Raw genomic sequence first — 72,089 nt, 5'->3', positions numbered from 1 at the left:
AAGTTTACAGTGCTTTGCAGAAATAGAAATATGACATTATTTACAATAAAAACTGTTGGGATGAGGGGATTTGTTTTTGTAAAAACTATATTATATATAATTTCTTAATACAAAAAAACTATTTTTAGAAGTAATATGTACTTCAATATAAAAATAAATATAGCTGTAAATGGTATTACACTTATAATTCTAATGACTTGGGAGGCAGAGGCTGAAGAACCAAAACTTCAAAGAAAGCCTCAGCAACTTGGCAAAGCCGTGTCCACCATGAGGAAGTTCCTGTCTCAAAATAAAATAATAAATGTCCTGTGTATATGGCTGTAGCTTAAGGATGTACCACACCTAGATTCAATAATTGATACGTGTCTGTTAAAAGTAACTATAACAAGGGATTTATGCTATGTGTGGTGGCACATGCCTGCAATCCCAAAACTCTGAAGGCTGAGGTAGCAGGATTGTGAGTTCAATTCCAGCTTCATCAAAATGAGTCACTAAGAAACTTAGTGAGACCCTGACATTAAATAATATATAAAACAATTCTGGGAATGTGATTCACTTATAAGGTAGCCCTGTGTTGAATCCCCAGCATGAATAAAAGGGATTTATATTGAAAATGTTATAGTACATGCCTCTAATGCCATCTATTTGAAAGACTAAGACCAAATTATTAAAATTTCAAGCTTAGCCTGGCTACTTGCTGACAATCTTTCTTGTATAACATTTAAAAAATGGCTGAGGAATATGATGAGTGGTAGCTTTGGTTTAAATTTCAAGGACCACAAAAGAGAGCAGTTATTTATTTTCAAAAGTTACACAAATATGTAAAAAATTATAAGTTGTGCAAAATTAAAATAGAAATTTTGTTTTTAAACTGTACAAAGATGGGCTGGGGTTTTGGATCAGTGGTAGATCACTCATCTGGTACATATGAGGCACTTGGCTCCATTCTCAGCACCACATATCAATAAATAAATAACATAAGGGTATTATTTCTAGCCCCAACTAAATAATAAAATATTTTTTTAAAAGTATAAAGAGAAGTGACAAAGTGGGTGAACTAATGACCTAACATAAAATTAATCATGTGTAGTAAAAAAAGAAATGACACTTTTTGAAAGAAAAATGTTCAAAAATTAAAACCTCTCAACATCTTAACAAATTAGAAAAATACAAACTAAAATAAGATACAAAAAATTACACAGTAATGATGAGGACAAAAACCAAATTATCTTGAAATAGAGAAGCAATGTAAATTGCTATTATTTTTGTGTGTAAAGTGTTTATTTAATATATATGATATTTCTCAACCAGTAGCATAGCCTATAGAAATTACTGTGCTTCTGAACCCTGAACCCTGATAATATATAGTGTACATGATAGCATAAGGTTATGGCTATGTTAGCCCATGCAGTGGAAATCAGGGAAATAGGAGCAAAGAGGAGGTAAATTCAAAATGAAAAAAATGATGAAGTTTGAAAAAAATTGTTTTGGGGATGAGACACATTTTCAGTTTTATTGAAATGACATTCCCTTTCTCTACAGAAAATTATTAACTGGGTTTCTCCAGAAATCTTTACCTTGGCTGATTTTAGGACTGTCAGCTTAAGAGCTCTACAAAAGAGTTCAATGAAGATAAACTTTCAATTTTTATGTTGCCCTGTTTTAATTGGCCACTGACCAGGAAAAAAATAAGCACTCCAGGTGCTAAACTCCAGATGGGAGTTTCTCACAAACATGTATCCATAAGAGTAGTTTGTAAAAAGGTGTAAACAAGGCCTCTGGCCTTGAGCTGTGGCTTTACACAGATGTCTATATTTCTAAGAGAAGAGAAGTTACCAGTTGGGCTCCATGGTAATAGATGGCAGGGGGAGAAAAAAAAGGGGGGAGAAGTTTTTCCCTTCTTAGGTGCTGTCCTTGAAGGGTTAACTTGACCAGAACAGTGAAAGAAAAAAACTGCTTTTATGTGGATTCTGTAGACTGTGAACTTCTGAGCCCCTCCCTGTATATGTTGGGTATAAAACTCCGAAACTACCTTAATTTGGAATTCAGGGGATTGATGGATTATAGCAAAAGCTATCCCCTCTGAACCTGGCTGCAGCCAAATAAAACTGTATCCTGCTATCTTCGGTGCCTTGCCTTGTCTGTCCCTACAACTTCATTATATCCGGTTTAATGGACAGAACAAACTATTACATAAGTATTATATACACATGATATCTGTGTAACACATTACATGTATATTGGCTTTCAAGGGAAATATGTGCAGCTTATCACAAAACAAAATTTTACAGAGGACATAAAATGCTCCATTATACACACCATGTGTGTAAATAACACTCATAATTACAAATAAAGCTATTTATCTCAGTTTTATGAATAATATTCCCCCATTAAAATTTTAGTATGCTTAAATGGTTTTTCTGAAATTTATCTGGCAAAAAATATGTAAAATAGCTTAAAACATCCAATTTTGAAGACCAAATAAAGTTGATATTTCTATGTGACATTAGTGTGTATTTTGAAACTATATGACAATAATACAAACAAATGAATCATAATTTAACCAAATCTGAATCCACATATATGTCATTTTTTGGCATTGTTAAGAGACTAGGGTGAGAGTTTTCCTGGCCTAGGCAGCTCTCAATCACCTGTTCAATACAGAGCAGGCATGTTGGGTTCTGCCAAAGCCTCTTCCCACTTTTCTGTCTGGGCTGGGAGAGCAATTGACGTGAGTACAGAGTGTCCCTAATCAGGATCTGCCTCGGATACGTGGAGGTAGAGGAAGGAGTTTGGAACAACTGTGGAATTCCAGTCTGGGATACACTCAGACATATTCCTATGGTTCCTTTCTCTTGAGTCCCCTCCGGACAGCCCTAAGGAGTATCTAGGGTGATTGGTAGATGAATGGAACTGAGGGAAAGCCCCAACCACATTTGCCTCCATGTGGGCTAGCAATACTTCCAACCCTGCATCCATTCCCTCCTGGATGCTCCCCTTCCTTTATAGGTCAGAAATGTTAGCAATTCAGGATGTAGGGCTGAAAGAGGCATGGGATAATTAGTAAAAGCTGCCCAGGTTCTCTAAGGTGCATAGGTAACTTTCACTACTCTGTTTTACCATTCTGATGTTTAAAATGTGCCGTGTTCTCTTTAAGCTGCTAGAGGGAAGCATTTTCAAAATCAACTTTTCTGGTAGTCTCTCTGATATGAAGCACTACCTTACAGCCAGGAGATTTCCCTTACCCTCAGCAGGTTCCTTTAGTCTACAGAACAAAGGCAACAAGACAAGTGCACTATTCTCTTTTGCTGTGGGTTTTTAGTGGCAGGGAGAAAATCAGTAAGGCCCTTAAGTCTGAATCCTCCCAGGATCTTTGGCACAGGGCAAACTGAGACCCTAGCACTTTGCAAAAAGGGATCAGAAACACCCTTGGCAAAGCAAGGTGAGTGATGGGTTTTCTGGACCGTTTAGGAAGCTCAAGATTAGGGAGACGTCCCTAATGAGAACAGTTTTCTCCCGTGCGGGTACCTGAGTCCTGATTATTTCTCTTCTCACTCAGATGGGAGTTTCTCTCTCCAATATGCCAGGTGCACCACTAACCTGCATATTGAAAAATTGTGATAGATTTGACCCTCAGACGGTGAATAAAAAGCACCTAATTTTCTTCTGCCGCCAGGCTGGGCCTCAATACAAACTGCCTGATGGAGAAACCTGGCCACCAGAGGGAAGTATCAATTTTAATACAATTTTACAGCTTGACAAATTTTGCAAAAAGGAAGGGAAATGGTGTGAGGTGCCATATGTTCAAGTTTCCTTGCCCTAAGGGAAAACCCTAAATTATGCCAACAATGTAAAGTAGACTTAGCTATGATATCTGCCATGAAGAGAGAAAATCTTGGGGTCTCACCCACTAAGGAGAAAGAATCAGGAGGACCCACAAAATCTCCATCTGCTTTTGGTGTGCAACAGCAGCTCTCCTGTACTCCATATCCTGGCCTCTCTGCATCTGCCCCATTAGACAGACCAAATATATGACCTCTCCAGGAGATGCCAGAGGAGAATTTGGACCAATCAAAGTACATACACCCTTCTCCCTTCAAGACTTAAGGCAGATAAAAACAGACTTAGGGAGATTTTTGGAGGACCCAGATAAATATATTGAGGTTTTTTTGAAACTTATGCCAGGTATTTGACCTCACCTGGAAAGATATTATGCTAGTACTCAATCAGACCTTGACTTTCAATGAGAAGGTAGCAGCCCTAAGAGCAGCTGAGAAATTTGGGGATGATGTGCACCTTGCTCTTTCCCCAGCAGAACAGACTAGGAGCAAACCTAATTATCCATCTGGAGCACAGACAGTTCCCAGAAATGATCCTGAGTGGGACCCAAATGATGAGCAAGATGCTTGGAAAATTAGCCATTTCCAAGTGTTGATCCTTGAGGTCCTCAGGAGAATCAAGCAAAAGCCCATAAACTATTCTAAGGTTTCAGAAATTATTCAGGGACCCCAGGAAAGCCCCGGTATTTTCATGGAGAAACTCAGAGAGGCAATGAGAAAATACACCATGGTGGATCCTGAATCCACAGATGGCTAATTACTTTTAAAAGACAAATTTATTTCTCGGTCAGCCCCCGACATTTGGAGGAAGTTACAAAAATTGGCATATGGCCCTGATCAATCTTTAGATAACATCCTCCAACTTGCTACTTCTGTTTTTTATAATAGAGATCAAGAGGAAAAGAAGGAGAAAGCGATCAGACACAGAAAGAGAACTGAAGCGCTAGTATTTGCTCTTAGAGGAGTAAGCTCCCAGGGTGAAGGAGGAAGATGAAATGCTCCTCAATCCACAAAAGGGACTTGTTTCCATTGTGGAGAGGAAGGACATTTCAAATGGGATTGCCCAAGATCCAAGCAACCACTTCAAAAGCCCTGCCCTAAATGTCAAGGCAATCACTGGAAGAGTGACTGTCCTCAGGGGTGTAGGTCCTTGAAGCCAGACTCCTTCATACAGGCCTGAAGGGGCCTGGGCTCAACTCTGGCTCCTATAACTCCTATCATGGCATGTGATCCCCGGGTATGCTTCTCCCCAGCTAGCTGAAAGGTCAACTTCCTCTTAGATGCTGGTGCCAGTTATTCTGTGCTCACCTCTTACCCTGAACCTCTATCCTCTAATACTGTAACCATACAAGGAGTGTCTGGACGGCCAATCACCAGAAAGTTTACTCCCCCTCTGAGTTGTGAGTGGGATGGGGTGATGTTTTCTCATGAATTTCTAATAGTCCCAGAATGTCCTACCCCTTTATTGGGAAGGGACTTACTTTCAAAACTCAGACATCCATTAAAATGAATTTGGGATCTCGAGGACCATTATGTTTGCCTTTATTAGAATGTAATGTAAACCCTGAAGTGTGGGCTACTGAATGCAAAATTGGATAGGCAAAACGTGCAGTTCCAATCAAAATAATCTTAAAGGACCCTTCTGACTTTCCACATCAGAGACAATATCCCCTATGCCCAGAGGCAACAGAAGGCTTATTGAAGATTATTCAGAACCTCAAAAGACAGAAGCTTTTAGTGCCCTGCAACATTCCATGTAACACACCCATTTTAGGAATTCAAAAACCCAACGGGGAATGGCAACTAGTTTAGGACCTGAGAATAATTAATGAAGCAGTTGTTCCTCTCCACCTTATGGTTCTTAAAGTATACACTCTGTTATCTGAGATTCCAACAGCCACTGCTTGATTTACTGTGTTAGATTTAAAAGATGCCTTTTTCTGTATACCCTTAGACTCCCAATCACAATATCTCTCTGCCTTTGAGGAACCAGATAGTGGATCTCAACTAACTTGGACATTATTGCCCCAAGGGTTTAGAGATAGCCCTCATTTGTTTGGCCAAACACTAGCTAAGGATTTAACAGAGTTCAGAGATCAAACATTTCTGACTCTCCTACAATATGTAGATGACATACTTTTGTGTGCCTCTACTCAAAAGGAATGTCAAAAAGCTACTAAAGAACTTTTAAACTTCTTAGCTTATAAGGGTTATAAAGTCTCAAAGAAAAAAGCTCAATTATGCCAAAAACAAGTTCAATATTTAGGAACTCACAAACTAGGACCAGAAAGAATAACCCCTATAGGACAATATCCTCTACCTCAAACCATAAGACAACTTAGAGGCTTCCTAGGGATAACTGGATACTGTACGCTTTGGATCCCTGGATATGGGGGAAATAGCTAAGCCTCTCTATAGCCTCCTCAAAGAGACACTATGCCAAGGAACAACTTCCCTGATATGGGAACCAGAACAGATTAAAGCCTTTAAGGCATTGAAAGGGGTCTTACTCCAAGCCCACTGAACTCCAGCTTACCCACTGAACAAAAATTCAACCTATTTGTTACTGAAAGAGGAGGAATATCCCTAGGAGTAGTCACACAAAAGAAAGGACCTGCTCAACAGCCAGTAGCTTATCTCCATAAGGAGCTTGATCTAGTGTCTTGAGGATGGCCTCATTGTTTGAGGGTAGTAGAAGCTGTGGCCTTGCTAGTCCCTGAGGCAATTAAAATCACCCTGGGAAGAGACCTTATAGTCTACAACTCCCATAATCTCTCAGGAATTTTAAGTACAAAAGGTGAACTATGGCTCTCAGACAATCACCTTCTAAAATATCAAACCCTACTCTTAGAAGGACCTGTAACTCAAATAAGGACTTGCTCTAATTGAAACCCAGCTACCTTCTTCCCAGAGAAATTAGAGGGAAATCCTGAACATGACTGCCAACAAGTCCTAGCTATAAATTACTCAGCCCAGAAGGACCTTTAAAACCTTCCCCTATTCAATACAGACTTCACCATGTTCATAGATTGGAGTTCCTTTATGGAACAAGGAGAACACAAAGCTGGATATGCTGTGGTGACTTTACATGACACCATAGAAGCACAATCTTTTCTCACAGGCTAGATAGGAAGATGTACTATTGAGTATATACCTGGATGCAGGGGAGGTGGACCCCAAATATAAAGCAGCCAGCAAAACTCCCCAATCACAAACATAGATGGGGATGATCTGTGTTTCATTGGTATGATCATCTAGCTTCACTGTTTATCCCACAAAATGATTTAGAAGATGTAATGTGGCATAGACATTAAGCAATTTTATACTCAAACTGCTCTCCATGATGTTGAGGAAAGTATCTCTCTTCTTAACACTGAAATAACACTTATGAGGAAGGCCATCTTACAAAATCAGATGGCTTTAGAAGTCCTCACTGCAGCTCAAGGCGGTACCTGTGCCATTATTAAAAATGAATGTTGTGTTTACATCCCTGACAATTCTGGCAATGTGACAAATATTCTTAAAGATTTACATGCTCAGATAGAAGCCATGTTCTCACCAACCTTGTCATGGGAACAATATCTTAGCTCCTGGTTCTCTGGTACTTCCTGGTGGGAACATTGTTAGTCTCTATCTTTGTCATACACATTGGCATATTCCTGTGCTGTGTAATTTATTGTTGCATCAATGTAGTTACAGTACTAATGAATTCTTGTTTCTCTTATAGACCACCCATCAATCAAATGGTCCTCCAGCATGTTACTCCTCAATCAACTTCTATCATGGACCACTCAATAGACCTGATTTTTAAAAGGGATACTCCAAACTGCTTGTTCAACATTGCCCCCTTTCATCCTGAAGAAGCCAGAATGGTCTCCTCCCCTTTTTCTACAGCTGTAAGGAATTCCCAAAATTAGAGGGGGGAGTGAAGCCAGATTTAAAGATAGGTAGTTAGTGTAGTTAGGTAAATGGAGTCTAATATAGTAAAATAAAAAATGAAGGCCATGTTGAGAATGGAGTCCTAGAAAAGCAGTACAACACTTGGAATGTTAATGTTCCCAAGGCCCAGAGCCCATCCCAAAGAAATGTTAATGAAACAGCTCCCAGCAAACAGAAGATGTTAACCCAAAAGCCCTTCCTGACCAGATTACTCCTTTGGCCCACCTGTGCCCCACCCTTTGGGCCTTCCCTCCTACATTTCATCACTGAAAGATAACAGAACAAAGGACAGAAATTGGGAAAGCTAAATGAAGTCTTTAGCTGTAAAAAGGGGAAGACATCGCTCTCCCATGGATTCCACCTCTTGGGTCCCCTTCTTCCTCTGGGAGAAGTCTTTTCTGCTGTCTTTAATAAAGCCTCTATTTTCCACTCTAAACTTGCCTCAACGTGCTTTTTTGATGTTATACTTCAACATTGGGGAAGCATTGGGGTAAACAATGGTAACACCAGGACCAATGGCCTAGCATATGGTGATGCTGAACAGGCCACAGTGTAAGCTGTAAGCTCTCTGTAGCAGAGATGCCATGTAGCCCAGGTCCAAGGTACACAGCTCAGGATCTGGCAAACTGTAGCCTCTACCCAGCACCTCTGCTGCTTACCCTGAATGCAGAACAACCCTCCTCTCCACACGCTTGAGGGCTACCTGAGTACATGTGCCACTCCCCTGTGGCCACGATGAAAGCCACAGTGCCTTGGACTAACCTCACAAAGCAGCAGGTAGAGAAGGGTCTGAGGTGGACAGGGATGGGTTGGCCCTAGAGTCCCTTTGTGAGAACTGCTATAGGTGATGGGAGGGGGCACCCTATGGCCAGTGAGAGGTTCTGTGGTCCCCTACCCTTACTCAAGAGCCTGTGCAGATGTGAGGAGTGCCTGGAGCCATAGGGCCACATCTCCAGGGCAAGGCCATCACATAGCGGAACATTTGTGGCCCTCTCCTCCAGATACATGTCAAGTCACCCACAAGAAGACACAGGTGGGAGGTTTCTAGGTTTCCCTTGTCCTTCTGGTTCTGTACAGACTGATAGTTCTTAATCATTCCTGACTCTCAGGCTCCAGTACATGGTCAGGTTTGTGCAAAGTAAGAGGCTAAGTTTTGGAAGGTGGACATGACTTGTCATCTAAGGCCCAGCCCCTGCCCCTCCAGTGGCCCTTTTGATAAGGTGACACTTTCCAGAGCTACCATTCCACCAATTCTGTTAGCCTGATCAGTAGGTTATGGCGTGTGTTCCCAGCGGTGTGCACCCAATGCCACGCTGGTTGCATGGTTGATGAGAGGATGGATATCTGAGGGGCACCGTTTGGCAGACCCAGGCTTGATGATCAATGACTTGGAGGGGCTTAAAGTGTCTGGGAAAAGGGCCCATGGGGTCAGCCCAGGGAAGGGTGTCATGAACCACTTCTACCTCCAGCTGCCATGGTTCCGTGGCCCCTACAGGACAAAGGCAAGAGTGGCAGGTGTACCTAATCCCAGTCTTGTGGCTTTCAAAGGATGCAGGCAGTGCAGTCAGCTTGAGTGGACAAGAGAGTGGGCTGAGCCACTTCTGGTATGGAGTAGGCCTCATCCTACAGGCTGCAGAGGTCTTCCTCCAACACTCCTTTCCTCACCTGTCCAGTAGGATCCATAATGGCAGGTTTGTCTCCTGGATGGGGATAAAAAATACTGAAAAAAACCCCCATTAGTCCACCTTAACTGGATCCGTCTGTTATTCTTCTAATTTAGGAAACTTGTTAAACAATCAGGGGGTTTTATACCTTAGGGAGTCAAAGCTATAAGCACAGCCATGAGAGAAGAGTGAGGAAGGGTCATTACTCAGAACAAGTAAGTAGAGCACTGGAGAATTGCCTAAGAAGTATGTCCTGGAACAAAGGAGCCTGGGGATGTTACTGGGGACCTATGCATGTTTGTGCTAGTGAGACCTGTTATGGCCCATAGACGTGGGCACATTCCTTCCCATGTGCAGTCCAAGGTCATGCTTTTTCATACATGGCATGTTTAAAAATGGCAGATGGTCACAAGAGGTGCACACTTGTAATCCTAGTTCTTCTGGAAGCTAAGGCAGGAGGATCATAAGTTGGAGGCCAGCTTCAGCAACTGAGCAAGGAGCTCAGTAACTTAGTGATATCCTGCCTCAAAATAAAATGTTGCATGGGATTCTCACACAGAGATAGGGGACACCAGGATTATCAGCAAGAAGCAGTGTTTATTTGTGTAGATACAGCCTCAGTGGATTCTTACGTAAAGGCTGAGAATTCGGTGTAGGGAGTCATAGCCACAGACATTCTTTTTTTTTTTTTTTTTTTTTTTTCCTTTTTTTTTTTTTTATTGGTCGTTCATAACATTACATAGTTCTTGATACATCATATTACACGGTTGATTCACGTGGATTATGAACTCCCGCTTTTACCCCGTATACAAATTGCTGTATCACATCAGTTTCCCTTCCATTGATTGACATATTGCCTTTCTATTGTCTGATGTATTCTGCTGTCTGTCCTATTCTCTACTATCCCCCCTCCCCTCCCCTCCCCTCCCCTCCCCTTTTCTCTCTCTACCCCTTCTACTGTAAATCATTTCTTCCATTTGTATTATCTTGTCTTACCCCTCCTTTCCTCTTATATGACATTTTGTATAACCCTGAGGATCGCCTTCCATTTCCATGCACTTTCCCTTCTCACTCCCTTTCCCTCCCACCTCTCATCCCTGTTTAATGTAGATCTTCTTCTCAAGCTCTTCGTCCCTACCCTGTCCTTGTTTACTCCCCTTATATCAAAGGAGTCATTTGGTATTTGTTTTTTAAAGATTGACTAGCTTCACTTAGCATAATCTGCTCTAATGCCATCCATTTCCCTCCAAATTCTATGATTTTGTCATTTTTTAATGCAGAGTAATACTCCATAGTATATAAATGCCACATTTTTTTTATCCATTCATCTATTGAAGGGCATCTAGGCTGGTTCCACAGTCTTGCTATCGTGAATTGAGCTGCTATGAACATCGATGTAGCAGTGTCCCTGTAGCATGCTCTTGTTAGGGCTTTAGGGAATAGACCGAGAAGGGGAATAGCTGGATCGAATGGTGGTTCCATTCCCAGCTTTCCAAGAAATCTCCATACTGCTTTCCAAATTGGCTGCACCAATTTGCAGTCCCACCAACATTGTTCAAAGTGTCATCTCTGGATTGGTGCAGTTTTGCAAATTACTACTTATTTGCAATGATATAGAAATTGAGACTAAAAACTTCAAACATTTTATAGTAGTTTAGCAGAGTCATTTTATGACTATCTCCTATTTCCATGACATGTTTAGTTGTGTTTTCTTGTTTACTCCTAATATGCTCTAGTTATTCTTTTTTAATGGAAAAACTAGCTGATTTTTATTATCATTATCAATGCCAAAAAAGACTTTAAATCACATAAGATCTTTCATTAAGCATAAAGTTACTTTCACATTTTCAACAATCACAGTAAATATGTTCCTTTGTATAAAGGGACATCCTTTGATTGGAGTTTAAAATATCCCCCATTTCAGGATTACATATATAAAACTCTGTTTGTTGCTCATATAGTAGTTGATTAATCAAATTAAAAGTTATACTCTCTAGAATAAGAAAATGGAAAAAATTTACTCATCAAATTCATATATAAGCCATCTTTATTTACAAAATATTATTAAGAATTATAATTCCATTAAGCTTCAACTGGAGCAAAAGTATAATCACTTAAGTAAAAGCAGTTACTTAAACTAAAAATGAGAGATAAATTACTTTTGAAGGCAGATAAAAAATACTGTCAGGTTTCTTGTTGTGCTTCTGGAGGTTCAGTAGCAGGCTCATTTAAAGGCAGAACATTTTGTTTCCTTAAATCAACCCTGAAGGGAATTCACTTCTACTTTCAGAATGTGGGGGTGGGAGGCAGGGGAAGAAATCCAGCTCTTGGGGGGAGATAATGAGGAAAACACCAAGGTACCACTGGGAATGGAGGGGGTGGTGGTCCCAGTGGAAAATTTTCTCAAGATGCTCCATACATGTTTCCTGGAGGAGGTGGAGGAAAAAAAGGTCCTCTTCTCATGAACTGACTCCTTGGATCCACTGGAAACAATGAACCTCTGATTGGAGGGAAAGGTGAGAAAGCAAAGGCAGAGCCAGTTGCTTGGTTTTCAGCAGGGAGAGATGAATCTGGCACATTGGAATCACCAAATTTGATTTTGGTATCATTTCTGGATTCCATATCATTACTGGATTCCATTTCTGAAGATGTAGGCCCATCCATTGTATCCAAAGGGGACATAGTGGAACTTCTGAGTTTTGCTGGTCCAGATGGTTTACCAGAATTAAAGTAAAATCCATCTTGCCTTGCTAGAGGAAGCTGTGGATCAGAATATGGTTGGCCTGGTGGAAGGATAATTGTCCTATAGGCCTGTTCCCATGGAGGTGCCAGGGGCATGGTGTTAGAAGGTGCTCTCTGAGGATCAGTTAACTTATCACAGTTTGATTCTCTTCTTTCATTGCTAGTTGGATGGTCAAGAGGATTCTCTGGACCCCTTGAGCCTCTTCCTCCTCCCACTGGCACCAAAGATGAGAGTATGAGTAGACTCTCCTATTCTGAATAAGAAGGTCTTTTTGACATGAAGGTGGACCCAATGCTGAAGGACCATTTGGGGAATTTGCTCTGCCAAAGGCTGTATTTGAAACATCAAGTGCAGAATGATTTTTTTCTACAAGTTTAAATTTGAACTCCATTTTAGTTAATTTTTGACTGTGGTGAGCATTTTGTTTCCTTATATTATTGAGGTATCTTTCAGCATTCTGAGCTGCCAACTCATTACCATGTGCTTTTTTCTCATAGTACATAACACACCCTTGATAAAAATGAATGGTTCTCTCCAATTCTTCTTCAAGATCTTTGGCTCACTTTCTATAGGTCTCCAGTGGTTTAGTTATATGGCTGATCTTTTCTTCCACTTTGGAAAGTTTCTCCTATTGCTCTACCTGGTAATTTTCCTCTCCTATTAATTTCCTTTGGAGTTCCATTACATTTTATTGATATAGTTCCATCATGACTTTGAGTTTCTGCTGAAGATTATTATTCTCACTTACAAACTGTGTATTTTCTGCTTGCAAAGATGCTTGTTCTGTCTTAAGATTTTTAATGTGTTCTGTAAGTTCTTCCTTTGGTTTACCTACTTCAGATAATAAAGTAAAAAACTGAGTACTTTCTCTTTCTATGGTTTTAAAATAGGACTTTAACTTAGAAACATAAACCAGTTTCTTCAAAGCAACTTTTGGCTGATCTTCTAAGTAAGCACCAATTTCTGATTCACTCTTCTTTTCCAACTCCAAGTTACTTTCATCTATTAGGGCTTCTCCAAACAGGAGCCCAATTTTTTATCTGCAGCAAGTGTTCACTCAAAAACTTAATTTGATTTTCTTTACCTCTTAGAACTTGTTCTGCATGTACTTTAGAGTGCACCAATGTCGTTTTCTGTTTATTGAGGCTATTCACTTTTTCTTTCCATACTTCAATGTCTTCTAAGAGCTGTTTCTGACTTTCCTGAAGTTGAAGATTTTCATTGAAAGCCTCTTTTATTGCTACTGTAACCTCTTTTTCATTCATTTGAAATATTCTCAAGGTTGTTTTAGCTTTAGGTATTTGTGATCTGAGGGATTTTGATTCATCTTCTAGGGACTTAATCTTTTTTGATATATCTGCCATCAATTCATCCTGTTGAGAATGTTTAGTTTTCTCTTCTTTTAGTTCTTTTTCTAGAAAAAAATATTTCATCCTTAACTTTAGATACAGACCTATTCAGGTTTTCATATATTGCCTCCAAATTTTTTGCTTCTATTGACTCCTTCTCCAAAATGACATCCTTTAAAGATGACTCTAAGCCTTCATACTCTTTTTAAACAAGTCTAACTTTTTCAAGTATTTCACATTTTTCTTCAATTAGTCCAGAAACTTTTAGAGCAAGCTCTTTTTCTCTTTTCATATAACGCCAGCTTCTCACAGACTGATAACTTCTCCACAAAAACAAGAGAACAACAAAAAATCCAATAGCTGTACATATCACCAACTCCCACGGACAGCCGTAAGGACTAGGGTATGTTTCCATGTCTTCATACAAGGCAGACTACAACCCTGCTTACTTCTTCCAGGACCACCCCCAAGTATGGCTGAGGGGTAGCTCTTTCCCCCTCATCACGTTAAGGCTACTTTGGCTATTTGCTCTACAACCACACCATGCCCAGCCATGCCAAAACATGCTGCGGACACTAAGGCCTTTGGTCAGGAATAAACCTGCACCAGGCAACAGAGCAGACCATTATGAATCAGAGGTGGGGGGCAGGCTGTGGGCATGGGCATGGAGAGCCCTGGTCATGGGCTCCCAGGGGCCTAGCACACTCATGCTGCCTGTCAGGGAAGTTGTGGCCCCTTCACTATGCTGTGCATCCTGAAGCAGCACAAGTTCAAGCCTGCCCCAATCAAACCAGAGAAGAATCTTCTCCAGGCCACCCACCTGTTGGTTTGGTTTAGGCCAGGCCAAGGCAGAACTTCTATACAGTCATAATATCACCCAGCTTGATGTCACTAAAATGCTAAAGCTCTAAAAATTTTAAAGAGCTAGTACATTATATATTTATATTTGTATCACTTGCTTTTTTGTTTTCACGACTCATTCCTTTTTCCTCCCCTCTTGTCCCCTCTTCTTCCTTCCTTCCTTCCTTCCTTCCTTCCTTCCTTCCTTCCTTCCTTCCTTCCTTCCTTCTTTCTCCCTTTCCTTTTCTTGCAGTGTTGGGGATTAAACTCCAAGGGGTTAAACTCCTTGTACATGCAGCAAGCTCTGTTCTACCTTCTGGCCATATTGACACTTTCTGCAGAAGTAATCTGATTTTTTTCCATAGAAAAACTCTGTTAGACTATTTTAAAAATAATTTCAGAAGAGTTGCAAACATGGCCACAAATCATTTTGATAAGTTATTTTTAAATAGTATAGCATATCTAATGTTTCTAAAAAGAAGGATCTTAAAACATGAGTTGGTTTTCAGGTCAGTTTTTGTAGACTACTATTTATTTAAGAGTCTTCAAAATCTTTTTTCAGATATTCTTTTCACTTCTCATAGGATGTAAACACTTCTAACCAAACTGGTCATTATAAATATATGGCAAACAAAAGGATAAAATCAGTGAGATCCTGCCTGAAACAAAACTAAATATAATGTTGTATGGGATTCTCACCCAGAGACAGGGAACACCAGGGTATTCAATAGGAAGCAGTTTATTTGTGTGCTTTCAGCCTCAGTGGATTCTTATCCAAAGGCTGAGCATTTAGTATAGGGAGTGATCACTTATATATTCTGGTTAGTTTCCTTTTATATACTAGCCTTTGTCTTCATATGAGGTAATACACATTCCTATTTAGGCATTGTATTTCTATATTACAAAGTAGCAAGAAGGTTCAAAACTGATTTCCCAAAGGTTCACAATGATACATATGGCATCATATTCTCTTTCCTTCCTTCTGAAAAATCTGTACCACAAAATGTAGCTCAGTGGTAAAGCACCCCTGGCTTCTATTCCCAGTACCAAACTAAATAAATGGCAGATGCACTTAATTTAGGGCAGAGAATTTAGCATTATAAAGAGTTTTAGTGAGCAAAGTTTACCCTAAGTCACTTAGAAGAGGAGTTATGAGTGTTTGGCTGGTTTAAGTTGGTTCTTCCAGGCTTTTTCTAAAGAGCTGTTTCTGAAATAATGAAACAACTTCAAGAGCTGTTAGCTGAGCAGCTCTCTGCCTGCGATCACAGGTGTTCCTAAGTTCCTGCTTTTCAGCTCATCACTTTTTCCTGGTGGGGACAAAAGTCTGAAGGCCAGCAGAGCTTGACTTATTCATGGATTTCCTTCCTTTTAGGCTATTCTAAGAAACTTCCTCCAGCACCTCCAGTATCTGAGATGCAGAGAGTTTGAATGGCCCCCAAATCTAGATCTTTGAGACCTGATCCTGGCCCTCACTTCACTCCACATTCTTGGTTGTTTCCTGGGGCACCTCAAGGCCCTGATTTTGGAGGGTTCCACTTCCATCTCACCTCCATATCCCCCAGTGCACTCAGGGCTTCAGTTGCAATACCTAACTGGGAACAAGGTTCTCCAGGCAGGAGTTGCAACCTTCCTGGCAGATATCTTGACCTTGACCCTCAAAGAGGGCAGTGCCTCTGGGGCTACATAGTGGACCACCTTTGTGTTACTTATGGGGTTGAGTCTTAGCCTTTGTTGCCAGAGAGTTGTTTCTCCGTTGGATCTCCCTCCATGAGATATTTAGTCTTTGATTGAGGCTGAAGGCTATCTAGGTGGCAGCCAGCCGTTTTTCTCACTTCCTTACCCATTGGTACCAGAATCAACTTTCTCTCTTACAGCCCATTGCCCAAGGCAAAGGTGACCCAGGAGGCTTTGAAGGTCTGTGTTGTGGGAAGGGGTGGAGCCACTGTGCATTCAGCAATGTGGGACACTTGTTTTGAGAGGCTGGGTGATGAGAGTCATCTGCAGATTTTCTTCTACATCACCTTGACAATGAGGTTGTGATGGATGCAGTCAGGAATTCCTTTATATCAGCTGTCATTTATGGCTGGAAACTGACCTAGAAGCCTGTAGTCCTGGGACCAGAGAGGAGGAAGCAGATTTGGGCATATTGTTGAATAAAGAAATTGATGGTTAGGGGTACAAAGGGTGTGGGGAAGGTTGAAAACACCTCTAAGGCCTTCCTTGGATACTTGGTAAGAGATGCCAAGAGGACAGGCAGGGCTCCTGACCCACCAGCTCACGAGCCATCGCTGCTCAATAGCCACAGAGGCAACGCCACAACCTCATGCAGTGCTGGCCTCTGAAGGGGTGACTGGAGCTTAGAAGGCCAGAGCTGTCTAGGTCCTAGTGGGATGGTTTCAGGGTCCAGCAGTGATTTCAGGCTTAGTGGCCACTCACTGGTGTGTTTCCTGTTTTGTGCGCTTATGAAGTAAACTGCTATAGACATTTGTGTGCAGTTGTGTTTTCTTTTCCTTCATTTTTATTACAAGATTTTCTCAATTAAAAATGTGTTTATAATGCTTGAGAAATGTTAAAACTTTATTAAGATAAAATTATGTACTTTAAAACTCTTTAAGCAAGTGTAAAGAAATGGAGACTTTTTTCATTTGGGACATTTTCCTGAGTAATGAAACCAGGCATTGACAGGATGGTGTGAGAATTAGCACAGGAAGAGAAGAAAAAAAAGAAGAGTAAGAACCCAAGAACTTCTTGGCACATAGATCAACCTTATATCTGTTTTGGGGGGCTGCTGTAACTTTGTACTAAGCTGGACAACTTAAAGAAATAGGATTTTTTGACTCACAAGTCAGAAGACTGGAAGTTGGAAATTAAGAGGCTGGCAGAGTGGGCTCCTTCTGGAAGCTCTGAAAGAGAAGCTGACTCATGCTTCTCTCTTAGCTCCCAATGGCTGCCAGGAAACCTTGGTTTTCCTTGTACTGCAACAGTGTGACTCTGATCTTGGTCTCCATTGCAACTTGACTGAATCCGTGTGTGTGTGTGTGTGTGTGTGTGTGTGTGTGTGTGTTTATACTTTTCTTGTAAGTTCACCAACCATATTGGACTAGAGTCATTATTTATTTCTTCTACAAAGTTCACATGCAGACTTAAAATGAAATTTGGACTTTACCTTATCTTTTTGGAGAACACAGTTCAAACCACAAGTCATTTTTCTTTGGGAGAAAGAATTAAAATTTAATCCAGAGTATTACTATAGTTATAGTTGTGTAGTTTGTTGGTTACTGAGTTAATTAAAACATTTCAACTTTCCTTGATAGAATATGTCCACCTCTCAATTTTGTTGCCTTTGAAATAACTCAGAGCTCCAATAGCCTCATGGTATGCAAGGACTCCCTCCAAAAACTAAAAATATATCATCTAGAGAAAATAAGGTAAAACTAAACAAATCAAGGTGTATACCATACCCATGGAATATAAGGCATAACATTATAAATGTACACTTCTCCCATTAGGAATTTCTGGATTTAATGTATTCCCACTAAAAATCCCAAAAAAAAATTTCTTTAAAAATTGACACAATGATCCTAAAATTCTTATGGAAGTCCAATAGCTAAGAAGTGTAAAGATGCTCTTAAAGACTAGACATCAAAACCTATTAAAAAAGTAATGCCAATGTAAGAATAAAATAAACTCAATGATGGATAAACTGAACAATGTAGTTGAAAACCCAAAGCTTCAAGCATCCATCCAGATGGGATCATCATCATGGCTCTGGAGTAGTCAAACGTTTCTTAAACAGTACACAAAATTATGAAATTTAAACAAAAAAATTAATTAATTAGACTATGTTAAAATTGAAAAGTTCTGTTCATCAAAATTCCTCAAGCTAGAGAGATAAAAAGACAATTCACAGAATGGAATAAGTTATTTTCACAAATATATCTGATGAGTGACACATCACAAGTATATCAAGAATTCTTTCTAATCAGCAATAAAAGGACAAATAACCCAATTAAAATACTGGAAAATGTGAAAACAATTCTCCCAAAGAGGATTTCCAATGGCAGCAATCATATTGAAAGTGTTATTACTGATTGTCAGGGAAATGAAACATTAAAAACTACAATGTGGGGCTGGAGTTGTGGCTCAGTAGTGGAGTGATTGCCTAGCACACGTAAGACCCTGGGTTCGACCCTCAGCACCACATATAAGTGAAATAGATATATTGTGTCCACCTACAACTAAAAAAATAATTTAAAAATCTACAATGCAACATGACTACACACCCACTAGAATGCCTAAAGCAAAATGGGTAGACAATTATCAAATGTTGGTGAGAATTTGGAGCAAGCCAAACCATTACATGCTTCTTAAGAGAATGAGAATTAGTACAAGATCTCTGGAAAATATTTCCATAGTATCTATCACAGCTGGACAAATGCAAATGCTTCTGGGATGTTAGTAATGTTTTGTACCTTGATCTAGGTATTCACTTCCTGACAATTCTTGAGCTGTATTCTTTTCAGTGAGTATTCTTCCCTATGAATATTACTTCCAAAGCATTTGATTTATTATTTTTAGTAACAGTCCCTTTGAATATTGTTAAGCAAAAATACTCTACCTTGGAGGAGGTAGAGTATTTGAATGTACCTTTGAATGGTTATGAGAACTTTGAAGCCTAAAGTGTTAGTTTGGGTGTCTGAAGAAACAGGACTTCAAACAGGGAGATTTAGGAAGTGAAGCAAGAAAATGTGGACATGGAACTAGAAATATGACGTGGTAAAAGTAAAGAAGCCAAAAAAGGATTCATGAACCAGGCAGTTAAAATTGAGGGCAGCTGATACTGACAATCATTGGGGAGACAATTAAGGTCTAAAAAGGTAATTTTCTCACAATTCCCCATCTATCATGAGTTCAGATCTACTTGCCAGGGCCATAAAACCTCACAACAATTTTAGCTTGCCCACAAAGCAGATTGTGTTCCTCAAACCAGAGAAAAGTCTTCAGGTTAATACTAAAAAGTCCCTGGTAGAGGAATGCCAAAGAGTCAGGTGTGGAACCAACTCAATTCCATTCTCCTACTTGTTGAGTTTACTGTGTCCTTCAAAGTAATGACCACTTATGATAAAAACAATTTGAAAACATGCTTAAAAGTGTTAGTGGGAACATTAACTAGAAGATCCTCTAGTAACTAGAAGATTCTCACTTCCAAATAGTATTGTTACAATTTCAGTGCTATAGTTGGTTTCAAAGCCAGTTGATATTCATTTTCTTCCTCCATCACTCATTCTAGATTACTTTCATCCATGGTTATTAGCATTTCAGTTGCTCCTGATGGGGAATTCAGATCTTCTTTAAGGGATCTGAGCCTTGGGAATAAGGCCTTTGTCAGGCTATGGTTTTTATCATTTCATTTTCTGTAATCAGTGGTATGGAATCACCAAGAGGTTTCAGATGAATATCTTCTAGGCTCCAGACATATCCCTCTGCTGTGGTTTGCACAATGGTGTCTCCGTGAATTCATGTTGAAACTTAATCTTCCTTGTGGTAGCATTAAGAGGTGAGGTCTTTTTATTAAGGTCATAAGCGCTGATTAGTGGATTGGGGCTTTTATAAAAAGGGCTTATAAAAACTCAGCTCTAAGTGGATCAAAGTCCTAGGTTTTAGACCTGAAACTCTGCACATGCTAGAAGAAAAGGTACATCCAACACTCCAATATATTGACTCAGGCATTGACTTCCTTAACAAGACCCTTAAAGCACAAGTAGTAAAAATCAAGAATAAACAAATGGGTTAAAATCAAACTAAAAAGTTTCCTCACAGCAAAGGGAAGAAAATTGTGAAGAGAAAGTCTAAAACAGCAAGGAAAAAATACCAATTCTACATTTATTCCTGTTTGCCAGGCCCATTTACTTTATTTTCCATGGACACATCATCATAAAACAGCCATTGATTCAAAATACATACTGAATCTTGAAAGAGATAAGTCCTAACACCCAGCTGTCATCTCAAAGCTAGTATGTTGCTGCCCCTTTAAGGGACCATTCCAGCATTCAAGTTGGCAATTTCTAGCAGATTCACATCCTGGGAACCATAGGTCCTGTTTTATCTCCCTAATGAAAAATTTGGTCTATTGATTTGAGGTGATGATCCAGATCCCATGACAATAAGCAGACACTGACTAAGTCCTTGCAAATATGTACTGTCTGAGCGATGTGGGGAAAAATAGGTCAGACCCATATCCAGAATATATATCTATAGTGATACAAAAGAGTAGTGACTATATTCATAAAAAAATCAATGTCATAGGGGCTGGGGTTTTGGCTCAGCAATAGAATGCTCGCCTAGCATGTGTGAGGCCCTGGGTTCAATCCTCAGAACCACACAAAAATAAATAAATAAATAAATAAATAAACATATTTTGTTCAACAAGTGGAAGAAATGTTTTACAGTAGAGGGGGTTGAGAGAGAAGAGGGGAGGGATGGGGAGGGGAGGGGGGATAGTAGAGGTTAGGATAGAGAGCAGAATTCATCAGACACTAGAATGGCAATATGTAAATCAATGGAAATGTAATTGATGTAACTGATGTGATTCAGCAATCTGTATACGGGGTAAAAATGGGAGTTCATAACCCTTTTGAATCAAACTGTGAAATATGATATATCAAGTTAGATGTAATGTTTTGAACTACCAACAATAAAAATAAATAAATAAAATAAAATAAAATATTTTGTAAGTAAATTAGTTACAATATATATGGAATTTTATTTATATTCCAAAATTACACTTGAGTAATTTACTATAATTTTCTGATACTTCATTTTAAAATAGGAATCAAATCCCATAAATACTAACAAAGATTAAAAAATTAAAAAAAAAATTAACCAATCCCTATTACAGCTAGAGCTATTATGAAGAATCTGTTCTTATAATAAACAATTTGCTCTCACAAAAAAAAAAAAAAAAGAATCGATGTCATAAAAGACAAAGGATCCAGGTGGAAGGAGACTAAAGAGATGTGACAATAAATGAAGTATCTGATCCTGGACTTCCTATTGTACTGGAGGGAGAGAATAAGCTATAAAGAGTATGTGGAGATCACATACTCTTTATGTGATCAGTGGCAGAGAGCTTGTGGGTTTGTGGCTCAGTGGCAGAGAGCTTGCCTTGCACGTGTGTGGCATTAGGTTTGATCCTCAGCATCACATAAGAATAAATAAACAAAATAAAGATATTGTATCTATGTATAAATTTAAAAATTTTTTAAAAAAAGAATATTTTGGGATAATTGAGACAGTGAGAATATACATAGTAGAGTAGATAAAGTTCTGTGTTGGTGCTAAAATAATGGGGGTTAACAACACAGGTTTATAGAGACTATCTTTAGTCTTAGCAATCACACAGAAGTACTTAAGGATAAACAGCAATGATATATGCAACCTACACTTAAGTGATTCAGGCAGAAATAATAATACTATGAATAAAGAAAGAGGGGCAAAAACAACACATTTAGAAACTGATGTTAACAAAACAATAGTGAACCTGGATAAAGTATGTATAAGTGTCCTTTGTACATATCCTTCCATCTATTCTGTAAACTTAAAGTTATTTCCAAAAGAAAGTTTGTTTTTTTTTAAATCCTGCTAGAGTTCAGTAAACAGATGCTCATATAAAATTTACTGTGTGCCAATCTATGAGGACACATAAATGACAATGACTTGGTTTCTCTTTCACAAACCCTGGTCTAAAGTAGAGGACCCAACAGCCTCTGAGTTGGAACAATTTGGCTCAATTAATCTTGCATGCATTTTCTGGTGGAACACAATCTCTTTTTAACCCATTGGGGTGGGTACTTTGCCTCTCTCATTTTTCAACAACATCTGCTCACTGACCTAACCTGCCTTTGAAAAATCCCTACAGCGACATATTCTTTGTATGCAACAGAATCTCACATGGTAAGAATCCCATCAACAAATGTAGAGGACCATGCAGAGAGTGGCCCAGCTTAGAGATCTGGTTTGAGATCCACAGTTGCCATTGCCCATCTTCCTTCCAGGATATCTGAAAACTAGAGTTGCAAGCAAGGTGGGGACTGACTTGCCTGAGAATACCAGAGGACTCCAGAGGCTGAACAGTCCATGGGAGGGCTGACCACTTCATTTGGATCCCTGGGCTAGTGTGTTGGCAGAGCTTCCTTTACCTTTCCTACTCCAACTGCAAGAGAAAGAAATGCTCTGTGTGCTCACTCAGCTTGTCTGCATCCACCAAGGGGAGCCACCTTCCAGGCCAGACTAACTGGATTTGTCTTTATTGTACTGGATATTAATAGGTTATTAAAAATTGAATAAATCAACATTTCCCAATTTGTTGCTTCAGCCTCCAGCTTAGAGCAAGTGTTTTAAAAACCAGCTTCCTGAAATTATGTGCAATGAATCAAAGAAAACTTCATTTCTACAATGCAATTTCTGTGGACCAGGGCAGTGAGAGATGGGACTGGATTTTAAATCTTAAGTATGCAACTTTCCACAAGAGTTCTTTTAAAATAGATGGGGTTCACCACAATTATGCTATTGGCATTGAGTTTCCCTCTTGGATTTATGTTGTCATCTGCTTTTCAGACAGCATGCTTATTCTGAAGGGACAGAAAGCCCTGTGTGAGAAGAGCAATGGGCGACCTCTCCTGTAGGGTGGGTCCAAAACCACCTAGATCTCACAGGGTCTCATCAGTGCCAGTGGAGCTTGAACTCTGCCAGATGTCAGCATGACCAGTTCCATTTTCCTGAAGAAGCCCACTTTCTGTCCCACTCCCATTTGGTGCAACACATCATGACTCTTCAGTTCTGCCAAAATATTTCAGATTCAATTTCCCCATCTCCCACTCACATCTTGCCTCTTGGACGTCAAGATACATGGGTGAAGGAAATGTAAACACACCTATTGTGTGAGTACATTAAAGAGGTCCCTCTTTCTGATCTGAGACCTAATGAAATTTCAGCTGGTCAGGGAAAATCTTGTCATTCTCCTCCCATGACCCACCAAGACACAAGTGAAATAAAAACCTACACAGTTTCTAATAAACGCCCACAGACTCCCCTTCTTCAGTGATGGCTGGGTTCTCTCCTGGTCTTCCTCTGTGTCCCACCCATGCTAGGTCAGGTCACCAGCATTGTGGTATGACAGCAGTCCCCTCCCAGTCACCATCCCATTACTTCTGCTTCCATCACCACAGCTGCCATTTGCAAATCTGTCAACTCTCAGAAAAGGGAGAGCACTCCACAAACACTCCAGTTAACAATTGCGGCATTAGACCAATTTATCAAACATTTTCACCTCAGTAGAAAATCTCAGAATTCTTACTAAAAAGAACTAAAATTGAGAAATTTAAACAGAGTTATTTGCTAACTCTCTAACATGAAGCTCCATTCACTGCTTCTGCTGGCAGGTGGGGGTCTCCATAAGCTGCAGTTCACTGCAGGGGAGAAGTGCTGAAGCTCTGCAGTCTAAGAAAGGACTCTCCTGGGCTCTGCTGTAACAGAATTTATGGAGGAACAAGAATAGAACCCTCCTGCTGCAATATGGATGGCCATAGCAGGTTTTCTTTATCAGGGTGTTCAGCTGAAGTTTATATAGGATTTGGTTCACTGCTATCTGTCCAAACTTAAGCTAATTAGGGTTTGGAAATGTATTAATACTATTGGTCCAAACTTAAAGCTAATTTGGTTTTTGAATTGTACTAACATTATTAGTCACTTGCTTTTCTTTTTTGAATATTTGTAGATTTATTCATAGCAGCCCCAAACAGAAAATAACCCTTTTCCCAAAGAAGAAGAAGAGAGCTTCCAACCAAAAGAAACTGATTGGTTAGTACTGGGCTCCCCTCTCTCTCATCCCCACTTGTGTAGCTTTTATGAGAATCTGGTTTCTCCAGGGAATTCCAAATGAAATTTTCCATAAGGAGTTGGTTATTATTCTCTCTTGGCCTCATGCTAGGAAACCAGTGAAAAAAGATGAAGATGAGGTGGCTTTGGTTTATGATGCTAAACATGGTAAAAGACAATCTCCATCCATCTGGTTAATTATAGTCATTGCCAATGCTAATGATCTTAAGGTAAGGCAATCTAATCTGAATCCATTGTCTGTGATATTAATGCACACTAATTGTCTCACCCTTGTCCCTTGGCACAGTAGGCCCGCATTGCCTCCCTGTGTATCTGAAGTTGTTAGGCCCTCTTGAGAGCACAGGCCTACAGGCAGGGTCCTCCAGCAGAGCCGTGGGATGGTGTGATGTCCTCAGTGACAGCAGATATCCTTCCTTCAAGAACACTCCCTCTTGGATTCTTTGACCCAGTATGGTTTCCTTCTCCTCTGTGCATGTCACTGTCCACTTTCTAGATGACCAAGGTTTTTCTTGCTACTCAGAACACAACCCATAGGGTTTCATTGGAAATTCTCCATTTGAAAAAATTATAATGTGAGATAACTCAGACTACTGAAGAGTGTGTACAACATCTATCAACATCATGAAAGTTAATAAAAGATAATAAACAAACCATAACCCAGGTTGAGAGAACATTAGAGTGAATTGGAAGTCTCTTGTGTCCTTCTCCCTGAAGCACCTTCCTTCCTAACCCCAGAGCAGTGACTGCATCCTGAGCCCAGTAGGAACCACTCTCTCCCGTTTGTAAGAGTAACAGGAAATGTCTTTAGCAAGCTTTCCTGTTCCAAAGTCATGGAAATATGCACTTTTAGATGATTTATATTTTTGCTTTCATATTTAGGTCCTTTAATCCACCTGGAATTGATTTCTGTATATAATACAAGGTAGGATTTTTGTTTTAGTTTTCCTATCTGGATAAGAATTATTTTGGCATCATTTGTTAAAATGTTAGTTTTTCCCCCATTAATTAGCTATATTATATATCTTCTGTATTAGATGGCAATATTTGTGTATTTGGACCCTGTTCTGTACCATTGTTTTAATTTTTAAATTCCTGGGTCCATGCCACACAATCTTAATTATACTTTTGTTTTTTTCCCTTGAATATTTTTTTCCTTTTTAGATATACATGGCAGTAGAGATCATGTTGATATACATACATAGGTATTTATAATTTTATACCATATCTTGATATATGGAGAAACTAACCTTCCTAGGCATCTCCTTGGCTGAATTTGGCCATTTATCCTTGCATATAAATTTAGATTCTGCTTATCAACTTACACACACACATACACACACACACACACACACTCATGTGCCCTATTGGGATTCCTTTGAGTAAGTAAGTAAATTTGGAGATGTTTCCTATCCCATGAGCATAGTATATTTCTCCATTTACTTAGGATTTTTTTTCATATTTTTAAATAAAGGTAGGAAAAAACCCAGAACTTTTAGAATGCTTGTTTCATGCTCTATTTAACTTTTCATTATACTTTATTGCCTGGAAAATTTTCCAAATGAAATTAATAAAAATATTTTAAAATACAGTGAGAGAGAATGCAGAATCTTAGAATTTATACAAACTTTTCCTTATGTCTTAATAAGGAAACTTCATTTAGCATCGTTACCCCATTCAATATTTTATTTATTTGAATTGTATATATTTAAAATGTACAAAATATCATTTTGATATACACATGCATAGAAAAATAATTACTACAAACAAATTAACTTACCTATCACCTTCTCTAGTTGCACTGTGGTTATAATAAGAACACCTAAATTATATTCTCTTAGCAAATATTTGGTACATAACACACTATTATTAATTCCAGTCTTCACTCTGTAAATTAGGTGTCTGTATTTGATTCTGCCTACCTGTAAATCTGTATACCTTGACCTACTTCTCCCATTTCCTCCTCCTCACCACTTCTGGAAACCATCACTAAACCATTTATTCAACACTGCTAATGCTTTTAAACAAATTTTATGCTATTTTAAATGGCCTCTTTTAAAAACTATGAACTTTAGTTTTAGAGCAGTTTTAGGTTCACAACAAAAAGGCATCTCAATTTCATTATCTAAATCTTCATAACAGTATATGAAAAAGACAAAAAGGTTTTATATGTTGATATTACATATATAATTTGATAAGCTTTTTATTCAATCTAACAACTTTTCTACAGATTCTTTTGAATTTCTCCTATATACATTTATGGCATCTGCAAATAATAGCAATCTTGTTTCTTCTTTTTCCCAACATAGGGGCTGGGTCTGTAGCTCAGTGGTCAAGCACTTGCCTAGCATGGCTGAGGCACTGGGTTCAATACTTAGCACCACATATAAGTGAAAAAATTCAATAAAGTATTAAAAAAAATTCCCAGCATGTAAATATGATAATGTTTGAAAAGATGAAAGTGCTTATTACCCTAATTTGTTTATCTTACATTATATACACATACAAAATTATCATAATGTGCCCCATAAAAATGTATGAATATTATATCAAATAAAAATAAAATTAACGTATATATTGGTTAATAATATATAATTTAAATTAATAATATATAATTTTAAAATTCTTATATATTTATTTACTTTTTCTGCCTTACTGTACTAAGACCTTTAGTTCAATGATGAATAAAAATTGTGATAGCCCTTACATTGTTATTCATTGCAAAAGAAACATTTTCACTTTTTTACCACTGAGAATGTCTGTGGCAGGATTTGCATTTTGTTTACTCTATCATGTTAAAAAATTACAGCTTGAGAAGAATTTTTTAAATCATAATTTATATTCAATTTCATTATTTTCTATATTCATTAAAATAATCACACATTTCCTCTTAATCTGTGAAGTGAGAAAATTACATTAATTAATGTTTAAAATTTACATTAATTAATGCTCAAGCCAGGTTTGCATTCCTGGAAGAAATAAACTTAGTTCTGATGTACTATCCCTCAGTTGTGCTGCTAGATTTGGACTGTCCATATATTGTATAGATTTTTTGTGTCTATAACTACAGAATTATTGGCCAGAATTTTTCTGTCTCCTACTTTCTTTGATAGGTTCTGGAATCAAGATGTTGACAAGCTCCTAACTTAAGTTTGGAAAACATTCCCTTTTGTGTTATTCTCAGGAATACTTTGTGTGAAATTTGAATTGTTTTCTCTTGACTACCTTGGTAGAATTTGCCATTGAAACTATTTCTGAACATTTAAGTATTTTTGACCACTCTTCCATTTATTTGCAGTATATAACCTTACTTAAGAAAATTTTGTTTTTTTAATATTATTCTTATACTCTCACTACAAATAATTTTATAGAAAGCATCTTTTTATTAGTAATAAAAAAGAAACTACAGGAAGGCCTTAATCTTGCTAATTTCAGAGTCTAGAGCTGGTTCTAGAAGGTCTGAGGGGTGATGAGACTGATCTACCCAGAAAAGAGAGCAGATGAGCATCAATGAAATGAAGGCAGCCTTCCTTAGAAACAAGAAATGCAGTTTCTAAGGTTGTAGACTGCATAAGTGTCAGTTTACCACCCCCCAAAAAAAGGTGGTTTCAGATCTCACCTACCTAACTCATCTTCCAAAAAGAGAGCCTGGCCACCACTATGCAAGGGAGCCATCCTGTTTAACTGGGCAACGATAGCCTTCTTTATTCTTCTCTGCATTTATTAGAATTTAAATTCCATGAGCAATTGATATTAATATTTCTCTGCCATGTCCATAACAATTTCCCCATGAATCAGACCAGTTCCATTTTATAGGCATGGAAATTAATCTCAAAAAGCAACTCCAATTAAAGAGGCTATAGAGCCAAGTCTGAATGTAAAGACCCTGGGATTGGAAGGGACTTCAGAAATCCTTTTGTGGCCTCTATGTTCTGCTGAGAAGCTCAAAGACACTAGAGCTGGAAAGGGCCAGAGTCCCAGCCCAAACCAAGGACCTGACTCCTAGGCCAGGTTCCATTACCTGGAAAGATTGTCCCTCAACTGGAGTCACTTAATGCTTTTCAAAGCCCTTCATGGTGTAACAAACTTGCCTTTGTGCAATTGTGTGAAATTGGAATTATTTTCTCTTGACCATCTGGTAGAATTTGCCATTGAAACTATTTCTAGACACTTAAGAGTTCTGATCACTGTTTTATTTATCTGAGGTAATAACATTATTCAAGAAAACTTTGGGTTTATAATATTATTCTTACACTCTCACTACAAATAATTCCATATAAAGCATTTTTTTTATTAGTGACAAAAAGAGCAGGCACAGGAAGGTCTTAAGCTTGTTAATTTCTCTCTGGAAGTAATGGGAACTTTTCCCTATGAAATAATCCCCTTTCAAGGCAGAAATGTACATTTCCTCACGTAGTGAGTTCATGTGGAAAGTGGCCTAAAATCAACAAGAAGAAATTGCTTGGTCACAAATGAGTACTTAATATTCTAAATCTATTTTCATTTAAAAAGAACCTTTTAAAGCATCTTTTTTTAGTAAAATAATTCTGATTCTCTGATGCCTTGAAGTTTCAGAGCATTTTCTCCAACACTGTGGATTTACTCCCATTCAGCAGACCCTGATTTAGTTCTGACTACTGTGGATGTTTATGAGACCCTCGCTGTGTGTCAATGGAAGCACAAGTATGAGACCTCTGTGGGCCATGACAGGGATGACACCCGTGAGAGGGTCTTCTAGGGTGAGGAACAGGAGAGCAGCATATTGGCAGCAGCAGTGTGGAGGATGTTTGAGCTGCCCATGGGCAACTGGCGAGATCCCATCAGGAAGACAGCTGTGGAGGCCAGGGGTGGAGCAGCATGGTGCTGGCACTGTCGGGGAGGGGTGGGTGCCATGGACAGTGGACCTCAGTCTGAGGTCCAGGGCCACATTTACTAGCCATGTGACCTTTGTTGATATGTTCCTTTACTTTTCTCTGCCTTGGTTTCCCCATAAAGTAATAACAGGACACAGTTCGTAAGGTGGTTGTGAAAATTAACAGATAAGGCACTTAGTATAATACTGGGTGCATGGCAAAGCTTACCAGCTGCTTCTGCAGAAGACCCTCAGGAGCTGGAGGAAGCTGGCCAGTTTGGGATCACAGCTTCCATGATAGGTAACTTGGGTTTTATTATAGGGATGTGGGAGTTCTCTAAGCACGATGGTGATATGCTCAGATCTGTAATTCAGAAAAGAACTGTCATGTGATGAAATGAGAAAGTCAGGAAAGGAGCCTTCCATTAGTCAATGCTTTGCACTGCACTATGTGTGTGTGTGTGTGTGTGTGTGTGTGTGTGTGTGTGTGTGAGAGAGAGAGAGAGAGAGAGAGAGAGAGATTTTCTCTACAGAATGCCTCTGATGTCAGAAGCCTTGACTTCCTCACTTGCTGGAACTCAGGGCCTGCTCATTTGTTGGATGGATGGATGGATGGATGGATGGATGGATGGATGGATGGATGGATGGATGGAGGCACTGGAATTCTCACAACAGTACCCGGATATGGGCAGGAAGAAGATAGTAGGCTGTTTTACAGATGAGGGAAACTAGAAATCAGGAGACTCAGTGACTTCCCCACTGCCCCACAGTGGGAAGCAGCACTGGGACTGGAAAAGGGGACTTAATACTCTGGGTGCAGAAATCTGTCATGCCAAACTGACAGGTTTAAACATTGTATTTACTACTGATGACTTAAATTAACAACAGAAGACTAAGGTCATGTCTGGAAAGTCTCAGACCAATAGAGCCAATAATAATAACAGCATAAACAATAATAAATTAATAAATGAATATAATTCTAATTTAAAAGTTTAAAAGGTCCATGATGCACACTAGATGGCAGCACTGGGCATCATTTTAAGGACTTTGCTGGGAGCAGCTGTCACATCCCTTCACTGAGGTTTTGTCTAGGCCATGACAGGGCTGGATTGCATTACTTAACTTAAGCATCAAAATTACTTAACACTTAAATCATTTAGGATTTAAACATCCTAGTAGAAAGATAGAATCCCAAATGCGGGGTCCTTGTGTCACCAACTTTCCTCCTGGCAGAGCAGGCAGGGAAACAGGAAAGGGAAATGTGCTCCCTTGTCCTCTCAGAGGCTGGCTTTGGCTGCCTCTCTGTGTCACTGAAGAAGTCCCTCTGGGGAAGACTTGATTTCTAGAAGCCTCTGAGCTAGGGGTTGGTTCTTCCCAGTTAAGGGGTGGCAGAGACACTGGCTTCCTCTGGGCCTCTGGATGGTTCAAATACATCTTCCAGCACATCTACTAGGCCCTCCTTCCTGGTCCTCTGACTCCTTGTCCTAGGCACACTAGTGACAGGCCACACATGCTAGTGCCCAGGATCCCTCTTTCCAGTACCTTGCTGAATAGTTAATGCTTATTGAGGACCCAGTATGTACCTGGTGTACTACTCCAAACATCAGTATCCAGCACCAACATCCAGCACCCACATGCTTCGCTTCCAAACTAGCCATCAGCATCCACACTCCTGTTCCAGGCTCCTCGTGGCTCCATATTGACTTCCCAGCCTAGTTTCCTCCCTTCTCACACCAAAAGGGCTTGTTCTGGCTGTACCCACTGCTTAGGAATGCATCAAGGTGTCTCTGTCATATGGTGACAGGGACATGTGTTTTCTCTCCCTAGGCAATTGCATGATGGAGCTTTAACATAGAGAAATGGTGGTTGGGATTTAAAAAAATGAATGTTAGAGGATTTCAGAAGAGGAACTTGGGGGATAGGTAGACGTTATGGCTTCAGATCACACCAAGTGGCAGTGTCTGTGCCTAGCATCTCCCTCACTCTGTGTGTTGCTCCCCTGAACAGCATAGCTCTGTGGCCATTCTGCCCACACAAAGTTCCAGTGTCTGGAGCCTTGACTGGCATGAGCATGATACAAACTACATACATATGAGTATAAAAACAATGATAACCACTACTCTTCATTAAGTGTTTTACGTGGATTAACTCCTTTAACTCTTACCAACACAGTGAGGCATATATAACCATTATGCCCATTTCATAGATGAAGAAACTGAGGTAAAAGAATTCACTTTTCCATCATCACAAAGGCAGACCCTGGTGGTACTAAGATCGAATCCAAGTTCTCTGATTCTAGAGCCTGAGCTCCTAGACTCACTCCATGGTCCACTCAATTTTACACTAAAATCCAATGTGAATTCCACTGACCTTTGTTAAAGAAAGTAGACCTTTCCCTTACACACACACACACCCAGACACACATACACACACACACACACACACACACACACACACACAGTCATTCATTATTGAAGGAGAGCAGCAACAAATACCTCCCAAGGCAGTGACCGGAGAAAGGAAGCCACAGACAACCTGGAGCTGAGTGTTGTCTTTGCCTTATTGTGTTTTGCTCTTGAACAAAACAATTCACTGTGTGTTTCTCTCTGTGTGTGTGTGTGTGTGTGTGTGTGTGTGTGTGTGTACGTGTGCATTCCAAGAGCAGTGTCCATATTTTCCATATGGAGCTGTTACAGACAGCATCATGGTAATTTCTCACAATTGGACTTGAATTTCCCTCACACTCTATTATAAAAATATCAGTCACACTTGTGTGGAACCAACAACACTTTTTCAAACTCAAAGTCACATGTGAGGTCATTAAACTGTCAGAGAAATGATGATATTTTTGAGAACCAAATAGAACAATTCACTCTAATATCTGTACAGATGTTGTGGTTAGAATTACTGTGTTCACTAATGTCAGGTTTATTCTTTGCTGAGAGATTGACAGTGTTTTACTTTCCTGCCCTTTTGAAGTAGGCATGGCCCTATGACTTACTTTTAGCCAGTGATGGGGATCACTTCCAGTGGTTAACTCCCAGCCCTCTCTACACCTGTTGCCTCATAATGTTGTCAGAGTGTGTACAGAGGGCAACCCCCAGGACATTTCCTGGGCCTTTGGTGGACTTAGCAGAGAACATAAAAATTTGTTATATTAATCCACTTGGATTTTGTACTTGTTACTGTAGCACAACCTGGCATGTCCTCACTGGTAGATAAACTTTTAAAGTCACATTTGCATTCATTTATTCATCATATCTTTTCTGCACATCTACTAAATGACTAACGATTTTCCAGGATTGGGGATATGGCTGTGAGCAAAGACAAACCTCCCTAACCTCATGAAACTGGCATTGTGTGTTTTTCTCACCTAACTCGACATCACAGTAAATCATCTTTCAGATTTTCCTTCTAGTTCTATCTCATACTTGATGATGGATCTCATGTTCTGGCTGAATTATTGCTGAAAAGTTACACAAATTGCTTTCTGTTCTTTCTGTGTCAAATGAAGGAAACTCAGGCAGCTACTCTATTCCAGCTTTTAATCTTACCATTTTATTTTTGCTAAAAATAATTTTCTTGAACCCCTTGATTTTTATCACCAGTGCTTTTTCTAACTCAAGTTCAGAAGAAGCACATGTGAGGATAGGTGGACACACAACTGTTGCAAAATGTTTTATGAATTTAAGGCAGAGGCCCCCTGTACACGTTCACTCTGAAGCATGCTTCAGTTATGATGTCTTAAGTCACTAATACAGTGGTGGCATGGATGGCAACAGTAGAATGCAGAGATGAGCTTGATAATAGTCAAAATGGGTTCAGGTCCTGGTTCTTCCAGATGTTCAGTATGTGAGCTCTGAAAAGTTCACCTTTTAATTCAATGATAATCATTGAGTGCCTACTATGTGTGAAACCCTAAATTGAGAATCATGCAACAAACATGACAAACAATAGGCTCAACTTTACAGCATATATGTGACACATTAATTATGAAATGACTGATTTACCTAATGTTGGAAAGAAGAAATGAAACTATCACAAGAGCAATTTGACTCAGTTTTCAGTTAAGAAACTTTCCCTAAAGAAAATAGAAGCAAGGCTGAAGTTGTGGTTCAGTGGCAGAGCACTTGGCTCGCACAGGTAGGCAATGGATTCGATCCTCAGCACCCATTAAAAAATAAATAAATAAAGATATTGTGTCCATGTATAACAACAACAAAAACAACAACAAAAAGAGAACTAAGAGCCCAATTTGAGTTAACTAAATATAGGAAAAAAATAGGAGTTTTTCAGGAAAGGTGGTTTGTAGGTGTAAAGTCCCTGGGGTACAAAGGAGTCGAGTGGGTCTGGAAAAATGAGAGCAAAGGCCAGAGTTTTGAGAGAAATTGGAGATGGAGGCAGGGGCACAAGAGTACAGAACCTAGAATTTGGGGTTTTACTCTCAATTCAATAGGAAATTTTCAAACAAGGAAGAGACACAGTAAGATCCTTTGCCAAAGATCACATTGGTTTCTTTTAGAGCATAGAGCTGAAGGAGGCAAAAGTGAGCAGATGGCCATGAGGAGGCTTATGCTAAGATGTTAGTGAGATCAAACAGAGGACAGAGAAGTTCAGTAAATATTTAAAGGTAAAGTGATTGGCTGACAGGGGGATGCTTTCAAACTTATAGATTGTTACAGCGTGAAACCATCTATGAAGAATGGACAGCAAACAAGGGTGAGATTCTGGCTAAGAATATATGTTTTTAAATCATTTGAATAAAAATTCAAAATATGATCTAGACTAGAGTGCTTTCCACTAATGTATAAGTTTAAAAATAAAAGAAATGTCATTGTACCTTCCTAGCACCACAACTCATGGACCCATGACATAGCTTTACATTGTGAAAACCATTGAAGCTCTTGAAGCCACTACACCGGCTACTACTTACATGAATGGCAGGCACTTCTGTAGCCTTTCAGCTGTGAGGGTTTTTGTTTTTTTGTTTTTTTTTTTTTTTTGGTAAAGGTGTTCATATGTTTCTAAGTGTTTGCTCTTTAATTGCAAGAAAGCCTGTCTTTGATCTTTGAGGAAAGGATATACTGGGGGAAAACAGTCAAGTTGTACTCAACTTCTACATTACAAGGACATCATTCCAGGGTTTATAATTTAAGTTAAAGATGCACATCTTCCATCAGTAATTAACTGTCAATATGCTGAAAGACTGCTACTGTGTTTATATCTCAATGACAATGTTTAGCTAGTGCTGATATCTCCTACATGTGTATTTTTATAGTCTTAGATGTTTCTGATAACACAGTCTATACATATCACTTGTTGAATCTGTAAAATCTGAATAAACGGTGGTTTCCTGAAGTATTTTAGCCTTTGGATACCTGGATCTTATAGAGGCTCTTTTCAGTGGTAGTTTTGTGTACATTTGTACAGTCTTTTTAAATTTTTTCCCTCTGCCTCCTTCTATTCCTTCACCCATTTCATTAATCCCCAACCTCAGGCTAGGTTTTATGAAATCTTTGGACAAATAATACAATTCCTGCTCTTTACAGATAGGGGAATCCTAATTTGGACGTATTATAAGACAAAATATAATCAATTGGTAGACTGCTGTGTGTGGTTGTAAACACTAGGCTTGCTTGTGCTGTGTTCTAGCATTGCCCACTTTTTCAAAATGCACTTCCAGTTGAAGATGTTGCTGATCCTCCCTGACATATCAAGTTGTGAACTGATCTTTTCACTTGCTGACTTTCCCACTTTCCTGAAAGCAGAGGATTTCTGAATTCTATAGATTTACAGTGTTATGGTTTAGATGTTTGGTGTCTCCAAAAAGCTTATTGTGAGAGAATGCAAGAAAATTTAGAGAGAAAGTGATTGGGTGATAAGAGCTTTAATCTATTCAGTACACTAATTCCCTGATAGGGATGAACTTGGGTCATCACTATAGGGAGGGATGGTATGGCTGGAGAAGGTAGGTCCTTGGGGGCATGCCTTTGATGTTTATGTTTTGACCTAGTGAAGGAAGCTCTAGCTGGCTGGTTTTCCTGCTTCAGCTGGTGGGCTTGCTCTGGCTCTCCCTCTCCCCCAACCCCTCTTCTCACTCTCACTCCCCCAATTCCTGGTGTGATGTCTTGAGCCACTTACCTCTACCATACTCTCCTGCCATGATATTCAGTCTCATGTCTAGCCTCAAGGAATGGAGTCAGGCTCATAGGAAAAATTGTGAGCCCCCAAATAAACTTTTCATCCTCTAATTGTTCTTGTCAGGTCTTTTGGTCACAGTGATGAAAAAGCTGACTAAAAAAGGAGTACATCTGTACTACAAAATCCTGCCTCAAGAAATGATGAAAATTCTTTTACAGTTTGCATATTGTGTTTCTTTCTGTTCAAATTTGCCTCTTTTGGTGGAGATATACTTTAGGGTGGCAGGTGGATAGGGAACTCTTTAGTACTTCTTGAACATGGTATTACTTATTAGCAAGTTAATTAAGAAAAATATATATTTTTCATAAATATGTAGTTCCTGAGAAATGAAAAAAGATGGAAGTAATTTTGAAGAATTTTAAAGAGAAAATTATTGATGCTTTTCTAAATTATATAATAAAGTAAATGTTTCTATGTTTCTATGTGTATGTAGAACATACACATTCCAATTGAGATTAAAAAAATAAGTACCCAGTATGGTGATGTACTCTTGTAATTTCAGCCACTTTGGAGGCTCAAGCAGGAGAATTGTCAAGTTCAAGGCCAGCCTCAGCAACTTAGCAATACCCTTTTTCAAACAAAACAAACAAACAAACAAACAAACAAAAAGGCTGGCAATGTGTCTCAGTGGTGATGAAGTACATCTGGGGTCAATTCCTGGAACCAAAACAAACAAAGAAACAACACGTTACAGTTAAATATTATCTAATGGTTGGTTTGATATATAGAAAGTGAAAACTATGTGGGGAATGGATTCTCCCATCCCATGTCGCTTTGGGAAAAAAAAATGACTAGTTTTCTTGACATTTTCAAAGAATTTTTATATTAGACATTCTATCATCTTTCCTAAAGAGACAAATGGCCTATTATAAACCCTCATTATCCAGAGAGAAAAGTGGAGAGTGAGAATGATGTAATGATCACATGTAAGATCAGAGTTAGAATATAAGACTCTAACGTAAATATTCTATTGGGCATATTAGAATGCTTTTGTTTGATGGAGAAAAGAATTATAGTAATTGACTATTGGCTTCTGGGTATAGGCACTTTAAGTCTCTTGCTCTGGGAATCAGTTCTAAATGGAAGAACAAAATTGACTCCCGTAATTAGAGAATTCAGAAGACATATAGAGATGTCTTTACCTTTTGAGCCACACATATCTTTGCTTGGGTTTTCCTAATTTGAGATATTATTTTTCTTTCAGAAATTTAATAGCTTGATTTATAGTTTTGTTTCTATAGATATCTACAATCTTCTATAACAGAATGTGGTAATTATTCCTTTCTAGAAATTAAGCTTTGTAAATTAATTAGATGATTCAGATTGTAGCTTTTAGCTAAATAGTGCTTACTTGGAATCTTTTCTCTGTTCACTCGTTTTTATATTTGATAGTTCTCTTTTTTAAAAAATTGCTAAGATAAAGCCTTGAATTTTGTCTGGTATTCAAGTACCAGGATTCTGCTTTAATGATCATGAAACTATTTCAAGAGAGTAGGAGTCCAGTAGTGTGGTGAACGTCCAATCTGTTTTCTATCTCCCTCCAAAAAAACCTCAGCATGCCCCCAACTGATTCAAGGAAGCAGATGTGGGGTTGTGTCTGCTTCTTTCTTCCCTTGCTCACCATTGGCCCTTTGCCTCTTTACTGATGCTGATTGTATTGACCGTTTACCCTTGCAATGGTTGTGCACATGTTCTTATGAGAAAAAAGAAAAATAGGAGATCTTAAAGACTAAGAGAAAGGCTGAACTTGTCTTCTCCTCCAATTTTATCATGGCCATGGAAGTCAAAAGAGCATCTGTCTCATGAGCAAGGCAGAATTCTCCAGTTCTTTTGCTTTTTGTTACCCGCTAGGAAGCACCAAGAAAAACCAGGGCAGGAAAACATCCCTTGCTTTCTAGTCTTTTCAGAGTGCTGTTGATCTTTGTTGGGTTAAGAAATACAGTGTATTATTCCTTCATAGCCCTCCTCAATAGAAACTACTGGTAACATCCCATTGTTTAACTAGCATTTAGGAAAGTAATTACTAATAGTGTTCAGTGATAAATAATATGGCCAGGAGAAAAATCTGACATGGCACTTCAGCTGATGGTGGGATGATGTTGAGACCTTTGTGGTGTGGATAGGGATAAAGAGACAGTGCTAAAACTGATGAATAAATATTTATGAGAATTGCCTTCCTTTGCAACTAAACAATTACATGCTTTTGTTATTTACCTTAGTTCACAGAAGCGAGGCTTTCACATATGTCAACACTGCACAACATGTTTTTACCGAACATTTGTACACCTAGTTGGTGTTTTACAGATAATGTTGAGGAGCAAGACAAAACACTTGAAATAGCATTCGATTTGTAGTTTGTAATAAAAAACACACATATGGCTTATAAACCAGATGAGAGTAGAAAAGAAGATATTCAGAACACTAAATAAAATGGTTGTGCTTTGTGGAATTGGCGGAATTCACCGATACATGTAACAATGATTTATCACTGCATTTGGTCCTAACATGTATCAGCGTAGATCAACAGAGGCACAGTAAGAAACATAGCCAGTATAAAACACCAAGGCGAAGGGGTTAATTGGCCTTACTGGGTTCAGTTTGCCTCCCTGGTGGCACTTTCTGTTGTCTGTATAAACAGAGTTGCAAAGTACTTTCCCACTAAGCCTGCCACTCTGTTATTTATACAGTTGAACTACCAGGAAGGGATGGATCAGTTTACCAGATGTGAGGCCTTTTCTTCCTCCTTTTCTGCCCACTTCATGCTTTTTAATCCAGCTGTTCCTACACACCTCCCTAATCCTAATCTCTCCTTAGTCCTTATGATTCTTTTTTAAAGTTTCCTCTTTTCTCTTATTCCTGGATTTATGTGTATGGATATTATAACTGGTTCTATTGAAATGAACTTAATTCCTTGTCACTTCTGTGCTCATTTTACCAAGTCATACCTCAAAACTTACTGAAATCTTTTGAAACTTTTGTCAATTAACATTTTAAAAACTCTTTAAAAATTAAACCATTGAACACGTAGCTACAGTCCTCTTTATCTTCTAGTACCCTCACCTATGGAGATTTTAATATATTAAAATATATATTTCCAGACCATTTTCGTATTTTATATCTATTTATATATATACAAACATAATATGGGATTCTGAAAGTATTGTTCTGCTTTTGTAGCTCTACATTGTATTTTTCAGAAGTATGCCTGTTACATAGAGATGTATCCATGTTACCTAGATCGAGTTTAACTGGTAACTGCATTGTAATTCACATTATAGTTGTTTTCTACCTACTGATGGACATTTAAGTGATAATCAGACTCCCCCTCCCCCATTAAACAATACCACAATGAAGAGATATAGAGTTGCTGTTATGAACATATGGCTAATTTTTCAGGGCAGTGTTTTCCAAACACCAGTTAATAAAATTAATGTAGTAGTTGGAATGTACATTTTTAAAACAGAAGAGAATGCAATAAAATTTGTCAGAGTAAATGGTATTTAATTTTTCGTGAAAAAAATATATAAAATTGGGCTCTGAGCTGTGAATATTAATGATATATGCTACTGTAGGACTCAGTGAAAAAGTTTTATGGTGTATAATACAAAATATATTTTATACTGTACATCTTAGTCTGCTCCGGGTTATATGCCCAGAAGTGGATTATTCTGGATCATAGGCTACGTCATATTTTGTTAGGCACAGCCAACTTTTACAACTAACTTATACTCCCCACATGCTAATCATTATTTAATATTCTAGTCAGAATTTTACATTTTGTATATTCTGGAGGGTGAAAAGTTCTATCCTATTTTAATTTTAACTAGTGAGGTTAAATATAACTTCTTTATCGTAGGGAAGTATTAAAACCTATCCCTTTGAAAGATTACTATTCTTGAAAATCATATGAAAGCTAGACAATCTTTCATCTCCACAATCTTTTCTCACATTTTTCGTTTTTTAAAGTAATAAACACAAAACCATGTGGTCTTGGTAATTACTAAAAACAATTATACTAATAGTTTCACATTCTATTAATTTATAAAGTGTAAACACAATCCTTTTACCCAATATCTTAGGTCCACAGCATATTTGAGGAATATTGATATCCCTCAATATATGAATCCACTTGGTTTCAGTAAAATTCTATTCTTCCCATGTCCTCTATTGTAGAAGAGTAGATGCTAGCCACATGCTAGAATATATTTCAGGACTTTGTTAAGACCACTATAGATTAAAAGAATAGCCATAATGAATAGAACATACAGAAATAATTTAGGTCTAATTGTTGTTGGTTATCCATGTTTGGCTTGTTTGTTTTTTTTTGATAATGGAGATATGCTCATTTCCTTTTTTGGTTATTGTTATTTAAACTTACTCATATACCTTTTTGTTTCACTCATTGGTGCTATATGTGTCATAAGTCATGAAGGAAAGAGTATTCTTTAATTATGACAGCTCAAGTGTTGGAAGAAAGATTGTTCTTTGATTGTGGAAATTTTGATTTTTACACTAAAATACAGCTGCGTATTATTTAAGTAATGTACATAAGTACATACTGTACATACTAATTTCATTTTGGGACTTGATATTTCCTTAAGGTTTATTCTATAAATTGCCAATTTTTAATATTGTTTTATTTTACTTAACTGTCATTTACAGAGTTGTAAACAGAGTTGGAAGCTGATTCAATAAGTGGTATCTTATTTAGAAGGTCCTTTCACCTTTTTCTTTTGAAAAAAATCTTTTTAGAGGACTGTAGCATGGTATTTAGGTATTTCAGTTCAGTTTTCAACCTCAAATTAGCTTATTTCCAGTCTACTGGTATAAAACATGAACTCCATCAGCAACCATTCTCCAAGAGTAGTTAGGGAAGAAGTAGTTCTGGATGACAATCAGTGGGTGAATGGACAATCAGTCCATTTGATACAGACTGCAAACTTCTGTCCATTCATTTAGATCAAATAATGTTTTATGCTGGCAAGTAAGGATTATTTATAGGACTGATTTGACAACCAGTGTGACTCTTGAGGTAAAAACATACTGATTAGATTTATTAAGTGTGTAGACTTTCTTTTTCAAAGCCCAAGTTTTTTCTCATTTCAATTAATTGTGGGCTCAAGTATCATGCAGATTCTTCACTGACCTTCAAATGTAATAAAGCTGCTTCTTATTTTTAAGATGGAGCTTATACAGCTGCATTTGTTTTAGACTTAAGTGTATACTTTTCACACACACACACACACACACACACACATAGAACATATTTAATACTTGAATAAAGCTTTGGGTATTTTTAATAAATGTTCTTTCTTGGTCTTTCCTGGAGAAACATTGTTCAAATTGTGGTTTCAGGATTGGTGCAGGTCAGCAAATTGTCACTTGTTTGCAATGATAGAGGAATTGAGAGAGTTTGGCAGAGTCATTTTAGTAGTATCAAATTTAACAATAACAAAATTTGGAATTATGTCTTTGTTTCTTCATTTCACTGTCCTAATAATTCATGTGTATTTTACAAAAGTCTCCCTGAAGACAAAACAAAGACTAGGTCACTCCTCATATCAATGAACCAAAGCAGAATGCAATTCTGAATTTTATGAAAATGGGCATAAAATAAAGAAGACAGGACCTGGGATTATGGCTCAGTGGTAGAGCGCTCACTTAGCACATCCAAGACCCTGAGATTGATCCTCAGCACCACATAAAAATGAATAAATTAATTAAATCAATGTATAAAAAAGAAGACGAAGAAGAAGAAGATGACAACAGAAGGGAAAACAGGAAGAGAGTGAGCTTAAATTGTAGTTTTTAATTCCAAAAAATTTCTGAGAACCGCAATTTTCTTTGTATTTGAGATCTCCTATTTCCATGACATATTAGTGTTTTCTAGTTTAACTCTTAATATGCTCTAGTTATTGTTTTATGAAAAAACTAGCTGATATGCCAAACGAGACTTTAAATCAATTAAGATCTTTCATTAAGCATAAAGTCACTTTCACTTTTGCTACAATCATAGGAAATACAGTTCTTTGTATAAAAGGACAGCCTTTGTTGGGAGTTTAAAATATTCCCCATGACAAGATTATGTATCTAAAACTCCCCTTGCTGTTTATGTAGTAGTGGATTAATCAAATTACATGCTGTACTCTCTAGAATAAAATAGAATAGAAATAATTTACTCATAAGATTCATATTTAAACCATCTTTATTTATAAAATACTATCCTAAGAATTATAATTCCATTTAGCTTCAATTGGAGCAAAAGTATAATAATCACTGAAGTAAAAGCAGTTACTTAAAAACTGAAAATGAGAGATGAGTCAAATTACTTTTGAAGAGAGATCAAAAACATCAGGTTTCTTGTTGTGGTTCTGGATGTTCAGTAGCAGGCTCATTTGAAGGTGGAATCAACCCTGAAGGGAACTCACTTCTACTTTCAGAATGCATGGGGAAGATGGGGGTGGGGCGAATCCAGCTCTTGGGGGAAGATAATGAGAAAAACACCTCTGTGAATAGATATTTCACACTGAAAATGGAGGGGGTAATTGGCCCCATGTAAAATAATATCTAGGTGCTCCATACCTGTTTCCTGGAGGAGGTGGAGGAAAAAAGGTCCTCTACTCATGAACCGACTCCTTGGGTCCAGTGGAAATAATGCACCTCTGATTGGAGGGAAAGGTGCAAAAACAGAGCCAGAGCCAGTTGCTTGGTTTTCAGCAGGGAGAGGTGAATCAGGCACATTGGAATCACCAAGATTGACTTTGGTATCCTTTCTACTGGATTGCATTTCTCAAGACATAGGCCCATCCACTATATCCAAAGAAGGCATATTAGAACTTCTGAGTTCTGCTGGTCCAGATGGTCTACCACAATTAGAATAACATCCGTCTTGCCTTTGTAGAGGAAGATGTGGATCAGAATATGGTTGGCCTGGCAGAGGGAGGGATCATCATCCTGCTCCTGCGTGTCTGTTCCCATGGAGGTGACAGGGGTCTGGTGTAAGAAGGTGCTCTCTGAGGACCAGGTAACCTCTCGTAGCTTGATTCTCTTCTTTTATTGGATGGTCCAGAGGATTCTCTGGGCCCCTTGAACCTCTTCCTCGTCCCATTGGAACCAAAAGTGAGAATGTGAGTGGACCCTTCTTTTCCAAATGAAGAGGTCTCACTTCAGATGAAGGCCGACCCAATGGGGAGAAACCATTTGAGGAATGCTTTTGCCAAATGCTGCATCTGAAACAGCAAGTGCATATGGATCTTTTTCTGCAAGTTTAAATTTAAGCTCCTTTTCCACGTTAATTTTTTTTCCATTGCAAGCATTTTGTTTCATTAAATAATTGAGGTTTCTTTCAGCAATCTGAGCTGCCAACTCACTATCATGTGCTTTGTTCTCAGAGGAAATAATCTACCCCTGACAGGAATGAATGGTTCTCTCCAATTCTTCTTCAAGATATTTGGCTAGCTTTCTGTAGGTCTCCAGCTCTTCAGTTGTATGGCTGATCTTTTCTTCTACTTTGGAAAGTTTCTCCTCTTGCTCCACCCAGTAGTTTTCCTCTACTCTCAATTTCCCATGGAGTTTCATTATATTTTCTTGATGTCGTTCCATCATGAGTTCAAATTTCTGCTGAAGGTACTGTTTTCTCCACTTCAGATAATAAAGTACAATTTTGATTTCTGTCTCCTTCTAAGGTTTCTAAGGAGGCCTTTAGCTTAGCACCATAAACCAGTTTCTTCAAAGTTCCTTTTGGCTGATCATCCAAGTGAGCACCAATTTCTGATTCTTCATTCCCAAATCTAAGTAACTATCATCTGTTTGGGCTTCCATGCTTGGAGAAGACCTATCTTTCTTCTTCAGCAAACATTCATTCAGAGACTCCTTGTGAATTTCTTTATCACTCAGAACTTGTTCTTCATGTACTCTAGAGTCTTCAAATGTTAGTTTCTCTTTATCATGGAAACATACTTGTTCCGTCCATGCTTCAATTTCCAATTGTCAGATCGCTTTCTGAATTTGCTAAAGTTGGGAATTTTCATTCAAAGCCTCTTTTATTGCCAGCTTAAGTCCTTCCTCATTCATTTGAAATAGTCTCAAGTTTGTTTTAGCTTCAGCTATTTCTTACTTGAGGTATTCTGATTCACCTTCTAGGGACTTTATCCTTCTTGATATATCCACCATCATTTCATCCTGTTTAGAATGTTTAGTCTTCTGTTCTTTTATCTCTTTTTCTAGAAAGACTATTTTATTCCCACAGCTAGGTTTGGACCTATGCCACTTTTCATATATTGCCTCCAATTTTTGTGCTTCTGTTGAACCCTTCTCAAAACTGCCATCCTTTAAAGATGACTCTAAGCTTTCATGCTCTTTCTGAACAAGGCTAACTTTCTCAAGTAGTTTATATTTTGTTCAGTTAGTCCAGAAAGTTTTAGAGCCAGCTTTTTTTATCTTCCCATGTAAATCCTGCTCTAACAGACTGAAAACTTCACCACAAAAATGAGAGAACAGCAAAAAGTCCAATAGCTGTACACATCACCAACTCCCAAGGAATGCCATAAGAATTAGGCCCTGGTTTCATGACTTCAGACAATGCTTCCATAACCCTGCATACTTCTTCCAGGACCACCTCCTAGTATGGCTGAGGGGCAGCCCTTTGCCCTGCCATCAAGCCAAGACAGCTTTGGCTGTTGCCACCACAACCACAGCCTGCCAGGAAGGGCAAAAATGGCTGCGGACACTCAAGTATTTGGTCAGGAACCCAAACCTGCACCAGGCAACAGAGGAGACCACTGTGAACCCCTGTGTGGTGGTGGGGGTGGTGGGGAGCCGGGTCAAGGGCTCCCAGGAGCCTTGTAGCCCTCAATTCCCATCTGGGGAATCTTGTCCCCTTCCCTGCCCAGTGCATCCTGAGTGCCTTCCACTCAGCCTCAGAGGCGTCCTCTCCATGCCAACCAACCCTCAGTTTGGTTTAGGCCAGGCCAGAGTGGAGCTTATTATGAGGATTCTATACAGTCATAATATCACTCAGTTTTTATGTCACTTAAATTCTAAAGCTCTCTAAACTGTTTAAACAGCTTTTATGCTGTATATTTATATTTGTACCACTTACCCTTTTATTTTAATGACCCATTTCTTTCCCTGCCCTTGTCCTCTCCCTTTTTCCTTCCTTCCTTCCTTCCTTCCTTCCTTCCTTCCTTCCTTCCTTCCTCCCTCCCTTCTTTCTTTCTCCCTTCCTTCCCTTTCCTTTTATCACAGTGTTGGGAGTTAAACTCCAAGGCCTTCTGCATGCTAGGCCAGCCAGCTCACTACTACTGAGCTACGTCCTCAGACCTGCTGACACTTTCTATGCAAGTAATCGGAATTATTTCTAAAGAAAAACCCTCATGTTAGACTACTTTAAAAGTTATTTTAGAAGAGCTGCTAACATGGGCACAAATCAGTTATGACAAGTCATTTCTAAAAAGCACAGCATATCTAATGTTCCTGAAAGTAAGGAGTTTAAAACTTTACTTGTTTTTTTTTTTTATTTTAGTTTTTCTAAACTACTATCTATTGAAAAGTCTTCAAAATCTTTTTTTAAATGTTCTTTTCTTTTGACTTCTCATGGGCTCAAAAACATCTAAGCAAACTGGTCATTATAAATATATAGCAAAGAGATGAGGGATGTGACTCTGAAATAGATCTAGCTACTGAAGATGAATTATGTTGTTGTTAAGATAAGGAGTCCATTGCTTGATGTTTATAAAAGACATCCAAACATATTTTTTTCTTCCTAGTTACACTTGAATTGTTGATGAGTCCGATCTAACGTTTGAAGGAAAAGATTCACAAGTAGTCATTGGCTTTCTGAATATCTCTAAATACATGACAAGTTCAAAGGCATTATGCCACCATGCAGGATTAAACTGATTGTTATTGATACTTACATGGCCAGAGCTGTATTAGTGTAAACTAAAACTCTTATCCTATTCCACAGGAAATGAACGTTTAGAAACTTCTTAACAAATGTAATTATGTAATTAAGTAATGAATATGTTAATTAGTTTGTGGGGAATATTTCACAAAGTACACACTGTTATCAGAATCAAAATTGTCAATAGGAAAGCCTCACCAAATGCCAGTGCCATGCTCTTGGACTTCCAGAGCCATCAGCAACATAAACATCTTTTCCCGATAATTTACCCAGCCTGATATTCAATTAGGTCACGAGAAAACATACTATGTTTCAGAGAGATTACTGGTCAAGGCACACAACTACAAAGCCAAACTTCTGGGACTCAAACCAACTCTCTTTAGTTCCAAACCCCAGTAGAAGCAGTTAGCCATGAAGCAAAATACACAAACACCAGGCTGCAGATTCCTCTTTACTTGCCAGAGCTATTTCTCTCTAGATGTAAAAGTTGCTAAACCAGAGTAGCTTTTCCTCTATAGCACCTGTATCAAAATACTTGCTTTCCAATCAACTTCCTGAGCCTTTTCCTCATCTCATCATGCAAGTCAATAACACTTTAGTTGTAGTAATAACAATACTCACTGTAATAGAGTTGTTCTGACCATTAAGTGGACAATAAGGTGACCCTGGTGTGTAAAGAACAGGACTCACTGAAGATGTCTCACTTGAACATCCCAAGCACTTAAATGCAGTGGGAACCTTAGCAGGACTGAACCCACCCATCATTCTGGGTCTGTGACATGGCATAGTGCCAATGGCTGCTTCAGCAACAGGGAAGTATAATTCTAAACTGACTCTTCCACCAACTAGAACCTCAGGAACCTCCTGGGGGATGTTGGTCATGAGTATGACTGAGCACCAGCAGCGGTTAATAGGGCTACACCATCTTACCTACAGGAAGTACTCAGAGGAAGCCAGCTGAAAGGACTCTGATTTTCCCAGAAGTGTCTCTGGACAAAGGGAACACCTAAATATATTGAGTTGTGGTTTATGACCTTCAAGAAATTAACAAGACAGAACAAACAGAAAAATGTTATGCATACACATTCCTTACACTATTTGTAACTGTCCCATGTGAGCTAACTCAGTATTAAATTTATTCTTCCAAATGCATTGCACCAACACACCAGAATCATTGCACAGAAATTTACCCCCTAATTGGAGCTGTCAGAATAAAGGTGGTTGATAAATGCCCATTGTCACTTAAAAAACAATGTGGAGTGACTTGGGCTTCAATTAAATGTTTCCTAGGAAAGATTCTGTCTCCTCTTCAATCCAATACAAACTTGTTCCTTTTCCCCTCACAGTCCCTTATCTACAAGAGAGTCATAATTCACGCACCTAACCAGGTGTGGTGGTGCCCACCTGCAATCTTAGCAGCTTGGGAGGATGAGGCTATTCAAAATGCTTTGGGTGGTGGAATTAAGAGTGACTTTATTATCTCCTTTTGTTTACCTGTATGTTGTAAATTTCCTAGAATTAATATCTGTTATTTGGTACAAGAAAAATATATTTCACACTTCAAAATCAATGTAAAGAAAATAAAGTTCTAGCGCATGCCTGTAATTCCAGCAACTTGGGCCGCTGAGGCAAGAGAATCAGGAGTTCAAAGTCAGCCTCAGAAGTTTAGCAAGATCGTAAGCAACTTAGCCAGATCCTGTCTCACAGTGAAAAATAAAAAGAGTTAAGGATGCGGCACAGTGGTTAAGATCCTCTGGATTCAATCCACAGTACCAAAAAAAAAAAGAAAAGAAAGAAAGAAGAAAGAAAGAAAGAAAGAAAGAAAGAAAGAAAGAAAGAAAGAAAGAAAGAAAGAAAGAAATTAACTTATATTCCGTATGTTGAAGCAGCCTCCTTCCTTACCCTAACCCAAATACCTTCTCTGGAATGTTCATTGATCCGAAGACATAATTAGATATTTGTTTCTATTCTACAATCAAGGTCCAATTATTGTAAGTAATAAACTCAAAGATAGGAAAAGGCCACATGTTAGACACTTTTCTCTCTACCTGGGAATGATTTAACAGCTACTCAGTGGCCTCGGGGTCTTGATTACAGATGAGGTCTTCATAGAGATGGAGAACTTCCTTATGGACATCATCATATACTGGGAGGTTTCCCACAGTCACTATCTCCATGTCCATACCAAATGAAAGGCAATAAAAAGAAACGTGAGGCTTTCCAGTGATGCCCTAAATCAGGGGCAAGAAGTATTACACTTTAGACCACTGTCTTGGTCACAGTGACTTGCCTCTGCTGTTGAAGCCCCAAAGCAAAGTTATGTAAGATACACGTGAATGGTGGGTGCATTGAATCAAATTCCCTTTACAGAAACTGATCACAGGCCAGTTAGCCTGAAAGCTATGTTTGGGCAAACCCCACCCTAACTAAGAGCTGGTTTCAGGGGCAAGCAGGCTTTGAACCTACCTTGATTGCATGATAAAGGAAAAACCCATGCATTGCTTCATGGATAGCATCCATTCCTCAGAAGAGAAGGACAATTTGGAAAGACTTCCATTTATTCTGACTCAAGTTAAAGTTCCCTGGCAAAAATTTTAAAATGTAAAGTGTGTTCTATTTTGCTGAGAGCAGCAATCACGTCTCTTTAGTTTTTTCTTTTCTTTTTTTACCCTGCTGGTAAAAACATGCTAGTGGAATATATTCATGTTCTACCCTTGCTGCTCAAAATATAGTGTCCAATAATTTTTAGCAGTAGGTCAAACACAAGACAGAAGAGAGAAAAATTACCTTAATGATTGAAGCACTTAGTTATGAAAATCCTTTACAGTTGACAAGACAGTGCCATCATTAGCATTCACAGACTGGATAGAGCAAGTGAGACCAGCACAATTAAAGAAACCAGGGCAAACAACAGCTCACCTCATCAGGATGTCAGGACTCTGAGTTCATACCACTACAAAGCAGATAAACAACTGGCTCCAACTTTGGATTCTGAATTCAATGGACCACCAGATTCTTTGAACCTTAAATTCTCAAAAGGTGCAAAGATAAGTGGCAAAACTTGTTAGTCATAGTTTTTTACTTTTTATTTTATTTCTGATGGTACTGAGGATAGAACCATAGGGATGCTCTACCACTGAACTATATCCCAAAGCTTTTATTATTTATTTTCAGATAGGGTCTAGTAAAATTGCCCAGGCTGGCCTCAAACTTAATACTCCTGATGCAGTCAGACTCACTGAATAATAAACATGTGCCATGGCAACAAGTTCATTTTTCAATTTTTTAATACTAGGGAATAAATCCAGGGGTAATTTACTGCTGAGCTATATCCCCAGCCCTTTTTAAGAGGGCCTTTCTAAGTTGCTAAGCCTAGCTTCCAGAATTTCTGGTATTATAGTTTTGCACCACTGTGCCCAGCATAGTACCCAGCTCCTTAGTAGGAGTTTGAATACACAAATTAAAAATTATAATTCAATGCTTACCACAAGACTTATAATCTAAGCATTTAATGAAGTCAAAAATAAGGAAAAGAAAACCCAACAATCCAATCTCATATATACATTTTTTTTTTTGGTACTGGGAATTAAACCCAAGGATGCTTCATCAGTGAGCCACACTCATGGTCCTTTTTATTTTCTATTTTGAGACAAGATCTCACTGAATTGCTGAGGCCAACCTTGAATTTGAGATCCTCCTGACTCAGCCTCCCATGTAATTGGGATTATAGGCATGTCCATGACCAGCACAGAATATGAAACTCTTAAAGTATGAGGACATGAGTAGGAGTATAGCTCTATGGCTGACCTCTAGGGTTCAATTCTTAGAACCAAAAATTAAAATAAAGGGCTGGGGTTGGGGTTCTAGCTCAATGTTGAGTGATTGCCTTGCATGCATGAGGCACTGAGTTCAAACCTCAGTACCACATAAGTAAATACACACACACACACACACACACACACACACACAAAACAAAATCACTACAAAGTTTCTTTTAGAAAAGAATTTCAAAAAAACATTTCTCATCATAGACTTAATGGCAGAGAAATAAGGTGACATTTTTTATAGTTTTTAGAACCACCTAAATTTTATCAAAGACTTATTCTTAAAAAAAGACTTTTGCTAAAATTAACATTCAACTTTTTTTATTTCTTTCTCCTCCTCCTCCTCCTCCTCCTCCTCCTCCTCCTCCTCCTCCTCCTCCTCCTTTGGACTGGGGATTTAACCCAGAGAAGCTTTACAACTGAGTTACATCCCTATCCCCTTTTATTTCTGATTTTGAGTTGTTTGGGACTTCCCTCATTTTATGAAGCTGGCCTTGAACCTGTATTCCTTCTCTGCCTCAGTGTGCCTGGGAGCTGGGTTCATAGGTGTGCGTTCACATGCCCATCTTCACTTCAACCAGTTAAAGAACAATGTAAAGGCTGACGTAATCCCTTGATTTATCCAAGTTTCATAGTTTGTTTCAATGTGCTGAGTCTAAGAAGGTCTCTTCTGCCTGATAAGGAATCACTACCTGAACTCCAATGCCCAAGGCACACATGGAACAAGTGATGTGGCAGGAACAGATAAAAACTCCAAAGATTCAGAGAGTTGATCTTTGATTTGTCCAGAAATATAATCACATCAGTTCTCATGACCAATCCCAGAAACCTTGGAAATAGCCAAGATAAAGCCATATCTTTCTCCAAAATCTGGCTTTGTGCTTGAAATGGTGGTGCAAGCTTGTAATTCCAGTACTCAGCAAGCTGAGTTGGGCAGATCAAAAGTTCAAGGCCAGCCTTAGCAACTTAGTGAGAACCCAAGAACTTATTGAGACCCTGTATCAGAATGAAAAAATAAAAATGTCTGGGGATATGGCTCAGTGGTAAATCACCCATGGATTCAATGACACACTCTGGAAAAAAAAATCTGGCTGATGTCAAAAAGGTTACCATGAGCCTAGAAAATTGACACTCAGAAACCACTGGGCTTTCAATGTGGAAAAATAGAAAAAACAGTTCATGAGTGGACAGATAAGGGGGACAACTGGCAAAGCTAAGTGAATAACACAGTGAGTGAACCAAAACTGCTCAATTATAAACTTTGTACAACCTTGACAATGTCCAGTTCAGAAGATATTAAGTTGCAAAATCTGGTCACTGCACTCAGACCCTCTAGCATGCCATCATCCATGTTGATATCCAGCACCTGGGCTCCAATTTCCACTTCAATTTGGAAGCACACAGGGCTTCCTGAGAGAGGAACAATAAATGAAGCATCACTAGGAGACAGTGACTAAGAGAATGTTAATAAAATTGATCCCTCACCATTCCCCAAGTGTCCTTTCCAACTACTCTAGATACTAACCAGCCTAGTGCCCTGCTCTCCTTCCCCAGCACTCTCCACAGATTAACCTTTCTCGGGGTCCTGTTCCTCATATTACATCACTAAGAATCAACCAAAGCTGTTTTCCCACCATAAAGATTATAAAATCCTCAGGTTGTCGTCACAGCCCTCTGAGCTAGCCCTCCCTTTTTACTCTGCCGACAGGATCTTCTTCTCTTCCACACTGGTTTAGAACCAGCTCAAACCGATTTCTTTCAAGAAAAATCCTAAGAGAAATTATCTAAAACTCACCTGACTCTTCAGTATTTGCCAAAACATGCAAAGTATTAATAGGAAGCTGTGATAGAAATTGCATGAAAAGAATTGTGAGGTAACTCTATTTCTGAATGTTTTTAGACTGAAATGCTTTTCAGATCCTATTATATAGTAGTAAATATTACCATCCTCCAAGAATAGAATATGATATTCAGAATTTTCCACTAATCATCATTTAAGGAATACCTTTCAGGATCAATGTTCCAAAGAACTCATTTTGGGAAACTTGGCTCAATCCACAATGACCTGTGGTCTCTCAAGATCATCATCATATGGTTTATTACATTATCATTTCCTAATGTTTTCACAAATTTAATCTTCAAATAGATGTGAAGTATCTGGAAAGCAAGAAAGGCCTTATATATCTCCTCCTCTGAAATGCTGGGAAAAATATATATTTAGTAATACTGAGACTTTTGTTGTTGTTTAATTATTCATTGTTAATATCACCGTGTGATAAAAAAAAAGTAAAAAAAAAATCAGTAGGAGATACTGATATTGTCCTGATTTTCCTTAGTCCAAGAAAATCAAGTAGGATACTTTTTATCAGTTTCTGTGCACAACGGGCATGAGACCCTCTGGCACATGCCACAACGAAATGCCATTCACAGTGAACCAAAGCTGCTTAGAGAGAAAGGATCACTAATCCATTTCTCAAGTTTTTCAGTATAAGTAATTACTTAAATAATATAAAGAATAACAAGAAGCATAACTGACAATCTCTATTCAGGAAGGGGTTAAATCTGGTTGAGAATACATAACACAGTCAAATAAAAACTACTGAGCACTGCCATAGTAAAGTACAAGTTCCCTATAAACTGAACCGAGGAAGCCATCTGAGAGGGGAAGTCCTGGGCTGGCCAGTAGGGAATAGTTTGGAGGAGACACAACATAACTGACAGAGGTCAAAAGACCTGAGAAATGGAGATGCTAATACCTCACCTGGCTATTTCACCAGCCACAGAATGACCACTTGAAAGTCTAATCTTCCCAAGTGAGCTCAGAGAGAAAAATGGTTTGTTTATAAAGAAGCATAAGTTGAGCAAGAATCCAGAATGGAAACTCCTCTCATGTCAGCAGTCTCTCCTAAGCCAAAGAACCTGGAGGGATTACTGAGTCATGGAAAACTAGACTCTAACAGTCACTCATCTTCTGCCTTTTCTACCTCCCCCTTCTCTTTCCACTATGCAGAGACAGCAGGATGGTTAAGGGCCTGGGCTAGACAGTACGGATTTAATCACTTACTTGCTGTGAAACAATAGGCAAGTAATAGAGCCTCTCTCAAAGCCTCCATTTCCACATCTTCAAGATGGGGATAACAGCACTACTTATTCATGGGGCTATAAAGAGTAAACAATTCATGATATAAAGCATTTAATATAGAGGCAACAAAAAGAAAGACCTTATTAAATAATGTAGTATTACTTCAGCCAGTTTGCTTCTTCCTAAAGTGCTCCCTGAAATCACTGATAAATTCATCAAATTCAAGAGTTGAGGGCAACACCACAGAAAGAGCAGGAGAATCCAAATGTAGTCAAAACACTGAGAGATACAGCAAAATACGTGAGTAGGAAGAGACATCAGCTCTTCAGAAGGGGCAAATGACAGCCAAGGTCTGGCAGCAGAAGCAAGCAAAAGATCAGGAAGGGAAGAACCGTGCACAGATGGAAGATGGGAGGATGGCCTCAGGAGTTTGAACTTTAACACGTGTGGAAAGTTGCCATACAGAACTTTTGAACTGGGGAAGACAACCATGACAAAGCATATGGCAGCACTAAGCAGTGACCAGAATAAAGAGAAGGGAACCAATCAGTTAGGAACCAGGTAACCAGGCCCTGTACTGAGGAAGAAGACACAACTCTGGGGAATACCATGAAGTAGTAATTAGCGGGACCATAAAGGAAGACTAATGGGCCATTCCAATGTGATGAAAACTAAATCTGCTCTGATACTGGTTTCTCAAAGATCTATTTCCTAAAGGTTGCAAAGGCTTAAAGTGAGAATATTGAATAATAAAAATAACCAACATGAAAGCTCAGAACAAATTTCTCAATTTTTTATCTTTGTATTTCAAAAGAAAAGGAAAACCTATTAATGTCTTAGGCTTCATGAATATTCAATTTTTCTCATCCACAATATGACTGAGCTTAATGTGGCTAAAACCATCACATAAACTTTCTAAGGCAAGGGTCTGTATCTTTTCTTTATCGTTTTAATCTACATCTAAAATGCTCAACAATACCCTCATTATTGGTGTTTTATGTAGTCAGAAGAAATTGAATAGGCACTTTCTTGGCTTTTCTTTTTCCTAGAAAAACTTGTGAGAGGACAAAACAAAAAGCATTTTCAAACATCTGAACTTGACTTCCTGTTTCTCAGAAAAAGCTAAAATCTGAATTGCTTCCGTCTCATCCCTCTTCATGCCCAAATGTAGTACTTTTTGGCAAATACTGGTAATAATTGCATGATTTTTCAAAGCCTCTATTTCCCACTAGCCCTTGCCTGCTGTGAACACATATTAGCATCTTCTCAGATTTCCTAACAATTCTGCTAAAAGCACTATCAAGGGCAGAACCATGTTCACTGACAAGCTGATTAAACAGATGCCTCTAGGGTCTCATGAGGATGCTCACTTCATAGTTTCCTACCAGGATGAGTTTAGCAAACTTCCTGGGTCCTACCACATTGCAGCACTCTCCAAGGTTAATAAAGTTGGTGTATGATCCAATCCTGAAGGGCTCTAGACCTTAAAAGGAGAACCATTTATAATTGTTTTCAGTAAGAAAAAAGTAACTGTGCCAAAATCATCTGAGCACATGGACAAGAGATCCCATGTAGAAACAGGAAAACAACCTTCTAAGGAGACTCAAATGCAACAAAGGTTATTTGTTACAGCTACAGGTACAAGTGGAATTCTCAAAAGGAGTATTTCAGGGTTGTATGCCATAAATATCACTAATGACCTGAACCATTCTGTCTCTGAAAAAGAAGGAAAAGTTTTATCAATCAAGAGTCTAGGGCAAAAGCCAAACAAAAAGTTAGAATCAAGAATTCTGAGAGAAAATGAAGAGAATTTTCAAAAATTTAAACTTACTTTACAATTAAGCGAAATAGCTAGAACCTGAATTAGTCTCTTCACATCTCTTTTGATGCCCCAAAAGCAGTAGCTTTGATTTTTCAAAAACTCAACCTCCCACTAGCCCTGCCTGCTGCAAACATGTTACCAGTTAGCATCTTCTCACACTTCTTAGCAATTCTGTTAATAGCACTACCAAAGGCTATTATTTCAGCTACTCAAGAAGCTAAGGCAGGAGGATCACAAATTCAAACCCAGCCTGGGCAACTTAGCAAGACCCTATTGGAAAATTTAAAAAGGGCCAGGGATGTAGTTCAGAAGTGCTCCTGGGTTTAATATCCATTGCCACACATACACAAAAAGATTAAGCCATGGGTTTATACTCAGACACCTTGAAGCTGGGCAGAACAAGCTTTCTTAACATCAACACAGTGTGCAGACCCTTAACTTGAAAGGCTAAACCAGGTTGTGAGGTAAGACTCAGGTGGAGGCCTGAGAGAAAAGAAGCTGCTGAGGTAGGACCACCACTACTGAGCTGACCCAATGTAGGCCAGCTGGGCTCTGACAACTGTTTCCTTATCTGCCAACAGGTAATAACATTTCCCTTAACACAGGCCAACTGAAGGACAAATATCAGACAATATATGTAGACACAATACACTGAGATAAGTTGTTCCTACAGAAAAAGCTGTGGCCTCTTTGTGTTCTGCTCATCACTTTTAAAATATAAAAAATGAAGTCTCAATGGGGGTTTTAGGCAGGCTCTGGGGACAGAGAACGCTAAGTTTAATGCTAATTGAATCCACTGACCTGATTGAACACCTCAGGCAACTTCTCACACAGTCTTTGAGCTTATAAAATAGACAGTGAAGTACCTGCCTTACACAATTGAAACTGGGTAACAGTGATGAGCTCAAAATTTGCACCATCAATAAGCGCTATCATTAAGAAAATGGCTTCTAAGTTCTGTGCCAAAGCATCAGTTGAGGAAAAAGTGGATATGAGGAAGACGGATATAATGAATTAGATGATTACAAGGGAGCTGGGTAATTATAAAACCTTTCCAGGCTGTTTGCTCATGTTCTCAGATGATAATCACTTGCCATGGTATCAGCTTATAATTTCCTGACCCATCTGTAATAATCCCCATGCTAGTCTCAGGGGCCCTCATCCTCAGGTTGACCAGAGATTTGCAGGACAGGCAAACATGGCTTCCAACTTTTACATGCTGAAGACTTCTCACATGATGTTCCTAACTGATTTCACACAAAACTATGCTTCTCTCTGAATGTAAAGGCTCTAATACAAAAAAAAAGGCCTTCTCTCAATTTTGTAATTTATAAAAGACTTGAGTTACAAAACACATTTGATGTTATTCTTAAAACCTACCTGAAGGTGACTGTTAAAAAAATTTAGAAATAGTGCATGAAGTTCAAATTGGAAAAAAAATTATTATTTTTACACATAAATTCTAAAAATAACCACATGTAAATTGATTTCTCATTCTGACTCTGGCAGAACTTGAGTTCTTTTGTTATGAGAGCTGAGCTGAACTTATTTTAATATCTTCACGTGGGTAAAACACACTGTCCTGCCATATTGCCCTCTGTCAAAGCCACCATCCGAAACCATTAACCCCACTTCTATCCTCATCCTCTGTCATCTGATGCATACAAACAAAAAAGGGCTAAACTGTAGAGGTATGCTTATGAACACCTTCATGCTCACTCACTGGGGCTACTTCTGTGCACATGTTCTCACTGAAAACAGTCAATATTACTCCTGTTGTCACTGGTATTTTTCATCACCTTTCTCAGAATAACTTAAGCAACAAAATACAGAGATACTAAATTATAAGCTACCTTAAAGTACAATTCTCCTCTGTGTTATGTGTAGTTTCTCTAAAAAACATAAATAAATAAAACATGCTCTTTTTGGTTAATTTTACCATCCAATAATCCATAAAAGGATTGAGGCATAAATGCATAAATATGAAATTCAAACTTATTTTAACAGTTGGCAAGATGATTCATTTTACTAATATTCCTGTTTGAATATTAAAACACATGTTGAAAGAGAGGTTGCATACCTCACAGGATTTCTTGGAACAAAACTAAATAAATACACAACTCTTCCAAAGTGCCAACCATGTGGCAAATATAAGATTACAACAGTAAAATTTTCCAGTTAAATGCTGCTGCTGTTATTAAACACTAGCCTTGGCAGTGTAGAATTTTGAGTTACCTAGTATCAACCTGACAATTGAAATTTTTAGGCTGTGGCCAAGAATGTTTTAGAACACTGTACAATAGAGACAGGTCCAGAGTTTTCACAGTGAACAAGGGGACTACTTGGGCCTTCGTTCACTTTAACCCTGAAGGGATGTTCTCCCATCTTCACCCCAGAAATAAAAAGCATTCCTCACTAGAATTCATGTAAGCACCAAGAAAAAATGGCACTCTTCCTTGACCTAATAAATAAGTTGCTTGATAATACAATTCTGTTATTCTACCACTGAGAGTAAACATACTAAACACATCCTACAAATACTTTTGAAAATCATAATCACAACCACTTCCTGTCTTGCCAGTTACATGAGTCCTTCAAAAACAGAGGCAGGTGCAACTCTCAGCTTGCAATATTTCACAACTTCAGTAATTTCCCTACATTAAAAAAGAGAAAACACCAAATTCATTAATTCAGAACAAAATAAATTTAAAACTTTGAAACCAAGTCTATTAACACACCTATGCACATAATTATATACTTCCAAATGTGCAGAAGCAATTATGCTTCTAATTTTCTCAGTCCATAGAAAATTAATCTGTAACCTTTCACTTCTATGTGCCTGCCCAGCTGGCTATGTACTATCTGTGCTATTCTGTTCTCAGGGTATGAACCTGGAGGGGCATAAGAGTTTGTACAAGACAAATTACAAACCTCCTCCCCTATCCTCAAACTCAAAATTTTCATTTACTCCAGTAAACCTACATAAGAAACAACCTTGCTGTCTATTCAACAGTTTAACAACAAAAAGAAGTCTTCAGCTTTGAGGAGAAGGTATAGACAGGAGTGGAGAGAATCAGATCCTGTGGATCCATTCTTATGATATTGTGATAGTAGGAGCAAGTGTGACTCCATTTTGTTTTATGACTTCATTCTGTAAAACAACCATGCCAAGTAGAAGAGTCATGACTGCGGCAAGATCTTCTTTTCCTTTTCCTATTGAAACCTTTAAGAACACAAAAGTACCTAATGGGGTATTGTTTCTGTAACTAGGGTAATGGGGCTCTGTTTCTGTAACTGGGGTGACTGGGCTAACTGTGACTGGTTAGGCTTCCCTCCACTTGACTGCACTGTCCTACTTCTGTAACCTGGCTTGCTTGCATTGGCTAGAACCCCTGAACATCCCTTTTGCAGTTTTCAGGCTTATAAGGAGTGCTCTTGCAATTGTTTGGGGCTGATCAGGGGAACAGCTTTATGTTCTGGTCAGCCGCCACCAGTGTGCTTCAATAAAGGCTTGATTCAATTATACGTGAGTGGTCTGGAAGTCAGTTTATGAAACCCTGGGATGAAGCTTTAACTATAACAATATCACACACACAGTAGGGAACATACATACCATTAACACTTCAATTAATTACTCCTCAAAATTTGTTTTTAGCTATATTCACTCTTTATTTGCTTTTAATGAATTGTGTCTTTTGTTTTGTTTTGATATTTGGGATTAAACCAAAGAGCTGCTTTACCACTGGGCTACATCCCTCTCCTTTATATTTTTGTTTTGTTTTGTTTTGATACAGGATCTATTAAGTCCCTTAGGGCTTTCCTAAGTTGCCGAGGGTGGTCTTAAGCTTGCAATCTTTCTGCCTCAGTCTCTTGAATCACTAAGATTATAGGTGTATGCCACCTCAACCAGCATGAATCACATCTTTGATTAACCAGAGAAAAAAAATGTGACAATTCCACTGAATTCGTCAGGACCAGTAACTACTCCTCAATATACTTCCTCCCAAATTATTATGTAGATGTCTCAGTAAACACAAATAACATATACATATATTAATATGTAGATGTATATATACACAAATACAGAGAGTCCTTTAATTTTGGGTATATAAATTCAGTTGATAAAAGGTAAAATGTTTAATGATGATCATTATTTTATGTAATTTGGTGATCTGCCAACAATATTGCCCAAGCCATCCACTGTAAATCCTGCCTTCAGGAAAAGCTTAAGCAAGTTCATATGAATTCTAAACTCACCAAGACCAACTGAGCAAGACAGCCTTCACTTTCTACATTTCCTAAATTTCTAAGATTATACCAAATTGAGAGCTAAACATATTTAACTCTAGACACTAAAATTTCAAGATCCCTGGATATAAGAATAAAGTGGAAAATAATTTAGGTACAATGAAATCCTTTATAGCATTTAAACTACAATGGAAAATTTATTTGCTTGTCTATTGAAATTAATTTTTTTTATGCTGAGATGAATGAATGTGAGCTAGATAATGCATTTTAAAATGATACATAAAACAAGTATGAGTTTTTAAATGTAATTTTTAAATTAAAAAAAATCAGGGAAAACTTCCATACTGGCCACAATTCAAGTTCTCCAATAAGCACATGTGGTGCTGCCTGCATATTGGACAGCATGGGGCTAGAGTTGAACCAGAGGCTGGTGAGTGAAGAACCCAGTAACTAAAATAAGAAGTCAAGGACCTGGGCTGGGGATGTGGCTCAAGCGGTAGCGCGCTCGCCTGGCATGCATGCTGCCCGGGTTCGATCCTCAGCACCACATACAAACAAAGATGTTGTGTCCGCCGAAAACTAAAAAAAAAATAAATATTAAAATTCTCTCTCTTTCTCTCTCTTAAAAAAAAAAGAAGTCAAGGACCTGCAAAATTGAATACTAGAAAGAGCATTCACACACTAAAATCATAAGAATTAAGTCAGAAGTAATTTAGTAGAGAATGTCAGTGAACCAAGAGCTAAAATCTCAATGAATGATGGAAAAAAGAGTCCAGCATTAGTAGAAGAGTGCACTAAGGAGCAACAGTTTGTAGTGCAGTCTTATCATTCAAAGATGGCATGTATAAAAGATATGAGAAGGGTGCTGGAGATGACAATGGAGCCAGGAGGTCACCTAATCCACCCAGCAGTTTTAGGGACATAAGGAGGGAAATTCATTACTTAGGTTGTAGAGGAAGCAACACCTCAGAGAATAGCCAAGCATCCATCAGTTTGGAGTGGTCTGCACTGGGACTTGTGAAACAGTCACCAGTGCCAATCAACAATAAGAATGCCTGTGGCTGGTCCCAGCCCCATACTTTCACCACCTTTATTCAGAATAGTTATATTTTTGTTATTGATGCACTGGGATTTCTACAAAGGGAAAATCTGCTTCTCAATATTCTAAAACTGAAATTCTATCTCTTTTTTAAAAGCCCCAGTGAAAAGGACCCCTGATCTTCAGGTACATGGCCATCATGGAAGGTCTTTCATCATAGTCACCAAAAGTGTTGGAAAGGTCTGAGAAGGGATTTTCCACTGTTATTGAAAGATACCTATAAAAAAGTTATAAACTTTCACTTTGATACAAATATGCCTTATTTAAAAACTAATTTTTAAATTTTTTAAATTTTACTTATCTATCTTTATATGGTGCTGAGGATTAAACCCAGTGCCTCACATATGCAAGGCAAGCACTCTGCCACTGAGCCACAACCCCAACCCATGTAAAAACTAATTTAATAAATATTAGAGACATAAGAAAAAGCATAAAAGTACTGGAAGTAAATATTGATGTTCTTATAATTATGGGATAGTAAAAACATTTCTCAGGGCAGAAATATATAAGAAAAATCAATAGATTTTACTAAACGCATTTTTGAATTTTCAGTACAACAAAAACACTAACAAAAGCAATATGTTACCAAGGAGGCTGGAAATCTATGACTACCCATGATGGTGTGTGTACATGAATATGTGCATAAATGACAATTACATAACAAGACGGACAAATGATTCAATAAGAAAATGGGAGAGGGTTCTGAAAAGGGAATTCACAGCAACACAGTAAGTGTGAGAACTGGCCAGGCTCATTCCTTCAAATAGAGACCTTTACTTTGCATATTAGCAACTTTTTCTTGGCATAAAACCAAATGCAGATAAAGGTGTGTAAAACTGAATGTCCAGATGAACTACACAGGACCATGAGCTGCCCTGGAAGGCAATGTGCAGAAAATGCCAAAGTCCCTGCAGGTGCATGCCTTTACCTAGGAATTCCATCTGTGGGGATATAAGGACATTCTGAGGGGTATCCAGAGATAATCAAACATACAAGTTCACTGTAATATTGTTTCATGATAATGGAAAAAAACAGATGCAACAAGGATTTTAAATAAGGCACTATGGCTTCAGGTTGCAGGAGGGACCAGTGTAAATACAGTAGGGCTCTTAACCATGTTCCTAGGTTCTCTTACTATGGCTGAAATTTTTTTTTTTTTTTTTGTATCAGGGATTGACAAATCTGGGAGGTCTGCATTCAGTCCAGGAGAGTGATGCATGAAGAAGAGAAGGGCAAGGGTGTTTTCTGTTCTCCAAGAATAATATTGAGATTTTGTGTGCTCTAGGCTGATAATGATTAAATGTGTCAGTAATTAACAGTGCCTGACACTTCATAGGGCACTGAGTCCAGCACTGACTCAAGGCTCTGTGTTCACAGTTCCCACAACTGTTTATGGCTGACCTGCTTCTTTACCCAGAGAAGCGAAAGAGCATTCCCAGTGAACTCCAGCAGCAACAGGGCTGCCCCCTACCATGTGTCAGGAACTCTGCTTTTCCACTGAATTCACTTCTGTATTACAAGATTGCCATGTGTGGCTCTGGCTGGCAAGACACTGGATGGATTTGCCCAATGTCACCAAGACACACCAGGAAAGGGCCTGCAACCTTTCCTGGTCTGTCTGTGCACCAACTGTGCCACAACTCACCTCATCCAATGGCCAATCCCAAGTCATGGCCCTTCCTCTCTCTGCCTGATGTTTTCCGTCTCTGCTATTGGGGCTGCTGTTGGAGCCTCCCCCACAGCATTAGATGCCTCTGAACCTGACCACTGAGTCACCCTCCCTGGAACAGAAGCCAGCACCTCACCACCTCTTGTGAGCCCAGAGAGCCAGTCCAAAGCACATGATCAGGGAGCAGAGCCAAGGGCAAACCTCCACGCCTGGAGCAGCAGGTAAAGGGGCCTTGTGCAACCACCATGGGTACTGTGTAAGGCAGTGGGGGGACCATAAAGCTTTGCCTGCAGCCCAGTTGAGGAGGCATCCTGGAAGCCTGTCACACTGTTTTTCTGTTCTCAAGCAGAGACGAACAAGGCCTCCTCAGGTCTGTAATGCCTGCCTCTTCAAATTCCTACTGCAGAGGGTGCAGAAAAGCCTTCACTGATGTTATCATTGCTGCATTGTCAGTGTTTTTGTTCTGGCCTCAAATCTATGTTTCCTAAAGTCATGTTCAGCGTTTTCATGTTCTCTATGGTGCCAGAATGACACATGGGATTCAAGAATGACTCAACCATAGAGGGGCATGGGAGGATTAGATGAACTCTAGATAGGGCAAAGGGGAAAAGGAGAAGGAGGGGAATGGAGGGGAAATGGGTAGGGTAGGAAAGACAGTGGAATAAGATAGACAAAATTACTCTTACTACATGCATGAAGACATGAATGGTGTAACTCTACTTTGTATACAACTAGAGAGATGAAAAACCGTGCTCTATATGTGTAATAAGAATTGTAATATATTCTGCTGTTGTAGATAACAGATTAAAATTTTAAAAAATGAAAAAAAAAAGAATGACTCAATCATAGGCTTCAGTTGAGAAATTAAGATGATGGGTGACATCATAGCAAGGGAAATAATTTTCTGAACATCATTCCAGGTACATCCTTCAGGGGGGACTTTCCATCCTAGCAATTTAAAATGAATTCTGAATTTGTCAGAAGCTGTGTTATCTACCACCATTGGAGCCACTCAAACCCACTCATTTGGTTCAGCAGAGGACCACACCAGGTATGCTCTCAAAGTGTCTTTTGAAAAGCCCCTGGGAAGGCACTACACACCCACAACCTACAACAAAACTTTAGCAGAAGATTCTAAGATTCAAACGCTTAAAACTGAAATCCCAGGGACACTGTCCCTAGACCTAGGCCCTGCTCTTTCTTGACTCTGAACTAGTGAAGGTGAGAGAAGCATCATAGATCCTTCAGAAAACCCTCCTGCCCCAGAAATCCAGCACTGAAAAAAGTTTGAGGAAGCTCTCAGAATCCTCTGTGGTAGAGTTTTGTGAGCAGTTTACTTTTGAAAGACCTCATCTTCAATCTTGGTGTGCATCATTTCTTCCTCTTATCATTGACATCCCCTTGAACTTTTGCTCTGTGTTTAGGAGGCATCAGCTTCATACCTAGCTCCTTCCTTCCCCTCTAAAGACACCATCAGAAGCCACATCAGAGAGAAGAAATTCCTACTAATGTAACTCTTCATCTACAAGAAGAATAAAGAGGGAGGAAAAGAAAAGTCTAAACATTTTAGAAACTTAGACTAAGATCAACTTAATTTATCATTTAGACCCAGACCTATGAAGGACTACAAAATTAAAATCTCTAAAAATCACTGTAGCATCACAATATTGAATTAAAAAAAACTACTGAGCATGTTCACACATGTGAGTAGCTTCACAGAGGCAGACAAGACGCAAAAAGATCAATATCAACTTTTCAATATTTTTTTAAATAGGAAAAAATAATGCTTTTTGTTATGTTGCTGCAGTTGTACCAACCTCTCAGAGTAATACCAGCCCAGAGGAAAAAAAATAAAGTCAATAGAGCCAAGGTAAGGGACTGTGATCCTGAGAGGAGAAGCTGGAGAATTTGAAAATAAAAGCAAAATTATATATTTCAGTTACATCATACATGTAAAACCTACACCAATGATTCATTGTCTTAGATGTTTTTGTTTTTCCTAGCCCCAAACCTCACTGTTAATCTGAGGAAATACACACACACATACACACACACACACACACACACACACACACACACACACAGATTTTTGTAAACAACCGCAATCAATAAAAAAAAAAAAAAAAAACTTTGCAGACTCCCAGCAAATGGTCAGAGCCCCTGCATGACCTACTCTGGAGCTCAAACATTGCAACTCTGCACTTCTCTGTGGCAACACCAAGCACAATACCTGCCTCCAAGTGGTGGGAGGGCTGATGAATGTATGTCTGTGGTCAAGTGACAGAAAAATGATTATCACAACAAATAATCTAATCGGCTCATGGAATGGTGCAACTTGCTCCTGAAGAATATATGATTCCTATGTATTTGAAGGACCAGTGTCATATGCAGAAACCACAACCTTTTAAAAGGAGCAATCACTTAACTTCAACTTTCAGAGGAAAATTCTTTATATGAGGTCCAGAATACATTGTTAAAACTAAGAAATTCAAAGCCTAAGTTATCACTAATACATAAGGACAGCTACATTGCCTCAAACTTATTACTAATCAGTGTAAATCTAATAAAGCACTTTTAAACTTTGTTCCTGAGTTTTAGAGTGTGTCAAGTTAATGTAACACTTACCTTTACTTTACTTTTCTGTAGGTAGTGTCTGGTGAAAGTGGCAGATAATGATTTAAACTTTTGTAGAAGTCATGATTCTGCGTTAACACAACAGACAATGTGCCTACCCTGTTCCTGCACTTGTTTGTGAGAGAACATGAAGATTACCTCCTGCCTTCCCTCTAAATATTTAAGTCCAGGGTTCAGCCTCTTTGATTTTTTAATGTTTTTATTTATAAACAAATCTTCTCCCTCTCACATATTTTTACATCTCCATAGGAGTATCATGTTAGTTTCAGCTTTTCCTTCTTCTACAACACAGGAAAACAGGACTCTAATTACATATTTGCTTCTATGCTTTTTGACTAATACTTAGTTTCTTCTGCATTCCTGATTTTTTTCCAAATACTTTCACCTGCTATCTCCATAAGTGATATTTTATATTTTTTCTGTGTGTCCATCATGTATGTTTCAGCATTTGGAAAAACAAAATACAATCACTAATAAATATAAACTGTTTATACTCTTTATATTTTAACCTCTGATGACCTTGTGCCTTATTCAATTTATAGTCCATTATTCTACCTTATGCATTAAGGATTCTCATAAAGATTGGAATAAAGAAAAAGCAAAAAAAAAAAAAAAGAATGAATGCACGCAAGCATCAGCTTTCCCCTGTCTTTCTCCTCAATCCACCTCCACAGCATGTGAGTTGAGCCCTTTATTCTCCTGAATGTGTACATTTCCACCAGTGACTCTCACTCACACCTAAAATTTTATATATCACAAAGTAACCTGAGGACCTCCAGTATGTCACTAATCCAGGTCTCTCCTCAGCATTCTTGGCAATATCAAGCTGTTTCCTTGACCCTTCCCCTAGATGTCACAATCCTAACATTTCATAACAGAACTGTCCATATTAGTAAGTCTTTCATACCCTACACTGGCTCCACCTGTTTTCTTCATCTTGAAACAGGGTTTGATTCTTCATGATCTTAAAAACAAGATTTGATTCTTCATCAACAAAGAATTTCAAATTCTTCTTTTTCCCTCCCCTCTCAAATCTAATCACAAAAACTCTCAATCCAACTACTTCTATTGCCTCTACCATAGTCCTACTTTGAGTTTCTGCCATCTCCTGTCTTTCCAGTCCCCTCTCTTGCCACAATACGAAAATCATTTAGAAACATAGATCAGGTCATATGATGCTCTTGCTTGCAACCACACAACAATACTCATTGAACTTAAGCACTGAATCTCTTGTTCCAGCATCAAAGCCCTTAATTACCAGCTCCTATCTCTGTTCTCATATCACTTGTCCCTTCACCCACTGGACTACAACCATTATGGCCATTCTCGTCCTTAGAACCGTCCACATTCTATCTCATCTTCCAGTCTCTCCACTCTCCATTCTATGACCCTACAATGTCTATTTTCTGAACATGCAGTGAAAGTTTGTTCAGGCTATTCAGCATTCAGAGAGTCCTTCCACCACACCATTCAGCTGGGCTACCTTGCCAATTCCAGGACCTTGCTTGTTTTAGTTTTCTCCATTGCACTGACCACTCATTGTGAACTAAATTGATTTTTTGTCCATCTACTAAAAAGGAATAATCATGACATGTTAAGTCTATCTCCATCACTGCTCCATCACCCTGATTTTGAACACTGCTGAACACATAGTCTACACTCAATAGTTGAATGAATATTCATTTAATGGATGAATATAAGGATTTGATTTAAACACCAGCTTAATGCCAAATTTCATGGCAATGTTTTCCTACTATTAATAAGAAGTTATTACATAACACACACACACACACACACACATACACATGAAATATATGTTTTAAATCTACATGTAATACATGGGAAGCCTCAGTCTATAACCAATCAACAATATAGGTGAAAACTTACCATTTGCAACAGCATTTGAAGTTGGGGGCAATCTTATGGGACAGATCCCTTAAGCTGTGAGGGGTTGTATGAGGCCACCTCCAGGAAGACAGTGTAAACACTGATTTAAATTCCAGAACACATATTGTTGGAGAAGCCTTCACACATCTGGTGTGAGAAGCATTTTGAATGGTGTATGAGAATAGAAAGGAACAAGTTTTGTGAGATTTTTACAATTAGATCTCTTGAATCCTGAGTTTGGTCATAGAAATTATGCCAACTGAGACTTTTAACTAAAAAACTGGAGGCCAACTTTAGTTACTGGAAGTCAGAATAGTAACTACATTCTGCACTGCAGAAGGATAATAGTTGCAAGGTAAGTCTCTGGTGCACATGTTCTCAGCTGTTCCCTATCATTGTTCACTGAGTTGACTATCTTAACTCAATGCTAGACCTTCAATTATGGTGAAATTTCAGTAAAGCACTTTCTGCTACAGGCTTTTAAGAAATAACCTGAAAATGTATATCCAACAAGAGGCAAAGTTTCATAGCAATCATATCTTTCTAGATTAATTACTTGAGTTTTACTTCTTATTTTTAAAATATTCTGACTGCCAACAAAGCATCATTTTCCACAGCTGTTTTCTAATGAAGTACAACAGAAGTAAGAAACATACAAAAATTCTAAAACAACCATATTCTAAGACCCAGTGAAAAAGTAAATCATTGCATACAGAATTGAAGTAAACTACTTATGCAGAACTGGTCTGGTCTCTGGAAGGAGAAGTAACCATTCTGCTGAGTATGTAGTGTTATTATTGGTTGGAACTTATTCAGAATTTTGCTACATGTACATTCTAATGGCTTACATAGAATTATTTTGAATGTTTTTTATTAGCTACACATGACATTACAATGATCTTGGAAATTCATACATTTGAATCAATTGGGGTATAATTTCTCATTTTTCTGATTGTACAAATTGCAGAATCACATTGGTCATAGAGTCACCTATATACATACAGCAATCATAATGTCTATTCTATTCTGCTGCCCTTCCTATCCCCCTTTCTCTTTTGAATATTTTAATATGAGATAAATGGTATCATGCTGTGCGTATCCATTTGCAATTTGACTTATTTTTCCACATTAGTTCCTGGATTTGACTGTCAGAGACATACGTGCTCAAGATTTCACCGAGTGCAGTGCACCACTTGACTTCACTGTGATTTACTTAGCAATTTATATACTGCTGAACATTTAGGAATCTTTGTTGATTGCCTGGTTTTTGTTTCAAATGGAATTCATTTTTTTATATCAGTTGTAGGATCACAGCAAAACTGAACAGAAGGTAAAGAGTTCGCTTTGACTTCCTGCCTGCTTCTACTATATGTAGTGCCCCAATATCAACAGCCCTCAACAAGTGACATTTGTTAGAGCCAATGAACCCATGTTTGAACCTGAGTGGCAGCATTAGTGCATGTTTGAAATATCAGCAAGAATCATTTCTACACAGTGTACAAGTCATTAGTGAATGAAAAGCTCCATTCTGGCCCAATATAATAATCTGCCCCACTTCACCTCAAAAAAGATATTCTTATAACATTTCTGATGAATCAGAATGCTATTTAGGTATGAGATTGGTTTTCCTTCAGGCATAATTATCACCCATTTTGTTTCCTTCTTAAAATATCAGCAGTAAATAATAAATTGTATAATTAAATCACAAGGACATTGAAAACAAATATGCTTGTTGATAATTTATATTCCTGTTCAACATCATAGATCTTCCTTTTGCCTTCCTTATGCACAAGCAAATTCCTGTGAAAGCTAAAATGAATAAAGAAAATAACAGTGCTAATATTTTTTCCTAAAATTATACTTTGTTTCAGTTAAATTTTACTGGAAACACACCAAGAAATGAGTATCTGATGTTTTGTACACTTGCAAGTAACTCTGTCTTACATCATCTAGCATTTTATTTATCTTTTGTTTACTTATTTAGGGTGTTGTGGATTTAACTCAGGGGTACTCCACCACTGAGCCACATTCCCAGCCCTATTTTGTATTTTTTATTTAGAGACAGGGTCTCTTAGCCCAACTGAGCTTTCCCTCTTTATTTTAGGAGAACAAGAACAAGGAAAATGTATATTGTGCCCTCCATTCTGTCAAATATAGTTTGTATCATTTTTGTAAGGCTACTTAATATTTTTAGAATATTAATATTTTTATTTATAAAATGGAAATTATAGTGCCCAACAGGATTTTCAATGGGTTAAATATTACTATTTAAAATATCTAGCTATTAACATAGAAATAATTTTTGTAACACATTTCTGGTGATGGCCACACAGAGTGATGAATAAGACAATACAGATACTTAACAATGCTTTAGATACTAAGAAGTGAAAAGATTTATTTTAGGATAAAAGGGAACCTGTCTTAAGTCAGTGGGAGTCCAGCAGGCATCTAAAGAAAAGGGATTTGAAGCAGCAGCAGCATGATGTTGTTGTACACCCTACAGGGAAGGCTCAGAATCAGGTGGATGAGAGCAGAGGAGAGGATGTGATCCCAGGAAAGGTCAAATGGAAGTGTCCTGGGTTGTTTTTGACAGATTTTACGTAAGACAGAGACACAATGCAAACGCATTTGAAACTTTTTTCACAACGGTGCTATGTTACGGTGTAGATAACAAGTGTTTCCCAAAAGCTCATGTGTGAGAAAAATACAAGAAATTTTAGAGGTGAAAAGATTGGGTTATGAAAGTCTTGACCTAATTGTGCATTCATCCTCTTGAATGTTTTAACTGGGTGGTACCCATAAGTAGGTAGTATGGCAGGAGGAAGCAGATCACTGAGGGCTTGCCTTTAGGGTACATATTTTGTCCTTGATACCAGGAGCTCTCTCTGCTTCCTTGTTGTCATGTTCTGAGCTGCTGTCCTTCATCAAGCTCTTCACCACTATGCTCTCCCTCACCAAGAAATGGAGTTCTTTTTCTATGGACTGAGATCTCTCAGCCCAAAATAAACTTTTTCTTCTCTGAAATTGTTGCTGTTAGATTTCTTAGTCACAACAGTGAGAAAGCTGACTAAAACATGCTGAGACCAATTTGAAATGTTGAAATAAGCAGAAACTATGATAATATAGGTTTGAAAGGATGCTACCAGAAGGGCAGCATTGGAAACACATGGAGCATGGCACAGGCAGCTGCAGCTGGAACACAGAACAAAAGCAAAGCCTCCCCAGAGTCCCATTATCAGCATAACCTCCTTTGTCTCCTATTGTAACCACTCTTTTGATGGCACTCTAAACTCCCTTTCTATCCCTTTTTTATTGCTGTATAAATCCTAGTAGAGTTCAACTTGAATCCCATATGGAGCACGTGTTGTACAAAGGAATATCTGGTTTCAGTGGAATATTTTGTCAAATCATAAAGATTTACAACATTCAATATACAGTTTGAGAGAAGGAAAAAAAAAGAACCTTTGTCTGATGTGCTCAGATCTTTATGTTCTCATGGAAGCCACTTATCTGTTGACTGTACCACAAATAATTTGAACTCAACATGCTTACAAAGGATCTTACCAGGGGACTGGGGGTGTATCACAATGGTAGAGCACTTTTCTAGCATCTAGGATGTCCTGGGAGCTCCTGGGTTCTATCCCAGCACCACAGGAGAAAAGAAAAAAAAAACACCATTCTTTCCCCAACTCTTGGTTCCTCTTCTTTGAACCTTGTCAATGGTGTATCCATCCACTAAATCCAAGTGGAAAGCAATGGAATTTTCTTCAATTTATAACTTTCATTCATTTGTAGTTTGATGTCATCTATTAAGGGAGTGGAACGGAAAAGAATTAATGACTAAAGTCTTCCATCTAAGAAAACTGCAGCAAGAAGTAATATAAAATTTATTGATTTTGTTTTTTATAGCTGAGCAGTTAGTTCAGATAGCAAGGCATTGTATAAATACTATGCTTGTTTAGGTATTCCTATTATTAAGATTACTACGAAAATTTTGCTTCCATTAAGTGCACTCCCACTTTATGTTGGAGTTGTGCCATGTTATATCACATGTATGTTTGGTTTGGCTTCAAGAAAAGTGAATGTGATGAGTTATCGTTCTCAAATAGGAATCTTGTCTTCTGACCTAATAAGTAAATTGAAATTTGATGTGACTGTTTATAATTCATGTTTAACTTAATTACATTCCTTGATGTTAATATGCTAATTTAACTTTTTATATATATATATTTCCCCTTCATTTATTAGATTGTCAAATATGCATGATGGGCTTATGGCATGAATGCAATTACTATTTTCCTTGTGTTGTTTACAATTAAAATTCTTTTTGAACAATATTTGTACTACTGCTTGCTGTAGTCCTTTTAGTATATTTATTCTAGTATTATTTACTGGTTATAAGCTCTAAGTTGCTTTTAAGATTTTTCTCATTTTATTTACTTTGATAAACATGAAAATAATATGAAATAAAGCATTATAGTGTAATTTGAAAATGTGTGGAGAATATAAATTTCAAAAAAACAAACCTATATACTTAAATTAGAAAATTTAGATTATTACAATAAGCAACATGTAATAATTAAGGTTTTTTTCCATATCTTTCCCAATGTAACTATAAATTAGCCAGTTATCTCTTTTTTTTAGAGAGTGAGGATTTTTATATATATATATATATATATATATATATATATATATATATATTTTAGTATTCGGCAGACACATCATCTTTGTTTGTATGTGGTGCTGAGGATGGAACCCGGGCCGCACGCATACCAGGCGAGCGCTCTACTGCTTGAGCCACATCTTCAGCCCCCAGTTATCTCTTTTGAGGAGAACAAATGCAAAAATATTTTCAAATTAAACCACATTCCTATCTAAGATAGGAATTCGCAACATATTTATAGTGTTCTCAATATATTTATATTTATAAATATAGCTTATTTATGGCCCATTAAAACGTACAAAAAATCTGTGGATAATAAGAGTTTAATATTTTGATGTCTTAAAAATTATAGTCATAATCCATATTGAATGTTAGGGTAATTCTGCTTATAGTTATTTTCAACTTAAAATGGCTTCTGTTTCCTGAGTTGCTTTTTATTAATTAATTATTTTAGCAAGTTTTTTTGTTGTTGTTGTTTCTGAGTTTGGTATACAAATTAAGTTATCTATGTTATACTAGCACAACATAAATTTGGGAGATAGTCCCTCAATTTCTTACTAAAGCCTTTTCTTTGACCATCAATAATTTGAATGATTATTTAGTAAGAAATTGAATGAAGAATTTGTAATATGAACTATATTGATATGATCAAGTACAGATAGCATGTCCCTTAGCTATTTGCTGTTTGTTTCTGGTACAGGGAATTGAACCCAGAACATTTTGCCACAAAATTACATCTCAATTCTTTTTGTTTTCAGACAGGGGAATGTAGAGAAAATTCTCCAAAATCTTTAACCCATTTCATGATTATTGTCACTCAGCTTATTATTAAAGGCAGAATTTGAGTCATACAATTGGTGGGAACTGAGCCTTCTTTTATTGTGGTACCTTTTTCAGTTCAACAACAAAATTGGCTTTGTCAATCTTTGCATGGTTGACAGGTAGCTTTTGATAATTTTCCTGGACAAATAGAAAAGTATTATCCTCATTATAATCTTATTCAATTTACTACTATAACCTCATCTAATTTCCCCCAAATTGTAGGCAATCAACTGATGGCTGAAGCAGTCATAGTATTACTGATGGCTTCAATTCAGTTAAGGCTGGTTAATATAGCCTTGTTCATACTAAAGTGGTGCAGACTCCTTATACTTCTGCTCAATAAGCAGACCTTATAGCTCTCATTTGGGCTTTATTTAATTTTGCTAATGAGCCAGTTAATATCTACAGTGATAGTACCCTATAAAGTAGAAGTCACTATGCATATTGAATCAGCCATCATTGGATATATGTCATCAGAAGAGTGATTTTATTTATTCAATACATTACAAAAAACAATTCAAGTGAGTCAGCATCCTTGTTTAATTGGACACATCAGAATTCATTCCAAACTTCCATCCCCTCAACAATTGACAATGCTATGGCTGATCATCTTATTGCAGCTTGTGAGAAGTTGCCTCCTTATGACTGTGCTCAAACCTTTCATATATTACCCTCAGCCACCCACTCACAACCCAGCTTGCTGAAACCCAGCTTTGCCATCAGAACCACTGACTCAGCACACAGCTTTGCTGCAGGCCCACAGGATCCAGTGACAGACCCTGATCCACTTGGCCTAGGCTGTCTGGGCCTCCAGAACATGCCGCCCCCTTATACTATGATGCTTTGCCAAAGGTTGAGTGTTCTCCCTGATATGCGGATCCTAACTCACAACAAGGGAGGGTAGGGAGGGAAGGAATAGAAGTTCATTAGATTAGACATGGAAAATAAATGGAAGAGCAGAGGTTGAAAACAGGAAAGACAGTAAAGTGAATTGGAGAGAACTTTCTTTTGCTCATAAATGGTTACATGGCCAGTGTAACTCCACATTATGTACAACCACAAGAATAGGATATAATTCAAATGGGTTGTATTCCATGTATGTACAATATGTCAA

General features: G+C 38.2%; 2 pseudogenes; both read right to left on the bottom strand.

The window, feature by feature from the left end:
- Positions 1-11,845: 11,845 nt before the first annotated feature.
- LOC113176816 (melanoma inhibitory activity protein 2-like) lies at positions 11,846-13,949 on the bottom strand (annotated as a pseudogene).
- A 13,722-nt stretch (positions 13,950-27,671) lies between these two features.
- LOC144256985 (melanoma inhibitory activity protein 2 pseudogene) lies at positions 27,672-43,890 on the bottom strand (annotated as a pseudogene).
- Positions 43,891-72,089: the final 28,199 nt, after the last annotated feature.

Source organism: Urocitellus parryii, chromosome 9 (genome assembly GCF_045843805.1).
Source record: "Urocitellus parryii isolate mUroPar1 chromosome 9, mUroPar1.hap1, whole genome shotgun sequence".
NCBI classification, from domain to species: domain Eukaryota; kingdom Metazoa; phylum Chordata; class Mammalia; order Rodentia; family Sciuridae; genus Urocitellus; species Urocitellus parryii.
The sequence above is the reverse complement of the archived record's forward strand: the minus strand, read 5'-3'. Positions and strand labels throughout refer to the sequence as shown.